At 32.6% G+C, this 72,089-nt stretch overlaps 2 protein-coding genes and 1 long non-coding RNA gene across 3 annotated transcripts; all 3 read right to left on the reverse strand.

Annotated features, from left to right (window-relative positions):
* Window positions 1-17,142: 17,142 nt before the first annotated feature.
* Window positions 17,143-37,141, reverse strand: LOC127720125 (early activation antigen CD69-like). Its single transcript, XM_052226554.1, has 6 exons — window positions 36,840-37,141; window positions 26,692-26,958; window positions 24,600-24,767; window positions 22,924-22,941; window positions 19,299-19,366; window positions 17,143-17,627 (listed from the first exon to the last, which is right to left on the reverse strand). Exons 1-5 carry the CDS (start codon window positions 37,084-37,086, stop codon window positions 19,311-19,313), a joined length of 756 nt encoding a protein of 251 aa, XP_052082514.1. The 5' UTR covers window positions 37,087-37,141; the 3' UTR covers window positions 17,143-17,627; window positions 19,299-19,310.
* A 5,531-nt stretch (window positions 37,142-42,672) lies between these two features.
* Window positions 42,673-44,594, reverse strand: LOC127720127 (uncharacterized). The gene is made up of 2 exons (XR_007990632.1): window positions 44,404-44,594; window positions 42,673-43,254 (listed from the first exon to the last, which is right to left on the reverse strand). It is a non-coding gene; the product is annotated as an uncharacterized LOC127720127 (long non-coding RNA).
* A 3,872-nt stretch (window positions 44,595-48,466) lies between these two features.
* On the reverse strand, window positions 48,467-56,644 carry LOC127720124 (uncharacterized). The gene is made up of 3 exons (XM_052226553.1): window positions 56,299-56,644; window positions 54,929-55,141; window positions 48,467-49,517 (listed from the first exon to the last, which is right to left on the reverse strand). Exons 1-3 carry the CDS (start codon window positions 56,612-56,614, stop codon window positions 49,285-49,287), a joined length of 762 nt encoding a protein of 253 aa, XP_052082513.1. The 5' UTR covers window positions 56,615-56,644; the 3' UTR covers window positions 48,467-49,284.
* Between the last annotated feature and the right edge of the window lie 15,445 nt (window positions 56,645-72,089).

Consider the following 72,089-nt stretch of genomic DNA (forward strand, 5'->3'; position numbering starts at 1 on the left):
GCGACTAAAGAACAACCTCCTATTGGCACGATGAATACATGCCAAAGAGAGGCAACGGGTTTGCTGTGCGTCAAGTTTTTATATGCAGCTACGTCTGGTAAGAATGAGCACGTTAAATTTGAAACACGCATTTCGTCAATCTAAAAAAAAAAACCAATCGTTTATTGTACTTCTTATACATTCCTAAATCCCTTCTACAACTTAACGTGCAGAATACGTAGTGAGTCATAAAAGTAAGTCGTATCTTTGGTGAGTTTATATACGTATTACAATATCTAGAGACGGTAATTTTGTAAACTCCCTGTGGTATACAAAATTGTATCAAACTGGAATAGATAAACGCCATTTATAAATGTACGTGAAAATAACAGCAATATAATCACACAATGTATTCGATCACAAAAACGCCTGTTTCTGTAAAAAAAAGAAATAATAAAAAGTGTGAACTCATTATTGTTTATATTGACGAAAACTAGTTCAAAGATATTTAAACCCAAGCATATACTCTTTTTTTCTGTGAACTTAAATCAACGGACTGATTCTTTAAACAAATTCATTTTATAACAATAAAAAAGCTACTCATGGAAAGAAATACTTGTTTGAATTTGTTTTAACTTCAGTCTGAAATGAAGCTGTCGAAATCACTTACAACTAATCCAAACACTAGCTAACTTTATAACTTTATAACTAACGTTTCAGCATAGTTATGCATCCCTGGTTATCAAATATTTAGCTTTGATCGTTCCTGTTGACGGTTAATTCAGAAAAGCGCTTTGGGTGCACGAAATGTATAAAGTGTTACCTTTTTTAATATATATTTTGCAATTGAGATGATTGATAAAAATTTATGATTTCAAATTGTTGGAAAGTGTGCGATTCTTCTTCTTTAAAAAATCGCCATGGTCATGACAGTTCAGGATCAATTACATTCTTTCCGACAATTGTTTTTATTATTGAACAGATTTATTGAATTTAAGCGATATCCTTTTCTGTTAAACTTGCCACCAGAAGCTCTTTTTTTTTTACTTCTGGTAAGATTTCGATGTCTGGATTCTGCCATGTCACTGGTTTACTCTGTTGAAATGAATTGATACCCGATGTAGCTAAATGTAAAGAACACATCACCAACTGGTTATTTCTGCAGTGTCCGTTTTCGAAGGTCCCTCCTAAAAGAGAAATGAAAGCAATGTTTATTCTGTAAATAGTAATAACTGATTCTTAAAAAAACAATTTTTTTACAACAAGTCATTTAACAACTAGGCAAAGTTTGTTTAGCAAATGAGAAGGCATGGAAAATATAGCTCGTTCAATTCACTAATTTGTCACGTGCTCTGTGTTAATTATTTATCAATAACACGATCAGTTAAACATCGGCAACACACTCGAAATTTAATTAGTTTGCGATCAACAATCACTGAATGAAATATTATTTGTCGATAATACATTATAGATTCCTAATGAATATAAAACAAAAAAGGGGCATCCAGGACTTGACTTATTATATGCATGCATTGGGTCAATAATTTCGATAACATTAAAATTACAAGAAACTCGTTCCATATGACTTGAAGTTTCAATTGGTATTATTAATTGGATTTTTATCGACTGACACCGTACTATGACTACTACATGTACAGCTATAAAGATTTTCTGAAACTTTTCTTGTTGAAATAAAAAAAATATTAATCAAAATCAAATACACAATCATGTAAACAAACAATAAACAAAATATAAATAAATTAAATAAATACACACAAACACATAAATAAACACAACTAACTAAGAAAATAATAGACGCCCTTAATTTGGATCATATGTTGAAGACCTAGATCATTGCATGTAAGCGTAGGTTTTCATATCTAAGTAATACAAATTAAAAAAATTAGGGAAAATGTCTAAAATTAAAATCATAGTCACATCAAGGTCTTAAGTCATTCAGTGCTGTCTCCACAAACATAAAGAATCTAGCAATCTAATAATATCTAAAAATTCTGAATATGTGAATATAAATACTATGATTAGAATAGAATTTTCAATCATCATAATAAAAATGATTGACTAAGATGAAGAAATATTGGCATCCATAACTGGCAGGAAAACAGGCCAAAGAGAGGCACCGGGTTTGCTGTGCGTCAAGTTTAAATATGCAGCTACGTCTGGTAAGAATGAGCACGTTAACTTTGAAACAGGCATTTCTTCAATCTAAACAAAAAATCATTTATTGAAATTCTTTTATATTCCTAAATCCCTTCTACAACTTAATGTGCAGAATACGTAGTGAGTCATATAAGTAAGTCGTATCTTTGAAGAGTTTATATACGTATTACAATATCTAGAGACGGTAATTTTGTAAACTCCCTGTGATATACAAAATGTTTCAAACTGGAATAGATAAACGCCATTTATAAATGTGACGGTTAATTCAGAAAGGCGCTTCGGACCCATGAAATGTATTAAGTGTTTACTTCATTTAATATATGTTTACAATTGAGATAATTAATCATAATTTATAATTTCAAAATGTTGGAAGTGTGCGATTCTTTTTCTATAAAATCGGTATGTTCATGAGAGTTCGGGAGCATTCACATTAATCTGTCCGACAATTGTGTTGATGATTGAACAGATTTAATGAATTTCAGCGATATCTTTCTCTGTTTAACTTGCCAACAGAATCGCTTTCTTTTAACTTTTGGTAAGATTTTGATGTCTGGATTCTGTCATGTCATTTGTGTACACCGTTGAAATGAATCGCTACCCGATGTAGCCAAATTTAAAGAACACATCACCAATTGGTTATGTCTGCAGTGTCCGTTTGCAAAGTTCTGTGCAACGATAACTTCACAGAATTATGTACGCTTTTATTCCTTTTTTATCATTTTTCGTTGGTGCGATAAGGTGTCTCTGTTATTACAGCAAAAATATGTCCCTCCTAAACGAGAGACGAAAGAATTGTTTATTTTATAAAACACTGGCAAAAACATTTCACGCATCAAAATAAAAATTAATGAGCTCAAGAAACCGTCTTGCTGGGTTGTGTATCACCTGATATCCTCAAAAGCAATATTTTTCCAAGATTTTGACACATTTGAAATTAAAAAATTTTTGTTTGTATATTTTGGGCAGTTTTTATAGTGCATATTGTTTTCTTTCCCTGTTATATCAAAAGACGAAAAACCTGTCAGATTGTGAGAATAAATATGTGAAACATTATATTGCAAATACTAGGATGAATATGTGTCTGATAATTTGCTATGTATTCTGAACAAATTTGTTTTGAATACTTACTATTTTCTGTATGACTGAATGTTTGCATTATACGTACTAATGCATCATTTATTATTTTCTTTTGTTTAGGACAAGAGAAATATAGGTAGTAACTTCTGTGTGTATTGTGTGTCGAAACACGCGTTTCCTTTAATTCGCGACAACTTTATTAACATTTAATATTGTCTAATCACTAATCAAAAGCCAGCATTCACTAGTATTACTCTAAGATTCTTTTCATAAGTTGAATCCTTAGCTGAAAATATGTAATACAAACTGGTGTTCGGATAACTCAGATATATCTACCAGCAGAAACATTAGATAGAACATAAACATACTGCCTAAACTTATCAAACCTAAAAGTGTTCACTTTTATTGTGTCCGGGCAAAATCTTGTTTAAATAATATTTTTGAAGACATCCGATGATACCCAACTCGCCACGAAGGGTGTTACGTGATACTTGGGTACATTCTCATTTATTAATTTTCTTTTGCACGAAATTGTTAAGTCATTTTTAAAGGAACAATGCGAAAAACATTTCTTTAATCTCTAATTGGCGAGGAATTTTTAAGTATGTATGAAAGACCTATTTTTGAATAGCCACAAATAAATGAAAATAAGCTTCTTTATGTTTACAGAAATTTAAAGTCGTGCTTTGCACAGAACTTGTCTAACGGACGCGGCAGCCAAAACTAAACATTATTCTGTCTTTGTGGTGACGTGTACTTTGAATTAATTACATCTGAAATTCATTTTTAGTGGCATACTTTAGTGACGTGACATACTCCATACATCTCACTGGAAGTCTAAAGAAAGAGTTTCTGGATACATCTTTGACCGTAATTTGTATCGTTAAATAAATCTATACCATGAATCCAACTTGTCTGAAAATTGCCGAATGCTCATGAACTTGTTTTTTTTTAAGTGTAAATATTGCGCTACAATGTCGCATAACGGTATGCTAGCGTGTCCACATGAACGATTTTGAGGTTTGAAAGAAGTATTGCACACTATCCAACATATTGGAAAAACAAACTTTGTTCAATTATCTAAAATGCAAACAGCCTTTGTTAGTCTTGTATTATTTTTAATTTTAGTTTCTTGTGTACAATTTGGAGTTTAGTATGGCGTTCATTATCAATGAACTAGTATATATATTTGTTTAGGGGCCAGCTGAAGGACGCCTCCGGGTGCGGGAATTTCTCGCTGCATTGAAGACCTGTTGGTGACCTTCTGCTGTTGTCTGTTCTAGGGTCGGGTTGTTGTCTCTTTGACACATTCCCCATTTCCATTCTCAATTTTATAGGTTGTAAGTATTTGAAATATTTGCCAGAGATTGTGTAATACAGTATCGTTTTCATCTATAGTATATATCCTAATACGATCCGTAAAAGATATTTTCCTGACACTCATAACACTTAACCTACTCGCCATTTTTTATTATCTACTACAAATAGTTCATAACCAGTAAAAGCATTTAAAGCATTAAAAGCAAGAGATAGGCGATGTATAGATTTCAGGAGATGTTTACCATGGTCTTGACCTGTTAAGAGTCCACTTATTCTCTCCGAATATTTACTAGTGGCTTAAAACCCCTCTCCAGAGGAAAGGACATATTAGTTTACCTCTGTCTTCCATCTACAAAAACACATTTTTATAGTTTTATTCTAAACACAATTCATAACTTCCGATATATGACACACATGTTTGTCTGTTTAAGCCATCCGCGTGGCGTGACACGTTTTCAATTTCTTTGATACTCTACCTCCTTTAAAGTGTCATTCACATATATTAAATATTCGTCACATTTATAACATGTCAAATCTGCTTGATGCTAGGGTATGATTAGTGAGCTATAGGCCAAAGAAAATATTTCAAAATTGATTTGTGAACATACTACAGTACCAAAAAGTACTGTTGCCTTTTAAAGAACAATGCCATAACAGAGGTAACCGGAAAAATATCGTTATAAATATAGAGACAAAAGTAATTGTATCAATAAAGGTAATAATGAAAAATGAATAAACAATCTGTAATATTGCAAAGTAAAATAACTTATGGACAAGTATGTTAATTATATGGGAACTAATTAGATTGGATAGTATTGCAAATCAACTCATTCTTTTCACAACAGCAAGGATATAAGTATGGGTTTCCTACTTCTATTTTCTGTAAGCAATTGTTGGAAAAAAAATTCCATCTAAATTTTTCTCTGATATTAGTTTTCTTCATCAATTATTTATTTTTCCTAACTAAATCTACAGTAAAATCTTTTCTTTTTCCAATTTGAATTTTAAAATGTATATGCATTAAACTCTCTTTCATGAAAATTTAAGTGAAATACATCATTCATTAATTTCAGTGTACATCCATGCTATGTATTGTATCAATTGTTGCAAATGATAACTTCATTAACATGATCCACTATCAAAATGGAATACCCTTTACGTTTCCAACAGTTTCCCCACATTTGTTGTTCTCACATCGAACATGTACATAAAATGACAAGATAATACTCCCTTGAGAGGACTATACTTTAAAGGAAAGAAACGGGTTCTACATTTTGCAAAATATTAAGATATCCTTATGAAACCAAAGCTACGTAGGAGTTGATGTGTACTATATTGTACTAGACATAATAATTCATAATTTCTTAATACACCAGGCTTTCAATGATTTACCTGAATGTATATACTGAGCGAAAATAATCATTGTCAACACGACAGTAATAGGCAGAAGGTACCAAGGGGACAATAAATAATCATTGTCAACACGACAATAACAGGCAGAAAGTACCAAGGGGACAATAAATAATCATTGTCAACACGACAGTAACAGGCAGAAGGTACCAAGGGGACAATAAATAATCATTGTCAACACGACAGTTACAGCCAGAAGGTACCAAGGGGACAATAAATAATCATTGTCAACACGACAGTAACAGGCAGAAGGTACCAAGGGGACAATAAATAATCATTGTCAACACGACAGTAACAGGCAGAAGGTACCAAGGGGACAACAAATAATCATTGTCAACACGACAGTAACAGGCAGAAGGTACCAAGGGGGCAATAAATAATCATTGTCAACACGACAGTAACAGGCAGAAGGTACCAAGGGGACAATAAATAATCATTGTCAACACGACAATAACAGGCAGAAGGTACCAAGGGGACAATAAATAATCATTGTCAACACGACAATAACAGGCAGAAGGTACCAAGGGGACAATGAATAATCATTGTCAACACGACAGTAACAGGCAGAAGGTACCAAGGGGACAATAAATAATCATTGTCAACACGACAGTAACAGGCAGAAGGTACCAAGGGGACAATAAATAATCATTGTCAACACGACAGTAACAGGCAGAAGGTACCAAGGGGACAATAAATAATCATTGTCAACACGACAGTAACAAGCAGAAGGTACCAAGGGGACAATAAATAATCATTGTCAACACGACAGTAACAGGCAGAAGGTACCAAGGGGACAATAAATAATCATTGTCAACACGACAATAACAGGCAGAAGGTACCAAGGGGACAATAAATAATCATTGTCAACACGACAGTAACAGGCAGAAGGTACCAAGGGGACAATAAATAATCATTGTCAACACGACAATAACAGGCAGAAGGTACCACGGGAACAATAAATAATCATTGTCAACACGACAGTAACAGGCAGAAGGTACCAAGGGGACAATAAATAATCATTGTCAACACGACAATAACAGGCAGAAGGTACCAAGGGAACAATAAATAATCATTGTCAACACGACAGTAACAGGCAGAAGGTACCAAGGGGACAATAAATAATCATTGTCAACACGACAGTAACAGGCAGAAGGTACCAAGGAGACAATAAATAATCATTGTCAACACGACAGTAACAGGCAGAAGGTACCAAGGGGACAATAAATAATCATTGTCAACACCACAATAACAGGCAGAAGGTACCAAGGGAACAATAAATAATCATTGTCAACACGACAGTAACAGGCAGAAGGTACCAAGGGGACAATAAATAATCATTGTCAACACGACAGTAACAGGCAGAAGGTACCAAGGGGACAATAAATAATCATTGTCAACACGACAGTAACAGGCAGAAGGTACCAAGGGGACAATAAATTATCATTGTCAACACGACAGTAGCAGGCAGAAGGTACCAAGGGGACAATAAATTATCATTGTCAACACGACAGTAACAGGCAGAAGGTACCAAGGGGACAATAAATAATCATTGTCAACACGACAGTAACAGGCAGAAGGTACCAAGGGAACAATAAATAATCATAGGAAGAAGAATAACGACCCCAACATTATGACGAAAAATAAAAAACGAGGAAAAGACTAACAACAGGCTAAAACACTTCTCAGAAAACTAAACACTGAGCAACAACCCCCCCTCCCTCTTTCTCCAAAAACAAGCAACAAACCGCCGTACATATTTATTGCGTGTACCCCTGAGGGTTCACGCATATATATTAATTGATGCTGTAGTCTTTCGGAATACCGGAAATGCCTATTGTCTTTTCAGAATACATCTGTTCTTTTATATGGCCACCTAGGTAATAGGTAATTAATTGACTTTATGAATATGTATTAGCGTCTTACAGCTGCTATAGAGATAGTGTTAATCGAGAGTCGAGACTGATTGATATTTAACATCAGTAGTTAATTAAATTATAGTCGCATTTGTTAATTTTTCTGAAATAAAAGCTGTGTAAACATTCGACATTAGATTATAAGCGAAAAAATACCGTCAATAGTTAGGCGTTTTTAAGATTTTAAAACTGAGCCATTTTAGCAAAATTAAAAAAGAGCTAAGTCCGTTTATGCAGTAATTAAGGAGTTTTTTAAAAAATTGTTCTTATTTTGATTAGAATAGCAAAAATAGAATTATTATAAACATATTATTTAATTGGTAAAATATTGGAACGACATATTTTTTTATCATTATCAAAATACAAATTGAAATAAAAAGAAAACTAATTAAAAGAAAAACTAACTGAACCTTAAAGAATCGTTGAGATGTGTAAAATGCAGATATGAGATGCTACAACGAAACATTTAATTTTTTAATAAACATTTAACCTATCAAATATTTCTAGCGGTATGACGATGATTCTGAAAGAATAATTAAATTTTTAGGACTTGATGTCTGAGATGACAGATAATCGAAAAGTTGATTATGCATAAATTATGCAATAGCAGGAGTGAAATACTAATGCAGGTTCAGAGATAAAATAGCGATTGTCTTTTATAGGGACTGAGTGATGATAGATACAGTCAGAGATAAGATAATGAATTTTTCTATTTCTATTATTATTATTAAGGCTCTACATTTGTATCAAAATATAAATAAGGGAAAAAAGCAGTAATTAGAATAAAAGACAATGCAATGAAATCAGGCAGTTAGTTTTCTCGTATGAATTGTTTTACATTTGTCATTTCGGGAATTTTGTAGCTTACTATGCGGTATGGGGTTTGTTCATTGTTAAAGGCCGTACGTTGACAATAGTTGTTAACTTCTACGTCACGGTGGTGGAGATTCGTCTCATTGGCAATCATACCACATCTACTTATTTTTATATGAAGTAAAACAATGAGGCCTGATCTATTCATCGATGTTTGGATTGAAAACTATTTTACTTAAGTTACTTACGGTATGTGATTGCGAAAATATATTAGCAATTGTCCAAATAATTATATAACAGGAAGATGAATATTATCTATTCCAGATTATTTTATAATATTAGAGATGCGTATATTAATTTTTTATAGGAAAATGTTTGAGTTTTCCAAAGCACGTGTGTCGACTACTCTCTCCAAAAAATATAGTTATAAATGACATAGTCAATTATTTTGTTTTGGTATGTGATTTAAGTATAAGTTTAGGTTTCAAACTGTTTCTACTCTAAATACCTGATTTGAGTTTGTTGCCTGGGGTATAAATAAATTGAGATCAAGCATATCTTGAATATGTCAGCCAATGACCAAACCATATTGGTTTTCCTAAATGCTTTAGTTCGGGATTAACAAATAAGAATATAGCTTAGGGTTTGGACTATTTTCAAACTGGCTAAAAAAACAAATAATCATGATTCGTTTCTTTAAACTTCTTTACAATAAAGACTCTTTTCACAGTTACATTTCGACTTCAGCCAGGAAGCTACCTCTAATTCCCAAAATAGTACCTCAGAAAGGAATTAACATACAGTGGGTTGCTTCTTATTTATCACGTTGTAATGGGATGGGAGAGAGAGAAATTATTTCTTTAACAAGAAAATTATGCCCAACATAGAATCTTTGTCAGTTTACCTACATCTTATATAAAAAAGACATGAGGCGAAATCATGCATCTTTATAAAACAATTATCTGATCTTTCATTCCAAACATGTATTTAGGTTCACGATTGCATTTCTTTTTTTAAAGAAAGTAAATTGTACTATTTAAATTCTACATTCTACATTTGATTACCTGTATGAAGTCATCAAAATACAGAAGCTCATTCCGTTTTTCACAATCACTTTACATAACAGTAACCTTTTTTTTGTATATACCATTCTGTGGGGGAGGGGGGTTATAAATAGAGAATAGCCCTGTTTGGTTTAATAATCGAAGCTCTGATTCCTTGTCTAGTGTTGGCTATACTTTTTGTCATTTACGGCTTTATTAGCTCTTCAACATTTTGATTAGTTTTGAATTTTCAGATAGTTTTGCCTCGAGCTCCACTAAAGAGACATTTATCGTCGAAATGCGCATCTGGTGCAGTAAAATTGGTACCGTTAATATCATTAACCGAGAAACATTTAGATTAATGAATCAATAAGTTAAGATTAATTTTGACAGTTTACCAGATAAGATGTGCTTTTTTGATAATGTAGCCCATCTGAATAAACTAATTGTATGACAGATAATTTGTAACAGTGATTTTGAAACAGTTGGCCAAACATGCCGTTATAAAATTGGTCCCATTTTCAACTTAAGTACTATTGAAGTTATACAAGTCATTGTATTGTTTTGATATTTCTTGCTGTTTGTCTTTTATCAGAATCACTAGGTTAATTGGTCAATTCGACTTTTAGCTGTTCTGTACGTTATTGGAATCATTTTGACCAAGCAAGCGGACAATATAACAGCGACGCACACTAGTTAAAATACCAAAGGTTCGTAGCAAAATGAAGGAATCTGTTCTTACCAAGGTATGCTTAAAATAGATAAAAGGTCATATATTAAAATCCAGATGATAATAAAAGTAATCGTTTTCAACAAATTTGTGTGAAATTTCTATAGTTATTTGGCAATATTTAATTCCGCCATGTTCGTAAAATGTTATAAATTATATATATACCACTTAAAAGTTTGTTTTTTTTTCGTGTTATTTCCACCCTCTTATATTATTGGGTTTTTGTATTTTTTATTGCTTTATTTTTGCTTTGTTTTGTTTCTAGTTTGGGGGTACTATTCCTTTTCGTGAGGGTGGTATTTGATGGGTTTTAGCGGGTTTGTTCATTTCTGCGCTGGTTATATTTAAGTTTATATTCGTGGTAAGGAACATTTATTTTAAATGGTTTACTATTTGTTTTATTAGGACGATTCAGATGCTGATATGACAGTAGAAAATGTAATATCAGAAATCATTACTCAAAGGATGCCTTCTGTGATCTACATTGCCATTCTAACTGGAATTGGAGTGTTTGGAAACGCAAATGTCCTGTTCATCTTCACGAAATTCTTTCGACAGTCAACGTACAGGGTCTTCGTAAGAACTCTGGCGTGCGTTGATTTGTTGGTTTGTGTGACGCATATGCCATTAGAAATTTTATATTTATTGAAGCCATTCGGATTTTATTCTGAAGGTGTATGTAAAACATATCGATATTTCGTTTACTTTCTAAATTACTTGTCAATTATTTTACTGGTAATAATAGCCGTAGAACGTTATATACGGATTTGCACGTCATTATCAGGATGGCGGATGTCAACCAAAATTTCAAACATTTGTTCACTCATTGCAGCAGCGATTGCATTAGTTTTAGCTATTCCCGGGGTTTTTACAAATGGCAATCATATTGTTTATATTGGTAATTATACTTTGGTGGCTTGTGAGATGGACGATGAAAACTATGAGACAGGGCTTGTTATTATCTATTTTGCTGCTGTTGGATTGGCCTACATGGTTTCAACTTTTGTTCTTGTTTTCGCGTATACGTCAATTGTCCGAACAATTCGAAACAGACAAAAGAACTGTGTTTTGGAACAGCAAACTATATCGTCTTTAGCAAACAATCTTACAAGAATGTCGGAATCCACGAATGAACTTCATTTGCATGTTCATCAAAATAATCCAGAAAGTCAAATACATTTGGAAAGAACAACAAGGACGTTGATAATTATCACTGCCATCTTTGTTATTGTGCATGCACCATACTTTTGCTTGTGTATAACAGTCAGTTTAGATACCAGTATCAAAGACAATTTGAAAGGAGTGAAATTGGCAATGTATGAAATTGGTTTAAGACTTTATCTTATAAACAACGTTGTTAATCCAATGGTTTACGGGTTCATAGATTTCCGGTTCCAACGAGCTTGCCGTTCCCTTTATCGTAAAGGTCAGTGTAAAAGACGGATTGGACATGGTCACTAAACGGTGGTGTTTTATATAGACAGAGATGACTTGAAAATTACATTAAAATTATATATATTATATTGCTATATAATATTTTATTCTAAGAAGGATCTGTAAAATGTAAGCTCAGATTTGCTCGTCTGTTCGGAAAAGAGAGACAGCAAACATCAATGGCGTATTCAACCAAAACTGACAATGCCATGTCAAAAATTGGAAAAACGATCAAAAGACTTACAACATTCTACAAAACACAACATAGAAAACTAAAGACTAAAAAACAAAAACCCCACCAACAACCGGGGTGTCAAGTGCTGCGGAAGGGTGAGCAGATCCTGCTCCACACGTGATACCAATCGTGTTACTCTTATAAAATATCCAGTATGATGATAAGTTATATCAACATACATCACAATATTCAGTTATGATTCTATGTATTTTTGTAATCTTTTATCAGGAGTTTATTGACAACATAACATTTTGAAATGATTCAAAACTTAGCCTTGAATAAAACTTATTGATTTGGCTGTCCTTATGATAATTCTACGAAAATGTGAATTTCTAGAGTCTTTCATGTCAAATTTGATTTATATCCCTTTTTTATTAATTGGAAATGAAGAAGATAAACCTCAGGTGAGGTTCCAAAAATGTTTAAAAGAGGGGTTCAAGAGTTATCATTGGTAAAATGGGAATATTCCTCCTACTTTTCGTCGGTATTAACGTTACTTAGAGGTAATCCCATAATAGTGTGGACAACCGTAATGTTTATTATTTTTGATAATACCGAATCATTTACCTTTAACTTGTGTTTCATCGGCTATCGATAACGATGAGTTTACGCTCACTCAGTCTGTTAGAGGCCTTTCAGTGGGGATTTAAATAATCACTTGTTTCACATTTCGATACATAAAATTAAACTTTCTTTCACCAAAATTTAAAGGGAACTTGTTTTAAACATTCTTTTATCATCTCACCCAACAATTTGGCTTGAAATAACAATAAATGTGCAGAGCTAATATCATTAAATTATAAAAAAATATATTGAATGTAAAACATGTCGATTTTTATTTTGTACCTAACCATAAATGTAAACACAAATGAAGAAAAGGTATAAAGATGATTTCTTTTTTCGGCAATAATTGTGTTGTATTTCATGCAGATATAAACAATTGTAAACACATAGTAGTCCATCATGCATTGTAACTCATTCAGTGGATTGGTCGGTCAATTGCACAAAGACATTAAAAAAGTCTATGCATTAAGTAATAGTTATACACCGAGGGAAAGGTGTGTCTGGATAAGAAACCCCGTCGGCCGGAGGCCGGAGGGGTTTCTTATCCAGACACGCCGTATCCCGAGGTGTATAACTAACTTACACCCCATTCTAAACCCTATATTTGTTAACATTGATTATTAAATGAAAAAAAAACGATAGCATATTTATTGACAATATCAAACCATGAATTTATAAGATTTTTTTTTATTACATGAAACCCCACTAGTAACCTTTCTTTGGTTATCTTCGTTCAAACTTTGACAAGTGAGTATATTTTACAAATGTCACAGTTGTTTTACATATTCCCGTTAATATGGATCAGCAGGTCAAGGTTGACTGTTTCATGTATTCTTCTTACAAACAAAAAATTCATCATTCTCCTTGTATTCAGTTGTCAATATGGACGGGTATAAGACGGACGACATTTTGTGGCAAGCGTTGGGTTTGGTAGAAGAGACTAAAGATGAAGACAATATTATAACCCAAAGTACTTACCAATATCAGTTTAATAAAGGTAATCGTAACTTTATTTTATATCTTTAATACGGTTTTATAGAAAAAAAGCCCCCTCCCCCCTCTTCTCGGGAATAAAAAACCCCATTCATATTCGGACATTCTAAGGGATAGTTGTGTCTGCATTAGAAACCCGACTACCAGACACGCTCAACATACAAAGATACAGATTTAATATTTAGGAACTCCCTTTTTGGGGGCAATCAGGGGCTGATCCAGCCGGGGTTCCCAACTCAAGAGAAAAAGGGTGGGGGGGGGGGGGGGGGTCCAACCATTCAAATTGCATTGATCTTTTAAATAAAAGTCGGGTCCAACCCGCGGAACCTCCACCCCCTGATCGGCCACTTGGTGACCGAGGGGGAGGGGTCCGGGAGTTCGAATCCCCGATTTTTAATGCTTTAGAATTTAGAATAGAGACATATGACTGGGATAAAAAAAATACCTTCAAGCAAAGGAGTATTTAAAGGATAATTTTGTATTCAAAATAGATGCTTAATTTTTTTTTTCGCTATTGGAATTTTCTAAAATGTATGTGTTTTTTTAATATCTTGAAACAATTTGTAGTGAACACTATTAGTAATTTCTTATGATCATGCTATTTAAAAAAAATAATCAATTTCTATTGTTACGAATAACAATGGACTTTGTTTGCGGGATGTAGAAGCAGGGGTTTCCAGAAACCCCGCTCGTCACACACTGTGGGCAAAATCCATTATTATTCGTAACAAAAGATCTATTCAATTTACACTTGTTTCAGAAATAGAAACTATGAAGTATAACAATAGAACTGGGGTGTTACCATGTATAAAGCTCCATACCCTCCCCTTCCCCCCACTTAAATCCACCTCTGGAAATGTACCGACTGCCTGTCAACTGCAGCAGTTGAATCACAACAATCTAATTAAGAATTGCACTTACATTTTTTTTTAATCTATCCATGAAATAAAATAATGTGTTCATAATATCTTGGTAGTAGAATAAATGACCAAAAGCCTCATACTAAACAGATTTATTGTAACACTTAGGTTGTAACACTGTTACAGGGTTTTGTTTGTTTAATAAACCACAAATTATCAGGTGTTACAATTCATCAGTTCTCCGTTTGTTATTTTAATCTGAGAACAAAACTTGTGCTTTATTAAACGTAGACATAAAAGAAGAAAAAGTGAGCTGAAGGTCACTGAAAAACACGCGTGTTCTCGATAAAGTACGTAGTAGTCCAGCATGCATTGCAACCCAATCAATGGATTGGTCAATTCTCTAAGTCAATAAATATTGCTTATTTGCAATCAAAACAATTATATTACCGGGAACGTAAGTATGCCAATGAATGATAGTTTACTCGTCCTGATTAAATGTATTTATGTTTCGGAGGGATACATACTTTTTTAAGCGGTCCTCAATCATTCAGGGAAAAAAGTTGAAATTACTAATTCATATCAATTTAGAATTAGGGATAAAAAGAAATACGACACTGAAATTAAAAAAATATTGTTCCTGTATGTTCATCAAAAACGAACTAATTTAGATATTTATTTAAAGATTACAATTTCATATAGTAAATGCATATTGTATTAAGCTAGGCCCAAATACATGTTGCTTTTTACTGTCCTACATTTTGTACGAAAAAGACCGTACGAAAATATATTTTTTCATTTTTTTTTAATTGCACCACGATTTAAAGTTATCATGCATTCGTTCTAAAAAAAGAATACTTTTAGACAAGATAATAGTTAAAAGATATGAAGAGCCGTTACAAATTTTAGAAAGCGAAAATTTTAAAACGCTTTTAAATCAGAAAAAGGTTATTGCTTACACATTCATTACTACTTTCGAAGCTAGTGAAATTTTATTTTAATGTTTAAAGAACGTGCGGTATGATAAATAATTTTATTATCGATTGTTGGTGAAGAATGTAAAAATCATGTAAATCAATACGCTTGTAGTATTGTTTTCAGGCGTTGAGAAACCTTTGGTGACCCCGTACGTTTAAATGTTCCTTGTAAAAACAACGTATTAAGTAGGTGTAACAGACAAACGGTTACCTGATCTGATGCAGACAATTGGAGAATTGAGCGCGCCAACGAATGGTCTCGTCTACGCTGTTATGAATTTGATTCTAAAAGAATTTAACCCCACCGTCCCTCTACTTACAATCCGCCGATGACCTTAAAGGTTTTCAAAATATTCATTTAACATCTTTGTAAAATACATGTTGTAGCAAAATCTCTTTTTTGTAAAGCTGTTGCTCATATTTTAAAAGTTAATTATATGATCCAAAATAAGGCTATTTTGGCAGTTTATTTAGTTTTGCACTATTTCAAGAAGTTCGAAGCCCTAATGTATATATTCAAGACAAAATGCAAATGTCTGACAGATGTGAAGGATGTTATTTTTGTAGATTTATGATACCTTTTTATTTTCAAGATTACCATATTTCCGCATTTGAAAAAGATAAGAAAAAAAAACATCATTTACTTTGGAACTTTTTGTTCACTTTATATTATTTCAGCCCCTACGTCATGTTTGTCTATATTTCAATTATGCATATCTAAGGAAAGCGAGAGGATCGGTTATCACAAAGGCATGGTATGATTTTGTTGTTAATACAGAACATCAATGCAACCACTTTTAAAATCTTCATGCAAGTATTTCCTGCGACTCTGAACATTTAATATTCATAATATTCGAAACACTTAAATATCCATAATTGCAATCACGGTTTTATTAATTGTTGTGTACGCGCCTTATGTCATTATGCATGTTGTTGTCGGTTTTGAACTTGGTTTTATGCATCATTTACATAGATTCCCTCACATTGTTTTTTCAAACTTGTATACATTTCCTTGATAGAGGGTTCCTGCTTACAAGGAAGCCATTAAACCAAGAGTGACAAGTGGTGAAGTTAAAATCACCCCTTCGAAAAGTTTATGATCGCCATCACGAGTTGGTTGACCGATAGGGAATATCTGTTTCACAGATGACGACGGATATGTTCTAATTGTTGTAACCACAATCTCGTCCTCTTTTCCTCTAAAGTGACCTACCGAATTAGACTTATAACCGGGTTTGTACTTACATGAGCAACACGACGGGTGACAGGATCTGCTTACACTTCCAGAGCACCTGAGATCACCCCCGGTTTTTAGTAGGGTTAGTGTTGCTCAGTTTTTAGTTTTCTATGTTGTGTTTTATGTACTGTTGTTTGTATTTTGGTCGTTTTCGATTTTTATCCATGGCGTTGTCAATTTGTCCCTTTGGTATTTTTCGCCTCTCTTTTACATGTGATAAATAATGTTGCGAAACCATTTGTTTATGGTACTACGGACAAACGATTTATAACTGAATTTAAATCGATTTACATAAAAATAGATAGCCCAGTGACAGTAAAAATTATGGTCAACAAAACTTATTCATATAGTTATAATGGGTCTTTGATGGACACAGTCATAGAGTTGCACATTTAAATACTTTTTATTTCATATGCGTTTTATTTTAAAATATAAAAAATATATCAATGACCATATTACTGTACATTCAATTTGAAGAAATAAATACTGATTTAAAATAACAAATATTTAAAAAAAAAGATTTTTAAAACTGAGATTCGTTACAGAAATACTTACAATGATAAATAGTTTTATTTATACAATAGAGTGAAACAATGTATTCAACATTTAACACAAAACAGCACCATGGAATTGATAGCATCCTTTGAACTAAAAATGTACTATTGATCTATATACAATCTGCAAAGTATGCTGATTGATGATATAATGGCAGAACGCATATCAATTATATGAAATCCATGAAATGTCTATGATATAAACATGATAAATGTTCTTGATATCGAAGTCGATAAGCTGCCATTTAATGTTTCCTTCGGATCTGTCAATATGACGTCATAAAGTTTGTTTGGATGCTATCGTTGAAACCTGTAATGGAATAGAAAGATGCATAAATCAATTAGACAGAGCCCTGTAATGCTGTTTACTATTGAATTTTTGAATAAGGGGGAAAAAAGGTGGATATATAAAGGACGTGTAAAAAATATTTATTTATTATATACATTTCAATGAAAAGAACCAAGTCTTGAAAAATTGTGACCTTATTCCACTTTATTTGTTTTCCTTAAACAAAAATACGAGTCAACTTTAGATATATGTGATGCCTAATTATTAAATTCATCACTATTAACAATAATTTGGTAATAAAAATATAGACCGTGAATTCATTGAATATCGTTAGCGCTAATTTTAGTGATTGACGAACAATACGTTTTCGTGATTAGGGGACGACAATTTGATATTATTGGAGAGGGGGCAGGAGATGTTTTTGCAGATTTACTACTAATTTTTACCATCTGCTTGTTTTTTCTACGGCCATTTATGTCTACAATTGTTTCCTGCATATTGTGTTACAGAATATCAATTTTCATCTTGTCTTAGTCAAGTTTTTTCTTATTTTCAGCTCTTACCTGAAAAGGATATTTATTTCCAAAATACTCAACCACCCACACCCTCCCTAATAAAATCAATATTCTGCAAACTAAAAATGTGTATTTTGTTTCACACTTAAATTTGTTATTAACATTGATTCAAGAAATTTAAAAAAATTAAAACCCCCAAAAATCAGTAATCCATAGTATTATATATTTCTAACTATAGAATAGACCAAGGAGGTTATATGACCTCCTTGAGTAGACAAACATGATTTATTGAGTCACCTTAATACAAATTGAAGTACTACCGTGTATATGACTCTTAAAAACTTAAATAAAGTACGCAACACTGATAAAAACTCCTTGTTTCTCTTAAAGTAGTTTTTTTATTCAATGATTAACATCCAATATATAAACTGGAAGGAAACAATCTATTACTTCCTCAATTCTATTTTATTTACATCTAAGTATGTACGTATTGACTGATCACAAGCAACATGAGTCATCAGTATTGGTTTTCCTGTAGGTTTTACGGTTATAATCGACTATTGTAATAAATTCTGTCTAAGAATATAGGAGCCATTTATGGTTTTATGTCAATTATCAATTTTAAAATTTAAATAAAACAAAGGTAACAACACTTTGTACTTGATTATATAAAGGATGTTTTTGTTTGTACCTAGGAATCAATCCGTATGGATGTTAACTTGTTAAGGCATCATCTTTTCCAAAGTATCTTTTAACTCCTCTAGTTTTTCCTAGGCCATGCATTATAATATTTTGCACTGCAAACCTATATTTCTAAATGATATATTTGAAGTTTGAAATTGATGCATACAGGTTTTGATATTCTTGTTTTTCTAATGACGATAAAAGGAGATGTGGATATATGACTATGAGACAACAATCCAAAGACACAAGTTAAATGAAGTAACTAAAAGACATCGAAAGGTCAGGATACATACATTCTCTAATATTTTAAGTTCTAAATCGTACCCAGTCAAACAGGATACGATTTGATAAAAATGGAAACCAAATTTTCAAAATAACCCCCTAAAACACTTAAGATCTTACCTACAGATACCCCGAATTTTAAGACTACTCAATGAACAGGTAAATAGCTTTCAATTTTACGCTTTCAACACACGTATAGTTAAACACTTACCAGATGTTTCTATCATTGTAAAATCAGGAAAACAGCTAGTAATGAAATGATGAATCCGGATCCAGCTTCTACAAGATAACAAAACTTTTAAATAAATTATACACCTTTACAAAAAGGTTGTATCGTTCATTTTATAAACTAAAATGGGGAATACAGAATACACCTTGAAAAAAATTGTATCGTTCATTTCATAAACTAACATGGGGAATACAGGTTACACCTTTACAAAAATATTGTATCTTCTTTTTATCACTAATATGGAGTATACATGATAAAACTTTACAAAAGGATCGTCTCGTTCTTTTTATAAACTAATATGGGGAAACCTGACAGACAATAGCAAGGAAGAATTTGATACATAATTATGTATAAATGATGCATATGTATAAAACAATAACATAATATGACGTGTAAAAAATAATTACTATCAAGTAGATACAAGTATATGACAATTTAGATAATGTCGTTATAGTAACAAGACTTGAACTATACACAGAAGAATGATAATTATTGGTGTTAAACCTGTGACTATTATACTAACGGGATTAGAATTTCGTTGGTTTTTCCTTATGATATGACCAAATTACGGGACACCACGAAATTTTACGAGACTTGCGAGGATGTTGGAGTGAAAGATGTCAATATTTTATGTCCCAGGTTAAACTTACATTGAGTTACCTCCACTGAACGTAACTTTCTAAACGCATAAAGTTATTGAGATTAACAAGTTTTGTACTATTTCCTATTCCTTAATGTAACGTTTAAGTAGAGGCTGGTATTCAATTGATATCAAACAGCAAAAATGGAACTCTGTTATTGTTACAGAAGGGGAAAAGGATCAATACAACATGTTTGGACTGTTTACATGTTCCTACAGTCTACAGGAAGTTTGCAGCCAATAAAGTTTTATAGCACTCGTATGATTAAAGATGTTTTCTATGTTACACAATCTAGCTAGACACAATTTAAGACAAGTAGTCACATATAATCAGATTTGGAATTTAAAAATGCACTCACAATAAAAAACTGAAAAAATGGAATAGTGATTCGATAAATCTCTTCCCCTATCAATGGTACTTTAAGAAAATGCAAATAATATACAAAATCTAGAACATTTCCGGATCGATAAAAAAAAGTTGCACGCTAATTTTGCTTGAACATCATTGGAACCATGAACGTTGTCTGTCTCCAGTCAGGAATCAGCAAGCTATCTTTGCCCTAGTCCTTAAACGACTAAAAGGCTTTATCAATAAATTACTTTCTAAGCATATAATCGATAGACATTTTATTAGCTGTGTGCAAGGCTCATGAAATTATATGGAGGGAACATTAGTTTTTTTCGTAAGATAGATAATAATGTTCACAAATGTTTGCAGCGCTTCTATAACTGCATATTTAAACGAGATGTACACTCGTTTTTGACGTTTTAAAAAATTGAGCAAAGAGGATATTTTACATAAGAATTACTATCTAATTCGATTGATTTTTTTGGGCATATTTGGCACTCAGTACATTCTACAATGGATATTTCAAACAAAATAATGCAGACTGTTACTCACAGTCTATTGTATTAATCGATACAATATTCCTTAATAATGCAATACACTAACTTTTTACTAATCAATTCAAAATTCTTTCTCCTTTGTTTTAGGCAGGGATATTTATTGAATGTATGTAATAAATGCTGTTGCTAAAAGTAAAAATGGCAAGTCACCAGGTATTGATCAGTTGTCAGTAGAATTATTTAGAAATAATGCATTGATGTTAATTTTGCATAAGTTATTTAAAACATGCTTCAAGTATGGAAAAATTCCTTCTGCATTGGGTAAAAGTATTATTCCTCCAATTCCTAAGTCTTCAACTTCAGATCAACGAGATCCTTGGCATACAGGGGCATAATTTTTGCCCCCTGTGCATATTAATTATATTGCAGTTTATTGAATGATAGGTTAGTGTATTGGTTAGAACAAAGAGAGATTATTCATGATGAGCAAAATGGCTTCCGTAAAGGTAGAAGTACCATTGACAATCTAAGTACACTAACTTCAATTATTGAAACTAGAAAATTGAGAAAGTTGCCAACATTCAAATCTTTTAAAGATTTAAAAAAAAGCGTAGACACTGTTAGTAGAAAAATATTGTTTACTAAATTGGATGATTTAGGAATTAGTACAAAATTTGTATGTACATTGAATGCAATATATTCATATGTAGAATGTTGTATTAAATTAAATGGCAATATGACAGAGTGGTTTAACGTTAATTCAGTTTTAAATCAAGGATGAGTATTATCGCTTGTTATGTTTAATATTTTCATTAATAGTTTAATTGATGTTATAAACGCACTTGATATTGCTGTAGACATTGATGGTGAAAAAGTTGGTATACTTTTATATTCTGATGGAAGTTTCTAGCACAGTACCTTCACAACATTATTTGATACTCTGGTCTTGCCAGTCATAAGATATGGTGCATCCATTTGGGGCACTCGTTATTTTTCTTGTATAAACGCTGTCCAGAACAGAGCTATCAGGTTTTTTATGGGTGTTGGCAAGTATACGCCAAATGATGCTATTAACGAGGACATGGGATGGAGACCACCTAGTGTAAAACAATGGACATGTGTCTTTAGGCACTGGGCAAGATGTAATATCATGAACAATGACAGAATGAATTATAAAGTGTTCAAATGTCACATAAAAATGCTGTAAATAATAAGAAAAACTGGTGTAATAGAGTCATGAAAAAACTTAAAGATTGTAATTTTGAATTGTATGCTAATCTTTATAGTGCGCTTCATAAGAGTATTCTTTAACAACTTATATGTATTTTATTTAAAAAATATATTGAAGAATGGCAAACGAAAATTTTGTCACAGAGTAATGGTAACAAGCTTCGTACTTATAAGCTATATTAATCACAATATTGTACAGAGTTATATTTAAACAAAATATGTCTGTCAAATTTAGATGTGCTAATGCAAAATTTAGATGTGGTGTTGCGCCACTTAAAATAGAAACAGGACGATATGATAAAAAACCAATTAAAGAAAGATCTTATGTTATGTGTAAAAATGAAATTGAAGTTGAAAAACATGTATTATCATTATGTCCCTCGAAATATATTGTAAAGTGAAGCAGTAAAACATAACGATCAATTGTATTACTTGTCTAATGACGAAAAGTTTGTATTTTTATTCAGAAATGAAGAATAGTTGCTAACACCTGCTTTAATATGTTATGTAAAAGAACAAATTTCTTATTTCTATATAGCGTATGATGTATTAAAATCTTAAATATATATAGTTTTAAAATTATGTAAAATATTGTATATAATTATTCATTTAATAGTCTCACATAATTCTTAATAGAATGGCGCTTGTATATGTTTTAGTATTAAAGCTAATGATATTGTAATGTTAGTTTTGATATACGATATGTTTTATATATGTATTTGAATGTTTTATGTTATACGCTATGTTTTATATGTGTATTTGAATGTATTATATTATACAAGTGGTGAGACTTTAATAAAATATTGAATCTGAATCTGTATGAAAAGCATGTACTATTCTATTTATCATCTCAACTCAATTACTTTCATTATTATAATAAAAAATACTTACTCGTATATGCTGCTGAATCTGTAGAAAAGAACACAATTCATTTTTTTTTAATTTGATACTACTGTTTAACATATAAGTGAGCGCATAAATACCGACACTTCCGTACTAGCAGTATAATAATTTAAAAGCTCATGGAATTTGAGATTTAGTATTTTAACGTCATGGACAGTCAAAGAAGACATGACTTGTGCAATGCCAAAAATAAATGTATCGACAGGCAGTAGGATAGTTAGGAGTTAACCTCTTTATGAAAAAAAATGAACGTGGATATGTCTTTATACATCCCGTTTGAAAAGAATACAAATTTAGTTATGTTTTAATTTGCTGATGACAAAATCGATATTTGTGCCAATGTAAACTATATTCAAAGATCTAACTACAACATTGGTAAGATACCTTTTATCTCTTGTTGGAGTAAAAGAGTTTTAAGGTCTTTTTTTAGAGTTTTAAGTAAATTGTTGATTCTTAATTTCTTGACAAAAATTTGTTTCAGAAATGAAGTGAAAAAGATACTTTGTTTCCGTTAAAATTATGGGATAAAAATACAACATTGAGTTTCAAAATTTTGTGTTCATATTCCTGAATTAAATTGTAAAAATAGTTTGGGTTTGATTAAAGTCGAAAAAAGATTCTATCCCTCGTACAAAAGATGAATAGTCGGTGCCTAATAAATACAGTTTAGCTGTTTCAATGACTGTGATATGGGAAGCCTGATTATATTCTGTATATTTGTAAACTTTTTTGTTTTATAACTCTATGTTTTGTTTTTTAACTACTGACAGTAATGACAAAAAGGCTGTGTCAGATGTTTTATCTAATTAAAAACAATAATTTCACGAAATAGTTCGTATCTTTAATTGGATGCTGTTACGGTTATTGATATAAAATTACATAGTATCGCTTAATCGGCGCCATCTTAAACTTTCACTACGATATGAACACTTGAATTAATCGTTCAAGACCTTCCAACAAACGACATGACGTAGAATAGTAAAACTTATTCTTTATTTGTATTCACCATTATTTCTCGAGATTGTTGTCTCCTTTACAATCTATAGATATCCTCCATCTTCTCGTTGATAAAGTGTTTAGATTGCATACATTACGATCACAAAAGACGTGAAGTTAACTGATCCTAACTTTTATAAAACAAGTTATTAACAGGAAAGCAGGAGCAGCTTTTGCGCACCTTGGCCCATCCTATGTGATAAGATTCTTCAACGGTGACAAATATAATAATTCAGATATTTTATTTATATACGTGTCAATTTGCATGTTTTACTATTAGCAGTTTGGACGGGTCTCACATGTTGAGTAGGATCTGCTTACTCTTCCGGAGTATCTGAGTTCACTTCCGGTTTTTGGTGGGGTTCGTGTTGCTCAGTCGTGTTTTGAATACTGTTTGTCGTTTGGTCTTTTTCGTTTTTTGCCTGCATAGCGTTGTCAGTTTATTTTCGACTTCTGCGTTTGAATGTCCCTTTAAATTGGTATTTTTGCGTCTCTTTTGAACAAACTGTATTCTAGTTACTTATCATATACCATCGATTGTAAAATATTTTTTTCCGTTTGAATTCAATTTTTATGACGTTGCAAAGAATTACTAAATCCTGAATTTTAAAACTTTAACTTAATACTAATTTCTTCAATTATCAGACTTTGGAACTATTTAAACTTACTTGTTCCAATATATTGACAAATATGTCCGATATCCCAGAAAACTCTAGCACAGTTATCAGCAATCCATTGAGAATCTTCTGTTAAATCCAACCTTGCACATCCATTTTGACCAGTTTGAGCATTTGAAAGGGAATTTTGATCAAAATTTAAGAATTCTGCCGATTTACCTACAATAAAAACAATTCAAAATTACCTATCCTAAAATACTGACATCATCACACCGGGTATCCAAGTCCGAAACCACAGAGGGATCCGAATGCCGAGGAGCAATTAATGAAAAGTTTATAACGGTAGGCAAGTCAAATCTGAGAATCGGATCTAGATTTTACTCCCCCTCCGTTACAAACTTTTCATTAATTGCTCCTCGGATTTCGGATCTGGATTCCCGTGTCCTCGGTTATAAAACTTTACTCAGTATTCGGAGTACAAAATGTGTGCTCGAAACATCAAATCCAGTATTTTGATTGGTTAATATCTGAGTACGATAATCATGCTCGAAAGTTTTATGACCGCAATTCTCGGTGTGATCATTATGGATCCATATTTGAGTGTCCATGTCATATGAACAAAAAGGAGATGTTGGGCAAACGTCTACGAGACGGCAACCAAAAGACACAAATAGTCAAAAACATCTATATGTATTAATTGTAACCTATAGCATGTATAGTGTAATAGTTTTAGCTGTAACATACCGTGCGGGAGGCTATAGCTACTTTGTTGATTACAGATATTTATCTAAGTTTATTTACAAAGTATGATTATCTGAAAGTAATTCTGGTCTAGGTTAAATCAGAACCACCACATCAACCTTTTTACTTGTTATTCTACTTCTAATATAATCATGACTTTTTTTGTATAATAGTATATTTCTTTTTCGCAAGGTAACCTCTAAACAAAAGATAAAATATACGATCCGTGTAAACTCATTGATCCTATAATTGATTAAACTTAGTCTTAAAGGTAATCAAGGTTGAATTGTTTTTACATTTTGTCATGTTGGGGCCTTCTTTAGCTGATGAAACATATTTATGCTCATTGTTGAAGTCTGTACGATGACCTATAATTGCTAACGTCCACGTAATTTGAACATTGTTAGATAGTTGTCTCGTTGGCAATCATACCACATCTCCCTATCTTTATATTTATATCATCAATTTATTTATGTTTGAATGTCTACATGAGTGGCACGGTAATGTTCCGGACCATATGAGTATTTGCACCATACGCGTATGTTCATGACCATCTGCGTATACTCATATGGTCCGAATGGTCGAACCATATGAGTATATAATCATTTGGTTATTAACGGGCAGGACCATATGAGTATTTAGACCATATAGGTATTTTTCTAATAGATTCTTACTTCCTTCGCAAGAACGCACAGCCCGCTCTCCGGATCAAAATCAGCACAAATGTCTAACTGAAATCTTTTATCTTTGACAAATTGTCTGTATGTCTTCGCTATAGTCAATTTAAAGCGCGTTTATCGTGTCAAACTTTACGTCTGATTTCAATTTTTTTCCACTTAATTATGTTCTTGTTCCTCAAACTCCGTACAATGATCGTTTCCGTTCCGGAACTATTTTCCTTTACTCCATCAGAGTAGTATGCGGATCGGAGCTGGAACTGCCGGGGAGTTTGCTTGTTCCTATTTATACGATCTTACAATAACAGTAATTAATACGTGCAGAAAAGAGGGACAGCATGTATCGTATGTATAGGAGCAAGAACACATTAAACAACTAACAAAAAATGAAATATTTAAGAAATTTGAATTTATTAAAAATAAAAATACCACACAAAATTCAAATAAAAAAGAAGGTCCAATGCTCCAAGTGCTTGCGAGTCAAATTTTGCAAATTCGATTTGTTATAGTTTCTGGTGTTTCTTGTTATAAAATGAGTTTTTTGTTAATTTATTTTGTTAAAGTTTCTGGTGTATGCTCTTACATTAGTACAAATTATTGGAAGCAGTTTTACAAAAGAAATATCATAATTAACCTTGCAATCTGTGTTTTCTTATTTCGTTATATTTTCTTCCTTAAAAATACTCATTATTCTTATTATTTAGGGCAATGAACCTTATACATACCTAAAGAAGTTGAAGTAAATGTAGAGTTTTCTCTTTTAATTCCAATCCAATAGCTAGAGCTTTCTGCGATATCTGAAACTTGGTTTGCATGCTTGGCAAGTGCAATCTGAGTAGCATTGTCTCGTATAACAGCTAAAAATCCATTATTTTGAGCACAGCTGTTATTAGCTTGACTATAACTTAAGGCAGTGTTTGAAAAGAAATAGCAGTTTCCATCGTAATTCAAAATTAATTCCTGTTCAGTCGTTAATCCTGCAGGGCAACCGCCTGAAAAAAGATAAGAATACTGTTTTTAATAAACGCTTATCAAATTAGCAAATAAGTGAAAAATAGATTTTCTCGTGCACTTTCGGTATACTTACTAAGACTAGGTGTCATTTCCCCTTATTCTCTCTTTGAACAGGGCTCATAAAGGGACCAGTCCACAAAATAAATTATTTAGAATCGAGGACGGTGTATAAACACGATAAATAAGGCCAATTGATATCATCCGGAAAAATGAATAAGATGTGTCAATGTTTAATTATATCTTCAGAAGTTGTGAATTAAAGGGTGCTACAAATACAAGTTATGACCATAGCGAGTACAAGTTATGACTATATCGAGTACAAGTTACGACCATAGTGAGTACAAGTATGGCCATAGCGATTACAAGTTACGACCATAGTGAGTACAACTTATGGCCGTAGAGAGAACAAGTTATGACCGTAGCGAGTACAAGTTATGACCATAGCGAGGACAAGTTATGACCATAGCGAGTACAAGTGATGACCGTATCGAGTACAAGTTATGGCCATAGCGAGTACAAGTTATGACCATAGCGAGTACAAGGATGACAATGCACGTGACGTATATTATTAGTCATTACCTTGCGTACTTAATTGAAATAAATCGGAAGTCTTTCAAGATAGATTAAAACGAAATAAGAAGGATGTATTAAGAGTTTACTTTGAACGTCCTTAGTGGTCATAAAACTTTGTTTTCATTAAAAGGGCATTAGCTACAGTTAAGAAAATTTAAATGTAAGATTTGTATTATTTCAAACATTTATAAAGCATAATTTTGAAGTAATAATTCGCCATTAGCAGCCAGTTTTGGTTGATTTTGTAAAAAATAGATAAAAACCATCGCTGATATAGTATTGTATTGCAAGATAATAATTCAAAGTTCATTTGGGTCCGTATGAAACTTTTAATTTGACCCTTAGTTAGAGATGGGTTGCTCATGTGCTTAGCATGTTCATTTATTAACAAGAAAAGAATATAAAAATTGAAAAATGAAACAAAGTTAGGCGTCACCAAGAAGTACCATTAAATCTATGACATGAAATCAAACAGACCTAGAAAAATCGTTATTATACTATTGCACGTCCGTGTCTGTCTTTTTATTTATTTATATCGGATCACATGACAATCGACAGTCTTTGTAGGTCATCTTGATGGTTCATTAGATGGTGTCGTCTAGGCTAAGAATACACACCAAGTGCTAAAACTTTATTACGATTTCGTGAATTGTTTCCTATGAAACTTTTGTCATTCTACTAAATATTTTAGTATGTTATAAATCAATTTGATGAGTTTGAGTCAATTCGGTATTAATGAATTTGGCATAACTTCCTGTGGTATATTATATTTTACCATAAGAGAATGGAAACTTAAAAATTCCATTGCACGCAATCTTCAGTTTCTAACAACCAAAACTAACTTTTGCATAGGAAATGTTGCATTTATTTTTATGTTTTTTTTTTCTGTGAAAACGATACAATAATCGTGTTTTAAATATTGTTATATTAAAATTTTGTCTTTGGCAATTCATAATTTATTGTCATAGACAAAATTTTAATATATCAATATTATAAGAAATCAAGTAAGCAACATTCTAAGAAATAAGATTATAAGATATATGTACTTGGTTTTACAAACAAGAAACAATACATCTAACCACTAGACTTTGTTATTGAACACAGTTTCCTTTCCCATTGTTTTGATTTACTTCATCCTATCCTTTTTATCAATAAAAGTAACATTGTCAACCTTGAAATGATTAACACAATTTGTAATTTCAATTGAGAAATTAAGACTCTCATTATACTTCAAACTTTGACTCGCGTAATTTTGTCTTCTTGACCGAAAAGAAATTTGTTTTGTTAGTTTTCCCAGAAAAGGATTTTTTTTTTATCATTTATAACCCCAAAAAAAGACCTTTTCTTTCGGTCAGATTTAATCACTAATTATTACGTGAGTCAAAGTCGGAAGTATGACGAGAGTTATTTTTTATCACTTGAAATTACAAATTGTGTTAATCATTTCAAGGTTACTAATTTTACTTTTATTGATAAAAAGGATAGGATGAAACACTCTGATCAATTTAAAACAGGAATGTCATTTGTTATGTCGTTATCGTGTCATCTACATACTTGGAAAAAGTACCATTTTACATAAACGATAAGAGAGAAAAAAACTGTTGTATCTAAATGAATATTTAGATCATACATCTATCAACATATTTCAATGAAATATAGTGTCAAATTATATTTTTTGGATGGAAACTTGTTAATATGTGTGTAAATATATATAATGTGAAGATCTAATATGAATCGATTTAGGTGATTTTTGCAGTCTTTCTTATATAACATTTTTATAAACCGTTAAATAATTAAGTCGTTACTCCTTCCGAAGAAGAAGAAAAAGATATTGTATAAATGTTGTGTAAAATTGTATTTGAACATGTTTGTTGTTAAGAGCACTTGATCCTTTCCGTAAAAACGATGATGTTACGTGTTTAATCAAACATTATTTGATCATGCTTAAAGAACACTTAATACACACCATACAAACAATGATGTAACTGCTGTTTCAAATTTAATTTGTTCATGTTAGAACTAAAATCTCCCGATTCACTCAGAACAAGAAAAAAGGTCCCATATGTTATTTGAAAATTAATTTGGTTCATCGGATTCACTTTAAAGGAAAACAAATATGTTACATATGTTATGTTAAATTATTTGCTTCTGTTTGAGTCTATTATTCTCTATTTGTCAACCCTAACCACACCATCACATTGTATTTGTTCATGTATGAACATCTGATATCACTTCTTACAGTTTTCAAATAATAATTATTTTCCAATGAAAAAAACGTCGAGAGTTTCTTTTACCGCACAAATATGGTAGACAGCTACCAACGACACCCACTGAATAAAATACTCCTGGCTTGATATATGCACATAAAGAATAAGGCAGAGTGACATGTTTTAAGCACTAAATACTTCCCTAAAGAGAAGCCGTGGTATAACAGCACAAAGTACAGATTATAAAATATATTTATCATTATTTGTCCGCTTGTCAATCACGAGCAAACAAGTCCATAAAACAATACGCAGAAAACTAATAATAGAGTAATCCCTTAAAAAAGAGGAGAACGTAATCTAGCATGGTTGGTAAATCAATAAAATTTTTCTTCAAATCTACGGCGCTTTTATTGTTCTTATCTGATTTCAAAATTTCAAAAAAATTGGTCAAACGCCACTAGAATATACTAACACAGCTACACCACGACTTTTAAGAAAAAATCTAACCATATCAAACTTAAAGTAGATTGGGTGTCTTCCGCAATCTTGGATTGTAAAATAGCAAAAAACAATCGGTCTAGTTCTCTCATGAAATCGGCAAATTTTAAGACAAGAATAAAATTCTTTTGTAAGAAATTCGTTTGGTAAATGAAGAAAATTATGTGTTTTATCATATTTTTTCAACTGTTCTTATCAAATACAGAATATCTTTGTTTGATTTCATTTTATTCAACTTTGCCATACAAGGGGAGATAACTCAGATAATGTAACTTTTTAAAAGGAACGTGTTATGAATTTACCTATTTTGTTTTGTAGCAAGAAAAAGTCCCGTGACCCCACTTTTTATTTTATTTTCTGAAAACACATTGAAAGAGGTGTATTCTCATATTTTATCTTAAAAGTATAAGGCTTAGTTTTCTTTTTATCTCAAAAAATTGTGTTTTTCATGTATATTCTATACAAAATCAGACAATTTTGCACAACCCGTAGTTTGAAAAAAGCCCCATGACCCATACTACTTATTATATTTTTTTAATATAAACAAAATTTTGGCAAATAATTAAAAAATCTGAGTGATTTTAATTTAGACCCTATAAACCTTTAAGCACATCATACTTACTTTGTGAAAATACTATATGAACAGCAAGAAATAGTACGTATCCTGATAAATATTTACTGGCACAATGCATTTTGCTTTCGTGTTGTTCGATCGTTGTATAGCGAATGATCCCGGTATTGAATTGTCACACTTACAATGTGATAGGCCATGTCCGGTTGTCTCATTATTTATTCATCATTTTCATGTGTCATAACGTCATTTGAAGTGGGAAGAGTTTATATACACACAAATATACGCATTTCATATTGATAATCTGCAAAATGATTATAGAAGGATATGGTCAAGAAACATAGAGGATGATGACCAGATTAGTTAGCATATTTGTTATTTAGAAGTAATAATAACATTAATTGTGCTCTGTTCTTTGAAAAATTACATTTTTGGAGTGAAAAACATCTGGATCGTCAGAAATTGCATAACTAACTGACATAATTTATTTACCTTGACAAGGCTTATTGCTAGCATTGAAACTACTTGGTCAAAGCTGTTTCCATTATACAAATAACATACCCGAGGATAACAATCTATCACACATTCACTCAGCTTTGTGTAATTTAATTTATCATACTGAATGTTCATATAAAACTATTGAGTATATTTGTTTTGCTAGTCTTTTATTGGTTAATACCAGATAGTTGCATTACAAAAATTGTTACTCGCTGAACCAAGTGTTAGAGTAGAATATTACCATTCTGTCAACCAATAGATACCTGTACACGAAGAATGATAAATAATAATATCCCTATTACAATGATAGTAAAACTGGCAATTCTTCTATGCGGGTATATTTAAAATTGTATAAAGAGATACGTTGGGAATTTCCATTTGTACAAACTATTTTCGTACGATATTTCAACCACTGCGTTCATTACTTCCTAGTCAGTATGAAGGGTGTCATGTGCTGAGCAAGTTGGACATACTACAACTTCTAAAGCGTCTGTGTAACTTAATATCGACTTTAAAAAAAACGAAAAATGACCAAATGACAAACAACAGTACAGAAAACAACAAAATAGACAGCTAAAAACGGAATAACACGTGCCCCTAAAAACCGGGTATGTTCTCATGTGCTCCGGAAAGGTTACCGCTGAGATCCATTGATGGCATAACACATCAAAACATGACTGTTATAAGCATGAATTTTTTAAATACATCTTTGTTTGTTTACGGCATGAACAAATTTACAATAATCGATAAACTGTACATAGATATAGGAAGATGTGGTATGAGTGCCAATGAGACAACTCTCCATCCAAGTTACAATTTATAAAAGTAAACCATTATAGGTCAAGGTACGGCCTTCAACACGGAGCATTGGCTCACACCGAACAGCAAGCTATAAAGGGCCCCAAAAAATTACTAGTTTAAAACCATTCAAACGGAAATGCCCTTTTTTGTTTTTTTGCTTTACACAGATGAATTTGATATTTATTTTTTAAAATTTTTAAATTCTATTACTTACCTGGAAGCTTATTCACAAAGCATTCGTTAACTAACGGATCCGTTGATATTCATTTAACTTTCCGCTTATTTTGATTCGAATTCACAAAGTCGCTGTTATTTAACGCACCCGTTAACGTCTCCGTTTCGTTAAACCCGAAAATTAACAAACATTTGACAGTGATTCGAAATTTATAATGTTTGTAATATTTGTTGCGAATGCATTTATTTTAGAATTGAAGATTAGTAAAACCATTGTCAAAAAAAAAGGTAAAAAACAAAAGTACGACCGTGACTGATAATGTACCGAAAAGACCGTGACTGATAATGTACCGAAAACTCAAGATAGGGAAGCCAAAATAAATAAACTGATGTAATCGAAAACTTAAACATGGCAACTATGCTAAAGTTGTAAAGTCGGTAGACCATAATATCATTGACTTATCATAAGTGATTCCCCTTAAACTGACATAGTCACAAACTTTAACGGAAACTGTGAAAAAAATTCAACGCAAATAGATAATGACTGAGGAGGCAGGACCAAATAATCTCTATAGAAATGAGATGCCCCAATGCTTATGCAACTGCATACCAAATATAATTTATTTACCATTAGAGGTTCCTCTTAAACTTAACTAATTACCAACAAATCACAATCACAAACGCCGCCACCAGAAACAGCATACTTAAGTCTTGCTTTTTGACTACGTCAAGGAGAGAGAGAGAGAGAGAGAGAGAGAGAGAGAGAGAGAGAGAGAGAGAGAGAGAGAGAGAAAACAGGAAAAGCAATCTACATTTTTTGTTTATAACAAACGTTCGAGATGTCGTCCTTTTCAGAAATTCAATGTTAATCGGACTAGAATATTAATTTTGATATTTAAAGTCGAAGTAGAATTTTAACTTGAAGATTTACTTGAATACTTTTTAACATTTAAACTCTTATTCGATGATTAACCAACTCAGTATTAATAAAGGTGGGTGCTCACATAATCCATTATAACGCTTTGAATTAATGCCGTAATTATGGTATGTTCATTTTGAAGAATTGGAAAAGTTATCACATCAGACTCATTTTATTTTTTGTTTACCTGTTACAAGTATTTATCCGTTAGAGCCCTCAATAGAAAAAAAGCCTCAAAACAACTAAATGTTTTGATGAACTTCTTTCTTCCATCCATGTCATTTTGGACTCTGATGAATTGTTTAAAAAAAAAGTTTGAAATGGAACATGTGTATTTGGAGATAATATACATGACATTATGTAGAATACTCTTTTGAAGTACAAAACAACTGTGGTCTACAAATGCGGACCGTTTAGAAAAAATCTCGAGGCAGCACCAATAGTAACTGGATTAATTATTTACACAAGCAAGGATTCGTTATACACTGAAGTCGGTTGGGACACTCTTGCAAAGATGATAATAACGCAAACTTGTTTTGATAAAATAGCTGCGATTGATGTGAACTATTGAACCCTTAAATAAACTGATCAATATTACAACATAATAAGATCTTTGAATATTGTTTTTGTCGGTTCTAATATTGATTTTATTTTGACTATAAGATAATGAAACCTTATGGTCCTACATCCTGTCGATAATTAAGAAAATTCATGGTTGTATCAGACTGGTAATGACGTCTTTACACTAAATCCGTTGATATATAAGCCAGGAAGAACATACATTTTTTATTAGTTGTAAATGCATTTAAACTAGCTTTCAGTAACTGCGAGCGAGTACTTTCATACGGTACTTTAATTGTGTCTTTTGTGTTCATGTATGTTTTTTAAGCGTCGTGCCCATCTGATGAATCAAGTCATTTCCAGCTGTTTTTACAGCTTGTACTTATAGCTGTGCTATAACACCATTGTCACCGGCCGGGGGAGGGTTGAGCGCTGATAAACATGTTTAACCCCGTTATATTGTTTATGTGTCTGTCCCAAGTCAGGATCCTGTAATTCAGTAGTTGTTGAAGCTGTCTGTTATACTTGTTTTGCGAGTATTGTTTTTTTTTCATAATCCAGACTTGGTTTTCTCGTTTATAACCGACTAAACGGTATGGGTTTCACTCATTGTTGAAGGCCCACGTCTTTTTAGACTCTGGTGGATAGTTGTTTCATTGGCAATCATACCACATCTCTTTATTTTTATATACAAACACCTTGATAATCAGCGACAGGATTATCTTACAGATATCATGTCACCCCTTGTATCTGAATCTAACAGTTGTAATCTGTGTATGATAGCCAAACTTCTACAGTTCCGATAACTCGACTTACTCTGTACCAACAATCCTTTACCTACTTCTCAGACACTGAATCAATTTATACATATAGATTTAAGTTCTATCCATACCTTTAAAAAGTCTTTGCAACAGAAGTTTCGACAGAATACATTTTATTAACTTTTCCAGTTTTGGACGATATAAAATGGAAGCTTTTGACGAAGAATTATATCATAGATATTGTTTATCATGAAAAAAATGTTCAACCTTATTCAGTATATATTTAGAAAATTATTGACAAAAAATGACATTTAACGAATTTCCCAGTTTCCTGTTTTCGGAGATTTCATGATACAAATCTTTATTTTTTTCCTTGGAATTGTATTTTTTGCTAATGAGAATTTATCAGTTTTTTTATACTATCATGTTTGTTAAGTTTCAATTTAGAAATAATTTTGCAAATTTTCCGGTTTCCTATTGTCGGCGATTGTATGATAAAAAATTCGTTATTAAAAAAAATATTTCATTAGATATTATAGAAGAGGGGCGAAAGATACCAGAGGGACATTCAAACTCATAAATCGAAAATAAACTGACAACGCCATGGCTAAAAAAGAAAAAGACAAACAAAAGTACACAAAACACAACATAGAAAACTAAAGACTAAGCAACACGAACCCCACCAAAAACTGGGGGTGATCTCAGGTGCTCTGATAGAGGTAAGTAGATCCTGCTCCACATGTGGCACCCGTCGTGTTGCTCATGTTAGTACAAACCCGGTAAATAGTCTAATTCGGTAGGTTATGCGGTCTCGATTGTTGCACATATATGTGCGGTGTTCATGATTGATTCGATTGAGATGATATATGTGCGGATTTCCTGATTGATTCGATTGAAGACTTATTAATAAATTAAGTATTGTTAATCTTTGCTTCATATCATTCTATTTTTTGTGATATCATTTCTTCAGCTTCTCTGGTTTAGTTTCCGAAATATCGGTTACATACGTTTGAATTTCCTATAAAAAGCAATTTCTTTCAACATTTAAAATTTAGTTAATTAAGTGGTATTTAATGTAAAGAGCTGGAATAAAATTGGCCGTGGAATACAATTTAGTTGTAACTCTGATTTTGAATTTATTAAATTGAACTGTAAATAAACAAAAAGATAATTTCTCACTAAAATATTACATAATTTACACTCATACTCACAATTAGATAACTTATACAATTTCATTGTATAACGTTGTGTCATATAATGTCTAAAACAATTTATCAAAATTTCCCAAATCAAAAGTAAGTCCTTACATCACTAAGACCAATTCATAAATTATACAAATGATGACATCGATATGTCTCGTATAACTCCTTAGAGCATAGCTTTGAGGGTTAGAGCAGTAAATAAGATATGATTGTCCCATTACTCCATTCACACTGAGAAAAGAGACACTTAATATTAGGTGTATAAATAACACTCAATAAAATTGAGAATGGAAATGGGGAACGTGTCAAAGAGACAACAACCCGACCAAAGAGCAGACAACAGCCGAAGGCTACCAATGGGTCTTCAATGCAGCGAGAAACTCCCGCATCCGGAGGCGTCCTTCAGCTGGCCCCTAAACAAATAAGTATACTAGTTCAGTGATAATGGACGTCATATTAAACTCCAAAGTATACACAGGAAACTAATATTAAAAATGATACAAGATTAACAAAGGCCAGAGGCTCCTGACTTGGGACAGGCGCATAAATGCGGCGGGGTTAAACATGTTTTTTGAGATCTCAACCCTCCCCTTATACCTGTAGCCAATGTAGAAAAAACAAACGCACAACAGTACTCCCTAGTTTAAGAATTGGAGTAATGGGAATAATAATGATATATTTAACGTACCCATTCTTACAAGTAAGAGTCGTACTGTCGCATGAAAGAAATCAAGGTAGTCAATTACCTTAAATGCACTGTATTCAGCTATGTATAGTGTTGCTACCAGAAGAAGTCACAACCAACTTAAAACCATAGAATCCTAAGCATGGACTCGTTCAATTTTTTTGTCTTGCATGTAATATATGTGTTTGCCATCTTGTTTGCAAGACAATAACTATATAAATGGTTAATGTTGTAAAGACTTTTTTTATATTCCTAAATTAAAACACTTCAGATTGCTTCCTATAAACTAATTGATACACTAAGTATCTATTCGAAGTGATTAGAACATTCACTACAAAAACAGTGATAGCATTGCTTTGTCGATACATAGACAGATAAAGACAGACAGTTTTTTTCAGTTCGTACTTACCTTTAATAGTACCTGGCATATTGCAAACCTTTTCACTGCTCAAGTTATTAGTTCCATAGTACACAGCCGCTGCAAATCCAATAATAACTACGGAAATAGTTGTTATCAAAATACATCGAAATGTCCATCCTTCCATGGCATTTCTAAAAGTATTTCGGTGTAGTTGAGCATACAAATGTTCTTGGTCTGTTTGTTGAGAACTTTCATAAATCCCTCCGCTGAAAACCGAATTAACATTTGTTCCCATTCTAGATGTTATTAAACAATGTAAATTATTCAGCACCAGTTGATGACATGCGAGTTCTGACAATACAGAAATAGATTACATAATATATTTATTAAAAGACAACACGGAAGGAAACAGACCATTAAAAAGCATGGTAGGTATTGTATCCGGCGGAAATCTTGTATTTTTCGAGTGAATCGGTTCATTTTGCGTATACAATAGTTTTACTCATGACTGTTCATCTTATTCTGAATACTAAACATGTTTTGAGCACAAACGACGCACAATGTCCTTGTAGTTCACTAACAATTCAGTGTTTTCACATTGACCGTGTTTTTATAGAGCAACATTCAAAACGTCCGGGTTTTTAAACAAATGGTCCGGGTTTTTCAAAGAAAATGTGAATAAGAAAGAAGGCATTCTTTGGCTTAAAAACTAACAACATGTGTACCTGGGCGTTGATTCGACATTGATCTACGTATGTTTGGATCGATACAACATGTGTACCTGGGCGTTGATTCGACATTGATCTACGTATGTTTGGATCGATACAACATGTGTACCTGGGCGTTGATTCGACATTGATCTACGTATGTTTGGATCGATACAACATGTGTACCTGGGCGTTGATTCGACATTGATCTACGTATGTTTGGATCGATACAACATGTGTACCTGGGCGTTGATTCGACATTGATCTACGTATGTTTGGATCGATACAACATGTGTACCTGGGCGTTGATTCGACATTGATCTACGTATGTTTGGATCGATACAACATGTGTACCTGGGCGTTGATTCGACATTGATCTACGTATGTTTCGAACGATACAACATGTGTACCTGGGCGTTGATTCGACACTGATCTACGTATGTTTGGATCGATACAACATGTGTACCTGGGCGTTGATTCGACGTTGATCTACGTATGTTTGGATCGATACAACATGTGTACCTGGGCGTTGATTCGACATTGATCTACGTTTGTTTGGATCGATACAACATGTGTACCTGGGCGTTGATTCGACATTGATCTACGTATGTTTGGATCGATACAACATGTGTACCTGGGCGTTGATTTGTTGGATAGTTCCAGTATATTTACATGGGCGTGGACATGTTTGATCTATCCAAATATACCAATGCCGGTGTCCATGCAATTTATAAGATGTGGCAAACAATAATAATTATATATAATGTACGATGCTTATTACGAATGTACGTGTTACGTACTACAGTATTATCAAACTGGTTAAATGCATTGGTTTCGTGCTTTGAAAAGTACTTTATTTGAACCTTTTCATTGTTTTTAAACGTAATTGCACTGACTAATAACATTTTAAGCCATTGAAATTTTGTTTAATCGCTCGATCAAAATCTGTACCGCACTCAAAAAACCCGGACTACTCTCGAAAAAAGACGGACATATAAAAATGAATTTATTCAAAATATGTCCTTCTCAATGCAATAACAAGAATTTATATAAAGTGTCTGTATATCTAAGGATATATAGATTCCAAATATACATTTCCTTTGACATTTGCATTGGTACTTGTATAAAAATAGCTTTATTCTATATTTTGGAATAAAAGCATTGTAAAGCTAAATTAAACATTTAGAATCCAAAATAATGTATATATAGGGGTGGTGATTTATTTTTATCACCAATACAAACTTACCTTTTATGATCTTGTATATTAAGTTTACGCATCTATTTCACATCTTACATAAAAAAAAAGCCTGTTTGTTTACATTTTTTATCTTATTCACTCGTAAAAAAAGTGGCCACTCTCGAGAACAAAAAACGATCCCAGCCGGACACTATGCCTACCGGAATAATTCACATGTCATGACTGTGTAGTTATTGATTTTTCTTCCATTATTTGGAGTTCAAAGGGAAAATAGAAAATCAAAAAGTAGCTTATTATACATTCCGTCTAATTTAATTTTTTCATATATTGATACATAGATATTAAGAAGCTCATCAATTTATGAACAGTTCTATTTATAACACATCGTTCCAAATTAGAGTTATGAATAGTTAATTGCATGTTTATTGTCTTTATTAGCTATTATTGCCGAAGTTGATATTGAAAACATAACTCATTATTCTTTTGACCGCGAAAAATTGAAGAAGATTTGAATAAACTATAACAACAGTCTACAAAACATACACACCAAAAACTAGATTAAGTCACACGAACCAAACCAAAACCCGGGGTAGACTCAAATGCTCCAGAAAATATAAGGAAAAGGTATAGTCCTTGAAGTCATGTTGTCACAGGAATCCTTCACATTGTTTCAAAACTAAAAGGTTACTCATTTTTAAAGAAGGCCCGAAATAATGTCTGACTTATCTTTTTAAAATAAATTAAAAGGAACGTCGCAAATTACCCGCGACATACCTTTCCCCTGACTGCAAGTTTTGGTGCACATGAGGCCAAGCTAATAAGAAATCATTGTATTCTTTCTTTAAAAGAATGTATGATTCTTTTTGAAAAAATCGCAATAAACATATCGAAGTACAAATTCGCTCTAATAAAACGACGTTTAGGCCCAAGGTATGAACAAACAAAAAAACAGAATTATTTTTTAAAGTTTGCCAAAATGTAGTGTTATCAAATTAAAAGTACATGTTACGGAGCTTGTTTTCCAGCTACAGGTAGAGTAAAGAATCCTGAGTTACCTCCTCTTATAATTATTATTATCATTATTAAAACAAACAAAATCTCACCATTTGTTAATAATGTTTTTAAAAGATGACAATATGTTTGTTTTCTTGTAAATGAAACTTCATACAAATACATTTACATTTCTCTTTCAAAGTTTCCTCATTTTAGGCATATTTTATATGTTCACATAGCGAATGATGTATGTATAGGAGTAGACTCTTACCCTGTCGACGCGATAGGTCTCGCTCCTTAAGGAGTTCATGCAGTTCCCTCAGTTTTTGTTTATTACATTGATTTGTCTCCTTAATCGATTTATGATATTTGAACTTAGATTTACTACTCCCTCAAAATTTATATCAATCATATGAGATCCAAAGTGGTCGCAATGATTTTAGTCCCCAGAACAACCTTTCAAGTATTTCGATTATCTTGGAAAGCGTTTTATCTTTGTTCTTACTAACAAAGCAGCCAAAAACTTTTTTGTTAGTAGACGTAAGTACTACTAGGTAAATCTGAAACGATAATTCGAGTACATTTACAACTACAGCTTCTACTGAATTAACATCGCAGATGACCACGCTTCAACAACGACTGAACACAAGCTGTTACTGAATACCACGTGGTTCCGACTATAATTGGATACATTAATTCACAAGGTACTTCATCAAATGTTTTTTTTTTATATCTGCGATCAGTAAAAGCTCATACTGATTTGTGGTCTTACATCAGATAAAAAACGTATGTTAAAAATGGCATTTGCTATTTCTGGAGAGTGAAACAATGTTTAGAAGTCGTATATAAGCTACACTTCTTTAAAAATGAAGATATTTCCGCTGACAGCTCTTATGCTATACACAGTATACCACACTTTTACTCAAAGACATTTTCCTTTTAAATAAACTCGTCTTTAGATAAATCTGGGGTAACTATATTTCTAATAAAACGTATAAAAATGAATCTGCATATAATAAGCCGATAGATTCTCTGCAAAAACTTCTTTTTCTTCTTCTAAATATCCAAATGAAGTTGATCAACTTTGATAGTCACTGTTGTTCCTTTTAAGCCTTGGTATTAGAATAACTCATGGTATTATTCATAATATATCTGATATGACTTTTCCATTCTTTCAAAGTTGTGTAAAGTGATGTTAATTTGCTCCTTCCTATTTAATTTGGGGTGGGGGCTCAGTGGCTAAGTGGTCTTAGTAGTCGAACTACTGTATCACTAGCCTGTCAAGACTGATATTGTGAGTTCTTTAATTGTCAGTTTTCCTACCAAAAGTCGGCGGTTTTCTCCGGGCACTCCGGCCCACTTTTTTTTTCCTTTCTCAAGACTTCTACACCATAGTGATAAATATCATAAATTGGTCTAAAATTAGCTCTTCTGCAATATACAAAAAAGTATAAATAAAATACTGACCTCCAAGGCAAATTAAAAAAAGGAAAGTCCATTAAAACTGACAAAATCAAATGATATCAATCAACGAAACAAGTGAAAAACAAGTGCCATATTACTGACTTGGTACAAGGATTTTCCGAAGAAAATGATGAGTTAATCATGGTTTCATAGGTAGCTTAACCTCAAACATTTACAAATGATTATATCATATATCATAAAATTGAGAATGGAAATGGGGATTGTGTCAAAGAGACAACAACTCGACCATAGAGCAGACAACAACCGAAGGCCACCAATGGGTCTTCAATGCAGCGAGAAACTCCCGCACCCGGAGGCGTCCTTCAGCTGGCCCCTAAACAAATATGTATATATATATATGTATCAAGCTCTATTTCAACCGAGTCTAAACACTTTGTGAATAATTTATCAGAAACGTGCATAGATATGCAATCAACACCAGATTTCCTTACATACAAAAAAAAAAAAAAAACGTCAAAAATTAGGTAACAACAACAACTGGCAAGCCTCCTGACATTGAAGATGTACATATAAAACATATTTCACATAAAACATAATTTTTATTAAAGTATGCATGCAAATGACATCGAAGAGAGAGAGAGAGCAAAATATAAAACGATTCCTAAGGGAATGGCATGATATTAAATTAAAGATTTCATAATAGTTTTACACAATATCCATAAAATCAAATTTTTATTCAGCACTGAAAATGTTGTAAAAACAGTTTGGACACAGTATCACATATTTCGCATGTTTTTGCAAAAGTTTGGTATTGAAAGAATTGAAAGACACACTTAATCAATAGCAGTTGATTTGCTTGCATCTGAAAAGCAAAGAAAGCTCTACTTCCAATATATTTTTTGCTTTGGTTTAGAACGTCCTACTGTTTTGCAACAATTACTCATTTTCACAACATTCGAACATTATACTTTTGACCATCTTTAGACATTTGGGTTCCATGTTCAGAAATATTAAATAATGTTGTTTGTACTTCAAAAGTGCACAAATGAAATAGTCATACAAAGAAACTGAGTAAAGATTGGATAATTCTTGAAAATGTTTGGATGCAAAGTAAAATTTTGGAGAAAAGCCCCTACCAAGCTGTCCGTGATCTTCAGTAACGGTATGGTGCGCTTGGATTTTTCCTGGAAGTCATACGACTAGACATCATGCAATATTATTTTATATAATATTTTATCCATCATTGATATCTTTAAATATTCGGTAACGAATAGGTCTCAAAATATGGAATTTTAACCATAGGGAAATTTTTTGACAGAAGATTGGACCATATATTAAAATATATGCTTTCATCCTGTTTTTGTGTTGATAGGCAGAGAATCTATATGATTTTATTTTATTATCTTCTTATTTCATTTAAGTTTCCTATAGAATTTTTATTTACCATAGCGATAAGGATATGTGTAATGATTGACAGCTATCCACCATATACCTGATGGTGTGGATGAAAGCAACAACAGGTAACCGTACGACATTAAGCAATGAACAAAACTCAGCGTACTTAAGCTCTTTTTATTGCATTTAAATAATTTAACAATTTGTTTTAATGTTTTTTTTCTAATACAAAAAGTGAATCTTATGGAAGATGAACATTGGCTTAGTAACTCCCTTGTGAGTAACAACCAAATAGCAATAAAATTAGATAGTATAACGAATCAGTAGAATCCTTACAGTGGAAATAGCATGTGCCGATGGAATATTAAATGACTAATTAATCAAATGCATTTACATAAATTACAAAATTATACAAGTAAAAGGACATGTTTTACATGAGACTTGAAAATTGTCACTCATCTGTATCTTTCAAATTTAGCAATACCTTCCTCCTCCTGTTTTAGTTTTATTCACTTTTCACAAATATAAGCGCACTGAACATCTAATCGTTGCTGTTGAATATTATGCCATAGATAATTGTAGTTCTTGAGCATCATTAAATAATGTTTATACCAAGTATTGTCCGGCTGTGATGAAGCTGTGTTCCAGTTGAAATACGTCATGTTCGTTTCGTTATCGAATCTGTAGGTCTTAATGGTATTGTCATTATTTCCCTGAATGCAGACCCTATCAGATACATCATTAACTAGAAAATAAATGAATAAAATTGAATTAATACAAGCCAATAGCACTTTAACTGTTTAATGTCAATGGAAAAGAGATTGTTTCAACTTTTACCATCCAAGTTATTATTATATACAATGTTTATATCCTTTACGACGTAGTCTATTCCACTGAACTAATACTTACAGTTTCGATATTCTATAAACTGACTCTTTTTACTGTAATTTGCACATATTCCTATGTATATACACTATTATATGATGATAGGACTAACTTGGACAACAGAAATTGATTCAACCAAATAGAATGACTGTTCAGATCATGTATTAATTTGCAGTTCATTTAATCATCAATTTTGTTATTTGATGTCAGATGAAATACAAGAATACTGGAGGCAAAAAACGTAGATCACAGGCTCAATCGGGGAATATTAATTACATATAAGAATACATTCGTGACAATATTTTCTACAATATGTGAAATCAAAGGACTGTAAATTCTTCATGGTAAATAACTTCAGGGCAATTCAGTAATCCGGTGACCTTTTTTTTTTTGGTAATTCATTAGAAGGAGAAGGAGAACTAAAATTGAAATCAAGGTGCGGCGTTCTCTACCATAACAGCAAATATGCTTATTTCAATTTTAACTTTATAGTTTTTGATGAAAACTGCAATGAACTTTTCATTTTTTATTCACAAAACCTTAGATAGATTAAATATAAAGATGTAAATATGAGCCTCCTCATGGGGTTTTTGATTATGCGATTACTTAGACACCCCCATGAGGGGCCTCAAATATAGGTAACAAGAGTCTACCTTTGTTCAAATCTCATAAATCGATTAAAAAGACAAAACAAGGTGACAAAACAAAATTGAGGGAACTGCATGAACTCAAAAATTAGCGAGACTGTTTGCGTAATAGGGTAAGTATATGCATTTCATTAAAAAGGTTTTTGAAGCTAGAAATAGTTTGGTACAACCATATAAAAACATTATTTAACATGACAGAAAAAAACTACCCAGGCCAAAAAGGGAAGACTAAACAAAAGCAAAACGAAAAACAAACGAAAACACAAACAGCATTCAACTACTTGGAAAATTTACCAGAATCTTGGAATCGAAGAAGACAAAAAAAAAAAACTGAACAATTCTTTCAGGTATTTTTTACTTACCCAGTATCTGCTGAACAAACATTTGCTTGGTTGCTGAATCTATTCGAATGAGATCACTATCCATATCTAAACACAGTTGTTTAATGTCGCCAAAATCCACATTCACAGGCGAACCAATGAAATAACACATATCAGCATTAGTATTGTATAGAAATCCAGGACTGGAAACGCATTGTACCAGTAGACTAATATCATCTAAAATCATAATTCAGAGTCTGTATTAGTGTCAAGGAAACCAATTTAGATTTATAAGACATAATTGGCACATTGTATAACATAACATGATGCTCATTCATATTTTTAAATAATGTATTACAGTCTTTCATTTACTGTTAAAAGGTTTAACTATGTATGGTTGTTCATGAAATATCCATCATAAAAAGAAATGTGCATATGTAAATATGTACAATACCAAAGATAATGAATACATTCCTTTAGAATTATCCAAAATAAGTTTGTCCATTGTGAACAACTTTCAGTGTTTCGACATCTTTTACTTAATCTCGATATTCATCAAATACGCATCGCTTTATTTTGAATAAAATGTTTTTCTTGCGATCCTGAGCGGCTTTTAAATTGAAGAAAAATGAAGAGAATATACCAAAATGAAAAAAACACACACGTAAAAGTGAAATAGATAATACCATGAATAAAAGATAAAACAGTAAAAAAATAGTACATACCTTCTGCTCTTTCATAATATTTCCAACCAGCTGACGTCACAAGATTGACCTCTACACCTTGAATTGACAACTCAAGAATATTAAGACTATGAAGTATGCATTGTTTTGTCTGGTAGTGGTAAAACAATGATCTACAATTTGTACGCAACAAACATCTGTTTGTGCATCGAATCAAAGATTGTTTGTCATTAAACTGCACAAGTTTCAAGTATAGGGACAACTGGTCAATCAAATTGTAATTTACAGTCATATCAATGGTTTTGATGTTTTCTGACAGACAGCGGTGTCTTAGATACAATATGTAACTGTGTAATACCATATAAACTCCAAACTTTTTCAAAATACTCATGTCCTTTTTGTTTAAGAACACAGGATATACAAGTCTTACTACGTTAGGCTTTTTATAATTATTTATAATCAAGTAAATGTACAGCGGTGGTAATTTTTAGGAAAATTAGTTCGTTTCAGGTAAAGACAATCTAAATAAATTCAGATCTTTTGTGTCTCGATTACTTGTTGAAGAATGAGAAAATGACAGTTTGTATTACAATTCAAATGGTAAAAACAATAGAAATCAAACAGGACTTGATGTTTAATGATGAAACAACTTTTAACAGTTTCAAAGAATTTTTGAACAGAGGATGAAAAACAAAACAGTTTTAATGGAAACTGAATAATCATTGAAATTAGAATAAAAATCTTTCATAAGTCAAAATTTTACAAAAATAATTTCGTATCTCTTCTACAACAATCAGCCCACATTTCAAACGATTGAAAACTTGATTAATCATAGTGCAAAAATATATAGAAAAAAAAACCATAAGTAAATTAACAAATGCAAATTGAACCATATTCTGTATAGAATAGTGTTTAACTATAAGCGGATCTTTATTGACAAGTCATAAACCATTACTTTGTTATGACACATTAAAATTCTGTATAATTGATCTAATTCTAAACATTGCATAGAGCAGTTTATGTGACGATGGTGCTTAAATATTCCAACGATTAGCACGGTTTTTCTCAACATTGTGTCAATCAATTTCCATGAGTTGAGGAAAGACAAAAACTTTACACGTACTTGAGGTGAATGCTCTTATATTGAAACAGTCATGGGGTATTAATTCTTTAGATAACTTATTGTATCTAATCTACTAAACCATTCTTAGGGCATATCAATAACATACTACAATCTGTATATATATAGTTCGATAGCCGAACAAGACTAGAAGTAGTCTCATATTCATACCTAAATTTAAAAAGGTGGATTCAGATGCCTAAAGTCAAGTACTAATCTTGGTTTATTTTTTTAATGTTACCGTTAGTGGATTCACTACAGTTGGTTTGAATAAATACATCTTTTCTCAAAAAGTTTGTTAATTTTTTCAACAACGAAACAAGCATTGCTTACAGAAGATCTTTTATTCTTGAAATGTTTTACCTGTGGTTCAGGTTTAAACGGTAACTTTTAACTGTTTTCAATAACATCAACAGATTGTGTATTAGTAGTAATAGCTCTCCATTCAATCAATTTTGATCTTAATTTACCTATTGGTGAAACAGGTATTTTAACTTCTAGTACAAAAGTGGCCATCTAATCAGTAACAATTGGTTTCAATTGAGTACATTCTTTAGTGTGATTTTCTTTCACTTTTTGTTTACCTTTGCACCTAACGAAGTATCAGATTTATCAATAAAATTCCTTTATATTTCTTCACAAAGAATTACTTCATAATTTGTAAAAATACATGTATATATTTACCTTGTCTTTCTTGTCGGGACAATCTTCTGTCCAGTGACCTTGTATACCACAATTAAAACATTTCCTAGTTCTCCAGGTAGGCTGGTTTTTCTCTTTTATGTTTATCTTGGACTTTTTCAGTTTGTCGGATTTGTTCTTGCGTTCGCTCTATTCTGCGCTCTCGCTATCCTCTTTTCGTCTTCTGAATCGTCAGCAATTAGATTCGTAGTGTACTCTTTAACCACCTTCCGACCTAATGAATCAGCGAGTTTTATAAGCTTTTGGTCTCTCTCTTACCATGTTCATACCTTAAACAATCTTTTGTAGCATTATCAAAAAATTTCGCTCAATCCCCTGGTATTGACTGTCTTGAACTTGCGGTGATGCGAGAGTTTTTGTTGAAGAGTTCGGTGTAACTTTGAGATGACAAATAGCAAAAGACTATTGTTCCTATGCTTTTTGTGTGCGTTGTAGTTTTGTGTTATGAAATCGATAACCATATCCCTTTTCTCATCAGAAATTAAAATTGTAACCAAAAGAAAAACGAAAACCAATAGCCAATTTCAACACTACATAACCATAACAGAACACAAAAAAAATCTAAATATTTGAGCAAAAAGACCAAATACCGAGAATGAGCAAAGTTGCAATATGTTGCATTCCGGTGATCTGTTGCATTAGGAGATAGTCATTTCAACATAAAGTAGGAAGGAAATGGGACTACGACCAATGAAAAATATCAGTCTACTCTAGAGACAGCAAGGGTATGCCAAATCTGGCTTAGGCAATCTATTACTGGAGGTAGTAAAAACTCAGTGTTTAGAAAGATTTTTATATATTGTTGAACAGTTTATTTACAAAACATAATTGTGTCAATAATACTATAGAATAGACAAAAATACTGTAGCAAAACAACATACAGCTCTACACTTTTTATGTTCTGAAAGATTAATACATACGTCATATGGTTAACGATCAAACTTATTGTTGTATATGAACGAACATGGTAAATAAAATATGGTTATTTCAGTCCCTGAACAAATATGGTATATATTTCCTTCCCTCGGAATGAGTTTTCGTTTTCTCAGAAACACTTTTTTTTACATTGAAACATTTTTCAGATAGTGTTGCAAGTTTCATTCCAGGATATATCGAACGACAAAGATATTCGTTTTGTGCAATAAATATAACTTTCTAATAATATCATCTGTATAACGAACATTACTTTTCATTATTCAGAATCTTTCTCCTTATCATTCCATTGTTTGTTGTGTGTTAATCTTTAAAATGTCCACGTTGTTGAAGATATTTAGATGGCTGTTGTAATACTGTTAGAAGTATTGGTTCGCAGAGAAATATGGGTTTTTTGGTGACATCGCTTATACAATTTTGTAAATTGACTGTCTGTGGAATAGATACTTTGAATCGCCAACATATTGGAGGCCTATATGGTTTTTGAAAAATATATGGTATCGAAGGACTCTATAAACCAGCAGAAATTAATTAATGTCTGATGGACAAAACATAGCTTTCCCAGTTAAGGTAAAAAATTAAGTTCTGGTCAACAATATTATTTAATCGAGTGAGATAAACTTTTCTTTTAGAAGAATGTAGAATTGATGCATATAAACTATTTATTATATATCTTAATACTAGTAACAAATGTTAAATGATAAAAATGTTTCAACCAGATTAACGATAAAATACAAGAAAAAATGTTCACATGATGATATATTTTACATAAGGTTCTTCTTGAAGACTCACCAGTGGCGCTCGAAAAAAAATGATCGGAAGGAAAAATCGAATTTAAAGTTGAGAACCATAAAAAAAAAACGAAAATTCCGAAAAGTTGAGCCAAATACGTAAGGTAATTTATGTCTGACGGTAGAAAAACCTTAGTGTTTCGAATAATTCATTGTTTTATATAGGTAACATGAAATAAAAATAGCAATATCAGTGACTACTGGGCTGGTGAAAACTTCTGGGACGAAACGTCCAACAGGAGGCTGTGGGTTGAGAGTACAGTTTAACTCTAAGCATCGATGAGTTATATGTTTCAAATGCCATTAAAACATAACATTGCTAATTCCAGTAATTCTTAACATTTATTTTGTTCTCTAATCGTAAACTGCTTAAACTGCAATTTTCTTTAAATGCTTTAATAACTAGATGTCCATACCTTTCCAAAAACTATCTAACATATGGAAAAACGAGTGCAAAATTTTTGTTAAATTGAAAGTCTGCCATTTAACCAACGTGTATTAGTCAATCCTTAAATACATAACATATTTTCATAGAATATTTACTAGTAATTATTTCTTCTTTATAATGACTATATTGATGACTCAGCAAATTCAGCAAATACATGGCCAGGTGAAATCAAACTAGTTTTTTTAACAAGCTATCAAAAACCACTGATAAGAAGTCTTTCAATTTTAGTTGTGGTGCTCTTTTATTTCATTTTTCACATATGTATGTGCATTGACGGTCTAGCTTTTCCTCTGCCATATCATGCCATAGATAGTTGAATTTTTTTACCATTACTATATACTCCCAGGAAGGGTCGTCTGGTTGTCCAAGACGTGTGTTCCAGTTAAAGTATGTCATGTCAGTGCCATCATCGAATTTGTAGCTACCACTGTCATTGTCTCTGTTTCCATGGATACACACCCAGTCGCCTGGGTCTGCAGCTATAGAACAAAAAAGAATGTTAGTAAGCTTAAAAGAGGTAACCCTGGGTTAAGATAAACAACTCATTAAATCCGTATTAGCACCAGGTTTTAAATATGCTAGATAGTTTTGGGATAGGTATGAAAATCTAGTTTTAAAATTATGAATGTAACTTACCGAATAAGACATATGACCGTGTTTTAACTTACATAAGGTAGCACTCCACAGTTAGAAAATAAAATTAAAATTGAACCACAAAATGTTTTATCATCTTCTATTTCTGGCTTTCTAATACATTAACCTAACTGTTTATGTTATACATGTGCATATGTATGTAATCAGTATCTTCCAAAGCTTTGATTTTCAAAAGTTAAAAGGGTTAGATATAATTCCTTTTTTGTGTATCCATGGCAACATTCTGCATTTATTTACCATAAAATATTGCAAAAAGGGGGGTGAAAATGTCACATATCCCCCCAAAATTTGGATCAAACTAGAATTTCAATGCCTTTGAGTGATACCTTTTCAGAAACTGTTGACATTAATCTTCCTAATGATCAAATAAAAAATCGGTGTCTTTCGCCTCATTTTTTCGTAAAATTTAATCACAAAGTTCGTGCGACAAAAAGTTGGAAAAAAACATTACAATAATTGCCGGACCAATGTTTGGTATGGATATGCAAATACGGACTGTCATACAGAAAACAGCCCATATTACATACATAACATAATCTTGATGTTCATATAAACCCACTATGAAGGCTATTTTAATCTTCAGGTATCCAAAAATGAATTTTATTGCACACTACCTCTCATATTTGAAAAATCCACAGGGGCTAAAATGCGAAACTACACACCTAACTGTGGAGTGCTACCTTAAAATGAATTTTTTTTTCCCCTGCCTCAATTTTTTATTATATTTTCTGTGTTCTACTAGCTGTTACGATTAAAATGGTACCTTAGTTTTTTAAAATTGGTTCAGTAATAAAGATTTTATGAAGGTTAGCAGTTGATGTTGAAACGCGACAAAAAGTGATTTAAAAAAAAATGCTTGATCATAGTGAAAACCCCCAAGTCTGTCTCATTTTTGGAGTAAATTTCTAAAACTTTTCCCTTTTTTCTGTTTAAAATCATAAAATTACCTTAGAAGAGGAAAAATTGTACATTTTTTAGGTACTTGAAAGCACTTATAGGTCAATTTTGCTGTAAATAGCATACCAAACCTTAGTTTAGAAACTCTCAAGCAGGGTATAAATTTCTAACAGTTCTGGCATCAGTAAATTTAATTTATGCCAAATTATAATATAAAATCCTGCTAAAAATGTTTATTTAACTTATTCGCATTCAAAAATATAAAGGGATACGTTCTGAGGCTATCAAATTAAGTGCAATCTTTGGTTACAAAGGCGAAGCTAATGGAGTACAAATTTAAGACCGCAACATGTCTTAGTGTCAAAATGTGTATATTTGGTTGCTAAGGACAGTAAACAATAAAATTAACATGTATTGTAATCCTAGCAGATTTTTCCCCTTCAGAACTAAAATAAGAACCTAAATGACTAAAGATTTATGGTAAAATTTGTCTTAAAAAGTGCATTTCTGTGCTTTCTGATGTGCCTTAAAATGAATTTTTTTCCCCCTGCCTCAATTTTTACTATATTTTCTGTGTTGTATTAGTTGTACGATTAAAATGATACCTTAGTTTTTAAAATTGGTTCAGTAATAAAGATTTTATGAAGGTTAGCAGTTGATGTTGAAACGCGACAAAAAGTGATTTAAAAAAAAATGCTTGATCATAGTGAAAAACCCCCAAGTCTGTCTCATTTTTGGAGTAAATTTCTAAAACTTTTCCCTTTTTTCTGTTTAAAATCATAAAATTACCTTAGAAGAGGAAAAATTGTACATTTTTTAGGTACTTGAAAAGCACTTATAGGTCAATTTTGCTGTAAATAGCATACCAAACCTTGGTTTAGAAACTCTCAAGCAGGGTATAAATTTCTAACAGTTCTGGCATCAGTAAATTTAATTTATGCCAAATTATAATATAAAATCCTGCTAAAAATGTTTATTTAACTTATTCGCATTCAAAAATATAAAGCGATACATTCTGAGGCTATCAAATAAAGTGCAATCTTTGGTTACAAGGGCGAAGCTAATGGAGTTCAAATTTTAGACCGCGACATGTCTTAGTGTCAAAATGTGTATATTTGGTTGCTACGGACAGTAAACAATAAAATTAACATGTATTGCAATCCTAGTAGATTTTTCCCCTTCAGAACTAAAATAAGAACCTAAATGACTAAAGATTTATGGTAAAATTTGTCTTAAAAAGTGCATTTCTGTGCTTTCTGATGTGCCATAATTATGGTAGCACTCCACAGTTAGAAATAAAATTAAAATTGAACCACAAAATGTTTTATCATCTTCTATTTCTGGCTTTCTAATACATTAACCTAATTGTTTATGTTATACATGTGCATATGTATGTAATCAGTATCTTCCAAAGATTTGATTTTCAAAAGTTAAAAGGGTGAAATATAATTCCTTTTATGTGTATCCATGGCAACATTCTGCATTTATTTACCATAAAATATTGCAAAAGGGGGGGTGAAAATGTCACATATCCCCCCAAAATTTGGATCAAACTAGAATTTCAATGCCTTTGAGTGATACCTTTTCAGAAACTGTTGACATTAATCTTCCTAATGATCAAATAAAAAATCGGTGTCTTTCGCCTCATTTTTTCGTAAAATTTAATCACAAAGTTCGTGCGACAAAAAGTTGGAAAAAAACATTACAATAATTGCCGGACCAATGTTTGGTATGGATATGCAAATACGGACTGTCATACAGAAAACAGCCCATATTACATACATAACATAATCTTGATGTTCATATAAACCCACTATGAAGGCTATTTTAATCTTCAGTTATCCAAAAATGAATTTTATTGCACACTAGCTCTCATATTTGAAAAATCCACAGGGGCCAAAATGCGAAACTACACACCTAACTGTGGAGTGCTACCTAAGCAACTCGACGGGTGCCACATATGGAGAATGATCTGTTTACCTTACCGGAACACCTGAGAACACCCACCCCCCCCCCCCCCCTGTTTGGTGGTGTTTGTGTTGCTCAGTCTTTATTTTTCTATGTTGTGTTTTGTAAACTGTTTTTGACTTTTGGTCGTTTTTTGTTTTTTGCCTTGACGTTGTCAGTTTGTTTTCGACTTATGAGTTTGACTGTTCCTTAAGTATCTTTCGCCTTTCTCTTATTGCTTTTGAAATGGTGAAAAATCATCAATGTTTATAAGCACTCCTGTGAAACAGAATTATGATAATCTGTGTTACCCAAAAGCTAGGAATATATTTATGAAAACGTTTAACACAGAGTGTGTGTGATAAGTTATCCCAGTTAAGTTTTTCGTGATTATGTCAGTTTCTCAGATACTCTGAGTAAAATGTCAACTATGTTTTAAAGTGTTCATGTTACACCACTTACCACTTAATTTCATACTAAAACAACATTATAAAATCAATAACAACTATACCATCATAATCAATTAATAATCACCAATAATTTCTTTGTGATACATTGTAAGTTGAAGTTTATTATAGTTTTTCTAATAGTTATTATTATCATTTTGTTATCTTTATCATTTTTGTTATCATTATCATTTTCGTTATTTTTTACACATTTGTTATTAAATAACAAAGTAGTTACTTCAGGTGTCAACAGAGCTTGACAATTAAAATTCATCGTCAATTGCTTTTTAACCAGAGTTATAGTTTTAATTTTTAGAGACACTTAGAATGTTTGACAACCATGACAAATATGTTGTTATTCTCGCCGATGACTTCACAAACAACATAGTTTGTGTATGTAAATCACATAACATAACTGTTGGATAAAGGAATCAGGTATTGACAATTTACTAGGAAACACAACATATAGATTAACAACGCTAACAACGCTTACAAAGAACTAAATCTTCCTTCATTGTATTGGTTACTTTACACACAACGTTATATTGCTGGGTCTGCCTAGTTGTACACGAAAACTCTTTTCAAACTTACTGGGGGAAGATAGCCCCTAGTATGCACTCCTGTGTTGACATGATTTATCATTGATATGGTCATAATTATAAATTAACTGTTTACAAAACTTTACATTTTTGAAATACTAAGGCTTTTCTACCTCAGGAATAAATTTACTTTTGCTATATTTGGCAAAACTTTTAGAAAATTTTTGTCTTCAATGCTCTTCAACTTCGTACTTTATTTGACTTTTTTTTTTAACTTTTGTTGATTCAAGCGTCACTGGTGAGTCTTTTGTAGACCAAACGCTCGTCTGGCGCAAATACAAAATTTCAATCCTGGTATCTATGATGAGTTTATTTATAAATTGTAATTCTTTACAAAAGTATTTGTGTATCATTATAGTCAGGTTTTGGACAAGACGATTTGTCAATCAGATATTAATAATGTAAGTTTTGCAAAATCAGTTGTCAGGACAACATTCCCTTTAACTTATTTGCGACTTAGCTGGGACGATTAGAGCTTGACACATTGTAAAAATACGTTTCATTTGTTGAAGATTGTAATGTTGCCCTCTCGATCTCGTATTGCTACATGTGTCAAAGGGTTGCTGTCTCAGGGATATTAACCCAACATCTTATTCTTTTCATATACAAATCGTATTATATCTTTAAATGAATACTTCTTGTCTCTTTTTTGGTTTGTAATTTCGTAAATGGTTAGAACTTTGGAGGAAAAATAACATTATCTTATAGAAATATTCACCAAGCTATATAATAAACCCAACAATGCATGTCTCCGGGTGCGGGAATTTCTCGCTGCATTGAAGACCTGTTGGTGACCTTCTGCTGTTGTCTGTTCTATGGTCGGGTTGTTGTCTCTTTGACACATTCCCCATTTCCATTCTCAATTTTATTCTTTGGTAAATTTGATTTTTGACATAATTACCTATTATTTCTGTTTGTTGTGCTAACACATTATTGCCAATATGATTGAATTCTATATGACTGTCATACAAGTGAGAGGTTTAGCTAGCGATAAAACCAGGTTAAATCCACAATTTTCTACACAAGGAAATGCCTGTACCAAATCAGGAATATGACAGTTGTTTTCCATTCCTTTGATATGTTTGAGCTTTTGATTATACCATTTGATTAGGGACTTTCCGTTTTGAATATTCCATGGAGTTCGGTTTTTTTGTTATTTTACTTTTTGGTATTGGATGACAGTATTTTTAATATATATAAATATGCGAAACTAATTCGTACGTAATAGAGGCGTGCTGACTCAAAGTTTTGTAAAAAAAAAATAAAAGACCACATTTACGACTTATGATCTGTTCGTGTATAGTTTGGAAAATGTTGCTGAAATTTAACATGACAAGTAAAGCTTACCAAGTAATTGTTGTACGAACGCTTGCTTTTCTTGTGAATCTATTCTGATGAGCTCACTGTCCATATTTGAACACACCGTGTCTATGACGTCAAAATCTACAGCCAGTGGTGATCCAATGAAGTAACACATATTTTCACCTGCATTGTAAATGAAGCCAGATGTTGCAGTGCATTTATCTTCAGGACTAGGACTGGGACTAGTGATGGGACTTTCTGTAAATATATAATTATTGTGAAACGTCTGGCATAAGAAATGATAAATTATCAATTAAAATACTAGTAGCCAAAAATGCAAAATATTCAATTTTGACCGTTCCTCTGCTATAGAAAGTCGTTTCATACCAATAAAGTAGTGAATACCAATCGTTATATAGATTTATCAAATATATTAATTTTGTTTCAGTTTAAACATGTAATATTTACGATAAAACTGTACTTAAAGAAAGGTTTTCATTAGACGGTTCATCATAGGTTCTCTTTTATATAAAGTATCTACTGTTTTATAGCCTGTTGATCACTAAGTCTTGATATATAGAGGCAACAGTAGTATACCGCTGTTCAATAGTCATACATCGATTAAGCGAAAACAAATCCGGGTAACAAACTAAAACCGAGGGAAACACATCAACGATAAATGGAAAACAACGGAACAACAGAAACACTGAACTGCACCAAAAACAAACGGCAACATAATAGAAACGGACTCTTTGATAACAACTGCCATATTCCTGATTTGGTACAGGACATTTTAGGACAAAATGGTGGATTGAACCTGGTTATATGGCTAGACAAACCTCCTGCTTATATGGCAATGTTAAAAATACCGCTAAAATGACAACATTACGTGACAGGAATATATATATATCATTTGCTTAGGTTTTGATAAAAGTGTCGTTTACTGTTGTTGCAGCTTCTGCTGTTGTTGTCTTTTAGTCATAAATACAAATTGTTTTGTTTTTACATTATCAGTTGAACCGATTAATTTTATTTCTATCCAAACGTCCTTAATCCATGGATGTACAACTACAATACACCGATTGACAGAACACGGGGAAAAGAATACAAAGACTTGTAAGCAATAGATACCAATGAAAATGTATAAGCAATAAACAGTCTTTAGCAACCAGCTGTGATATTAGACGCTCCTGAGTAAGATTATTCATTAAAATTCAATTTCCCTGATTTCTTATGTTCACGTCGACTCAATCATTCCTTGCCAAATCTTTTTATCAAAAGGTCAAGTTTTCTACGATTCCACAATCTGAGTTGAAATTGAAAATCTTAACTGTTCTATCATTTCTTAGTATAACTAAAATTAATGAAACGTAAACATTTGTAAGCAACAGTTGCAAAATTTCCTTTTTTTTTACCTTCAAACACTTTGTAGTATTTCCAACCTGTTGAAGAGACGAGATTTGCCGACGACTCTTCGATATCTAGACTGTGTAATATACACTGATGTAATTCTTTCTGGTAAAACATTGACCTGCAGTTGGCAGTCAGCAGGCATATGTTGGTACATCGAACTAAACTATTTGACTCCATATTTCCTAAGTTGTTATATTCGGAAAACTGGTCTCTCAAGTTTAAATTTTCTGACATTTCGATTGTTTCTATGTTTCCCGACAGAGAAGAAAATCTCACGAAAAATAACAAACTGATAGGCACAAATGTATTGTTCGCCATTACAACAACATAAATGAAATGTCGTGCAACAGTTTATAATGGATTAGCTATTTATAATGCTAGGAAAATTGAATATATACCATATTTAGTTTGTCATCTCCCAAGTTCCCACGAAATGTTATATGTTGCCGATTTAAGAATCAAAATAAATCATACAAACATTGATCACGTAAATGAGGTTTGAAAAAAACCTTGAGTTATTGAACAGCAAGAAGTTTAATTATAAAACATAAAAGATTTCAGGCATTAGTCCAGTAGTTGCAAATTATAAAGTCATTAAATTAAAATAAACATCATTCATCTGTCAAAGTATAAATTTATTAACGACTATTTTCCACATGTTCTATTATATTGTCCATTTTTTTTTCTTCAAAAATACTTTAAGTTTTATGAATAGATATTTCATTGCTACCATTTAGTTTTTTTCTTTACTCGAGTGATTAAAAAAAAACATTTTTTTTTAAATGACAGAAAATTAATAAAATACAAAGAAAAGATGAAATCAATGCAGAATAGCTAGCTTTAGCAAATAAATACAAATGTATACTCGATGATAGAAAACTATTGATTGAAATACCTTTAAAACACTACTTCGAGTGCGGATAAATCATATCATAAAAAATCTCCTTTGTTTCGCGTTAAGGGGGTCAGGGCTATAACTTCTAAGTGTCGACAAGACCTTAAAATGAAACTAATTTGGTATATTTTTTTATGTTTTGCACTAAGTATAAGACGTTTGAAGCCCTAATGCCAATATGTAAGACAAAATTCAAACATTTAAATACTGATATTCGACAGTCTAATGTCATATTAACAAATGAAAGATGTAATTAGGAAGATTTTTAATAACTAGTATTTTTGAATATAACGGGTCAAAAACGTGGCTTGATCCTACCTTCTCCTTTATGTGGCAACTTTTCTATAGGCGATCTACAGCTTTCCAGAAAAGCTTCGGACGAATGAAATTAAAAACGTTGTGTTTTCATTTTGTACTTGTTGTATAGATACTGGTTAAATAATCAAGTGAGGCGGAGGATACCAAATGGATATTTAAAATCATGAGACCGTCAAAATGACAACGACATGAAAAAAAGACGCAAAACGACGAAAAGACAAACAACAGTTTACAAATCACAGAATAGAAAGACTTACGGTTCTACATCCTGTGGATACTTATAATTTTGGCATTGCGCAAGGTCATGGTTTTCTAAATATAAGAAGATGTGGTGTGAGTGCATGCCAATGAGACAACTCTCCATCCAAGTCAAAATTTATGAAAGTTAACCATTAAAGGACAAAGTACGGTCTTCAACACGGAGCCTTGGCTCACACCGAACAGCAAGCTATAAAGGGCCCCAAAAATTACTAGTGTAAAACCATTCAAACGGGAAAACCAACGGTCTTATCTATATAAAAAACGAGAAACGAGAAACACTTATGAACCACATCAACAAACGACAACTACTGAACATCAGATTCCTGAACAAATAAATTTGATCTATGATACAATGCAAATACAAAATAAATAAACTAAGGGAAGAATAATTAAAGTAACATGTTATACCGCTGTGAAATTCTAGACTGTTTATGAAGTATTTGCACTTAATCCATTGGATGTGTCACGACTAATATTTCGCCTTAGGTACATGATCTTGTAAAAGTTGTTAATGGCTAATACTTAGTTTCCAGTACCGAAATGCGAAATACCTCAGATCATTACTTTGTGTCTTTAGTGTAACTTGTCTTTTTTGTAGCTTTCAGATAAGTCACTTTTGAACTGATGTTTATAGTTTGTTCTTATATTGTGCTGTTACACCACTGACTGTCCCAGGTTTGAAAAGGGTTGGGTGCCTGGAAAATTGTGTTTACCCGGTAACACTCTGTATGTGCCTGTCCCAAGTCAGGGGCCTGTAGTTCATTAGTTTCGTTTGTTGTTGTATATCATTTTTTTTTCGTTTGTTGGTTGTTTTGTACATAAATCAGGCTGTTTTCTCGTTTGAATTGCTTTATATTTTGTTATGTCGGAGCTTTCATAGCTTGATATGTTGTATCTGTTTTGCTCAATGTTGAAAGTCGTACGGTGAACTATAGTCGCTAACATCTACGCGATTTATTCTGTGGTGGAAAGTTTTGCTCAATGTTGAAAGTCGTACGGTGAACTATAGTCGCTAACATCTACGCGATTTATTCTGTGGTGGAAAGTTTTCTCATCTGCAATTATACCACAGTCCTTATTCATATAGGAAACTAAAGACACAGCAACACGAACCCAACCAAACAACCGGGGGTGATCTCAATTGCTCCGGAAGGCTAAGCAATTCCTGCTCTATATGTGGCAACCGTCGTGTTGCTCATGAAAGTACAAATTTCATGAGAAGTCTCCTTCGGTATTGTCACCTTCGAAAAAAGAAAAAACTATTCTAGTCGACAATTGGAACATATCCGTCGTCATCTGTGAAACAGATATTCCAGAACGGTCAACTGAGTCGTAATGGCATCTGTAAACATTTCGATGTGATGACTTTGGTTTTACCACTTTGAAACCTTGTTTTAATAACTTCCTTATATCCTTATAAGAAGCAACCATCTACCAATGAAGTCATGGTAGGAAACTCAAACTCGTTCAACTGAGAAAGATATATATATTTCATAAGCTGGAATGTTCATATAGAGAATAAACTCATCATAGATACCAGGATTAAAATTTCGTACGCCAGACGCGCGTTTCGTCTACAAAAGACTCATCAAAGACGCTCAAATAAAAAAAGAAAAGGCCAAAATTGAAGTTCGTAAACTTTTGTTTTCAGCCGAACCTCATTGTCAATTTCTATGTGTAAATAAAGCTATTGGGCATATTTAATAGTATCTGTTGTATCCTTTATTTCAAGTTCGATGGGATAGATGTGATCAACATAGTCACCAAACTAATTATTTAGTAAAAGGGCATTTTCTAAATAGCGGAACGTGAAAGAAAATACTAGCTTATTTTCGTTCTTTCGAAGAAGCTCATGTATGAAATATTCCTCGTATGAATAAACGAACAAGTCGGCGACAAGAGGAGCACAGTTGGTTCCCATAGAAATTATAGTTGTTATTGCAATATGCTTCCTTTAAAGGTAATAAATATGTTGGCAGTCAAGAAATCTAACATCTTGATAATGTCAGTTTCAGAGAATTTTCTTTTTAATCTAAGTATTTTTTCAAAGTATAAGTTATCCCTCCCTAAAACAAGATTATGTGTATTAACGTTGGATTTCTTTAATATGAAACGAATTTGGACTAATGTTTTTTTGGTCTGTCTTTAAGTTTGGAATGGGGAATACTTGTGTAAAGGGTAGAAAAGTCAAATGTTTTTTTTATACTATTGCAAGAGAAAAGAGACATATCTTAATATATGTAACAGATTTTAATATAAAAATATGGAGAAGTGATATGATTGCCAATAAGACAACTATCCACCAGAAGTTCAAAAGAAGTGGATGTAAGCAATTATACGGCCTTCAACAATGAGAAAATCCCATACCATATAGTCGGTTATAAAAGGGCCCGACATGAAAAATATGAAACAATTCAATTGAGAAAATCTAACGGTCTAATTAATAACAAAACAATTTACGAAAAACAAAAAAGACAGACATGAACCAACGACAACCACTGAACTACAGGCTCCTAACTTGTGACATACACATAAAGAATGTGGTGGGAAAACATGTTTGTGAGTGCCTAACCCTCTCCTAACGTGGGACAGTGATGTAACAGCACAATATAAGAACAAACTATAAAGATCAGTTGAAAAAGGCGTAACTCATCAGATCGATACAAAGCAGAAAAACATCAAACCAAAACACAGAACGGACGTGGCAGGTTATTTATCCATCCCTCATCCCTTACAACAAAAAAGACACATAGTACAGATCTAAGAGTACTCGCAGTTACTGACAGCTAGCCCAAAGCCAATAACAACTAATAATCAAAGCGCGAAAGCGCTGTAAAGGCAGTTAATTACAGGTTGTGTGTATTTTTAGTCCAGTTATATCTTTATCTTGCATAGTACATCGTACTTATCAGAGGTGGATTGCAGTATTTAAGATTTAGAGTTCTCTAATGATATTGAACAAGTTTTATGAATGTCATATTCTGAGCACTATATGAAGGCGATTGTTCTCACTTGTTTATGAACTAGTGCATTATGTCCAGTTTGTACCTTTTTTTATCTTTGTTCATATAGTCAAATACTGTTTAGAATAGTTTGGCATTTTCTTTTTAGTAATAAGTAAATGTTATCAACTGTATTTTATTCAACTTTGCAAATGTGGTTTGTTACTGGTAAGTACAATGTATGGATGACAGTTGTTTTATTGGCAATCATAACACATCTCCTTATTCATATAATGATCAATATTCAACGACCTCGGGTACAAAAAAAACTTTTTATAGAAACTATAACTCCAAGCAAAATTATATTTCCAAGTATAAAGTAATTTATGAATGAAACAAGAGTGCACACGCTGAAATGTCTCGCCTTCTTTACTAATCATTGATATTATGTTGATAGTCCTAAATATAAAGCTTTATTACAACTGTCACATAAACTTAACATTAACCAAGTAAACTAAACATTGACCAATGAACCAAGAAAATGATGTCAAGGTCAGATGAACCATGCTATTCAGGCATGTACAGCTAACAATTCTTCCATACAATAAATATAGTTGACCTATTGCTTATAGTTTAAGAAAAACAGACCAGAACACAAAAACTTAAAACTGAGCAATGAACCTTGAAAATGAGGTCAAGGTAAAATAAAACCTGTGTGACTGACAAATAGATCATAAAATATTTCCATACACCAAATATAGTTGAACTATTGCATATAGTATTAGAAAAAAAGACCAAAACTCAAAAACTTAACTTTGACCACTGAACCATGAAAATGAGGTCAAGGTCAGATGACACCTGCAAGCTAGACATGTACACCTTACAATCATTCCATACACCAAATATAGTAGACCTATTGCATACAGTATAAGAAAAACAGACCAAAACACAAAAACTTAACTATAACCACTGAACCATGAAAATGAGGTCAAGGTCAGATGACACCTGCCAGTTGGACATGTACACCTTACAGTCCTTCCATACACCGAATATACTAGACCTATTGCTTATAGTATCTGAGATATGGACTTGACCACCAAAACTTAACCGTGTCCAATGATCCATGCAATGAGGTCGAGGTCAAGTGAAAAATGTCTGAGGGGCATGAGGACCTTGCAAGGTACGCACATACTAAATATAGTTATCCTATTACTTATAATAAGAGAGAATTTAACATTACAAAAAATCTTAACTTTTTTTCAAGTAGTCACTGAACCATGAAAATGAGGTCAAGGACATTGGACATGTGACTGACGGAAACTTCGTAACATGAGGCATCCATATACAAAGTATGAAGCATCCAGACCTTCCACCTTCTAAAATATAAAGCTTTTAAGAAGTTAGCTAACGCCGCCGCAGCCGCCGGATCACTATCCCTATGTCGAGCTTTCTGTGACAAAAGTCGCAGGCTCGACAAAAAGGAGTTCTTAATTAAGAAATAAACTGATTCGCTGAGCGCAGCTGGATACACCCGCAAGGGTCGAACCCTGAACAGTTGGGGCAAAAATGGACACAATATTCAAGCTTGATACAGGTCTGAATTTGGATTGTAATTAAATATTTGACATATTATAGTTTCTGAATAAATGTGGTCAAAGAACTTGAAATCGGTTATATGAATTGAATTTATATTCAATTAAAGATTTCTTGCTGTTGTGCAATACACTGTGCTATTGCGCAATACTTAATAAATCTGTTGCCAGACTATAAACAAATAAAGTTCAATTTCTTCTCAATGTCATATTTGAAATTTATGAAAATCAATAGGGAGATTACATCAATAGCTATAAATAATTCACCAAAGTTTCATGCAAACTGCTTAAAGCATTTTTGAGTTGTTGTCCCAAAACTTGAAATCCCCCCTTGTTTAATGAATAAAACCCCATGACTCAGAAATGTAAAATCTAAAATTTATAAAATTCTAAAGGGAGCTTAAAGATTAATAATTTTGTCTTAGATGCAAGTTTTTTTATCAGTTGTTAGTGGCTTTGAACTAGCTGTCAGTAAATGCGAGTACTCTCAGATCTGGACTTAGTGTCTTTTTGTTGTTTGGATGTACAACTACCCAGCCACGTCCACTTGTATTTGTATTTATCCATCTGATGAGTTAAGCCTCTTTCAACTGATTTTTATAGTTCGTTCTTATATTGTACTGTTACACCACTGTCCCAGGTTAGGGGGTGGGTTTGGATCCCGCTAACATGTTTAACCCCGCCACATTCTGTATGTACATGTATGTGCCTGTCCCAAGTCAGGAGCCTGTAATTAGTGGTTGTTGTTTGTTTATGTGCTGCACATTTGTTATTCGTTCATTTTTTGTACATAAATTAGGCCGTTAGTTTTCTTGTTTTAATTGTTTTACATTGTCATTTTGGGGGCTTTTATAGCTCACTGTGCGGTATGTGCTTTGCTCATTGTTGGAAGGCCGTACTGTGACCTATAGCTGTTAATTTCTGTGTCATTTGGTCTCTTGTGGAGAGTTGTCTCATTGGCAATCATACCACATCTTCGTTTTTATATTTACATCAACAGATATAAACAATTCACCAAAGTCAAGGTGAGACAACAAAACTTAGTTGTAAGATCTCTGAAATGTTTTACACGGTACAAGTTTTTCTCATTGTTGGAGATTGTACGGTGACAGTAACACCTGTAACTGCTTAACCCATTTCTTATGCACTTTGGTTCGATAAACTCACTGAATATCATACCACATCTCCTTAGTTTTATATGCATTACAATTTACATGTGCATGTAATTGTAAATATATATATATCAGAACAAACTTCATTGCGTCACTTTTATTTATGCATCCTTTGGCACAATACAAGTTCTAAAATTACACAACATAAAACAACTAAATGTTATTTCAGATGAAAGTTTTGTTTCAGTTCCATTCATAGGATTTATTAGAATTTTGTAAGTTTTGCCAAGTCCAATAATTAGCTCTATGTGCACGTGTTAATTGGAGACTTTTCTATCCCGTATAGGAGTTTTGGAACTAATTCTGTTTCTATTTTTGAAAAAAGTGAGCAAACAAATCTTGCACATTTAAACCTTTGTCTGCCATCACACTGTCACCTGGATCACATAATTGAACTATTCTACATCTTTCAACTATTTCACAGTCACTGGTACAACCAACATATGCATTAGAGACATAGTTGACTAAACCACCAGGTGTCGAACATACAAGTATTTTCAGTGTTTCTGTTTTTATATGATGAAAAGGTTGCCTGAGCTCTAGGAGCTTTAGGTTTTATCACGGGATATTCTGTGCTGTCAATAATAATACAAGTTGTAGGAAACTTTAATTTGAAGTTGGATGGCGAAAAATACCTGACTAAACCACTAAATGGCCAAGTGTTGGCCTCACGCCACTGTTTAGACATAAAAACAATCCATGTTTACACAATATTCTTAAGACTAGTTTCAATCTAGAATCTAGACAGACAGTTCAAAGTTGGTTGTATAATGCCTCAATTTCATCAAAGTCATAAAAAACTGATTTTCAAATGACACCCTATCAATTTGAAAATATATGTATCTCAAACAATGTTCTGCTGGACCAAGTGTGCTCAAAACAAATAAAAATTTAGTATACAACTCTAAACCAGTATAAAATGCATGGTTGTGTCACATGTCTTCATTTCAAAGTTCTCTGCTGAAAATATAGACATCTGCGTAATTCCATCTGTGAAGCTCAACATCAGCTCGGCAGTTGGTGGTGGACAGTCATAAATCCTGTCTGCAGTATGAATGACTTCTTCAGGAAAACCAACTTTACAATCAAAACTTTCCTCTAGATTTCTACTACAATATTCATCAAGTTTAGTTCTTTTGTTTTCACAGGAAACTGCCCTGATTTTTCTTTTTGCGGATGATTCAGTCTCTTGCTTGGTCCAGGAAAATAGGCTGGGAATGGCAGTAGACTTAAGTCTCTGAATGGTGGGTTTGCGCCCTGAAAAGGGTTATAAAACATTAGTTTTTTGATAATTAAATGAATTTCCATTAGCAATGAATACTTTGTACTACCTGGCAAAATATCAACTAGATTTATTCATTACAATCTGGATAAAACTATGTTAGCCTGATTCAATGTACATCAAAATGTATGTTATGTAAATCCAAAAGACAAACAATGAGAGACTTATGCAACAAACGTACATTGTTTGTACTTAAATAACTATAATATAGATGAGAGCATGTCATTGTTTTGTTCCTGTTAACATTGTCATTGATATTTTTCAAGAAAGTCTATGAGGCATAGCTTATGCATTCCTGTCATTACTACCTTAGCATAATTACTGCTAAAATAATTCTCAGTATGATATACCTCTTGTAAGAAATCATTATAATTGTAGCAAGCACCAAAAAATCTCAAACAGATCACATTGAATCGTAATCCAAACAATTATGACGTCTTGAATTAACCACCCCCTTTTATTCTAAAACGATAATGCGGTTGTACTTCTACTTCTACCAATACGCGGCCACCATCAATAAGTTGATTATTTTGCCACTTTTTGGATGCGCATTTAAAATTTAGACAAAAAATAAATATTGAATTGATTTGAATTTGTGCTATACATCATATATACAGTGAATTTAAAAACATCTTGGCTTGGTCTAGTTCATCTCATGCAGGTATGTCTTGAAGCATTCAAGACTACCTGTATTGGTGGCAGTATGTGGTAGGGCATTCCAGTCTCGTATCGTCCTTGGGTAAAAAGATTCCTTCCGCACTTCGGTCCTACAAGATGGTACTTGATATCCATTTGTGTTGATGTTTCTGGATAGCTTATCTGGTGGAATGAGAGTATTACTGGTGTCAACTTTCACCATCCCGTTGGCAAGTTTATACATCATTGTAAGCCTTGATGTTCTCCTACGGTCTTCGAGGGTTTTCCATTCTAGTTTGTTAAGCATGTTACTAACAGATGATGTGTTATGATATCTGTTAGTGACGTATCTGGCTGCTCTCCTCTGTACCATTTCCAGTCGGTTTTTGTTGTTTTGTTGATAAGGATCCCAGACTGTACATGCATATTCTAGAGTCGGTCTTACGAGTGACTTGTATGCAGTTTCTTTTATTGTGTTGTTATTGATGTTCAAGTTACGTTTGAGGAAGCCTATGGTCTTGTTTGCCTTGACACATATGTTTTTAATGTGTTCATTCCATTTTAAGTCGGATCTGATGGTGCAGCCAAGGTACTTTGCGGAATTTAGAGATTCGAGGGTGTGGCCATGCAGTACATATTCTTTTATAATAGGCTTACGTTTTCTTGTTATGGTAAGAACATTACATTTATCTGGATGAAATGCCATTTTCCATTTGTTTTCCTAAATTGCCAATTTATTCAGATCTTCCTGAAGGTGGTCGCTGTCTGTATCCGATGATATTGTGAGATATATGATTGTATCATCAGCAAAGAGTCTTACCCTTGATCGGATTCCCTCTGGCATGTCATTTATGTAGAAAATGAACAAACTGGGTCCAAGAACTGATCCTTGTGGGACGCCCGAATCGACGTTGATTGTATCAGATTTTTCCCCTTCTACAACTACGACTTGTTTCCTGTCGGCGAGCAAGTTTTTGATCCACCTATTGGTTTTCCCTCTTATGCCATATTGATCCAGTTTGTGTGTAAGTAGGCTATGACTTACTTTATCAAAGGCCTTAGAAAAATCCATTATAAGGCAGTCAGTTTGTTTTCCTGCGTCCATGTTTATGGTGATGTCATTAATAAACTCAATTAATTGTGTTTCGCAGGACAGGCCTCTCCTGAATGCGTGTTGTAGTGGATACAGTATGTTGTGTTTGTCAGCATGGGTCATTATGTGGCTTGTTACGATGTGCTCCATGATTTTGCAGCAAATGCAGGTAAGCGAGACTGGACTTGACTGCATCAAACCGTTTTCCCTTCTTGAATATTGGGCTTACGTTAGCCTTTTTTCATATGTCCGGTAAATCACTTGTTTCATAAGATCGCCTGAAGATGGTTGTTAGGATTGGTGCGATGTCTATGGCTAATTCCTTCAGCACCCTTGATGTAATGGTGTCTGGACCCGCAGCTTTAAATGGGTTTAGGTTGGATAATAGTTTTGCTATTCCGTTTTCTGTTATGTTCAGGTCTTGAAGTGTAGGGTAGTTGTTGTTGGTCATATCACAACGGTTTTTGAATTCTATTTCTGTGAAGTTGGTTTTTTCAGAAAAAGCTGATTGGAACTGCTTATTTAGTATGTTAGCCTTTTCAACTGAGTCAGGATGGAGTAGTCCATTGTTCCTTAATGGTGGTATTTGGTTTCCGTCTGATCTTTTGTGCTTGATGAATGTCCAGAAACGTTTCTTGCAGTTTGGCTTGTCTACTTTGGGATCAGGTGTTATTATGTCCTCAATATATTTCCAATATGCTCGTCTTATTTCTCTCTGTACCAGTCTTTTCAGTTCTTTATATTTGGTGTTATGCTTAGCATCAGCTGATTTTTTCTTTTTCTTGTAATGTTTGTCTCTTTTCCGTATTAGGCGTTTGATGTCTGCCGTAATCCAAGGGTTACCGTCTTTTGTTCTAGCTGTTTTTTGCGGTATGTTGGTATTTACAGTATTTTCAAGTTTGCCTTGAAAATAGTCCCACATTTCTTGTGTACTACATTCATGATGGTTCATCTTGGTAATTTCAGTATTTATCAATTTGAGATCTTCTCTGATGTTTTCCCACTTTGCTTTTTTATATAAGGATATTTTCCTTGGCTTTTGAGTTTGTTTAGATGGTATGGTATTTGACTCTGCAAAGACAATGTCATGGTCTGATATGCCAGGTATTGTTTCGACTCTGTTGAAGCAGTTTGGGTAGTTTGTAATTATGAGATCCAGTGTGTTTGATTCTCTTGTTGGTTCCTCTACCATTTGTTGTAAGCCATGATCGTCCAGGATGTCAGTGAACTTATGGTGTATGTTGGTATGTTGTGTATTAGGCTTCAGTGATTTGGTTTTCCAGTCCCAGCCTGGTAGGTTGAAATCACCAGCCATGATGATTAAAGCATTTTTTATGTTGTTCGCTCTGGTTAGGCTCTTCTCAAGTTCTAAGTACCCATTCTCGTTGGATGTTTTGGGGTTGTAGTATGAGCTCAAGTATATGGCTTTGTGTCCAATGAGTTCAAGTTTGCACCTGACAATTTCACAGTCAGTTTGTAGTTCAGGTACGGCTGTTGTTATATATGTATCTTTAATAGCTACTAATACGCCCCCTCCGCTACAGTTTCTGTCTTTCCGGAAGATGTTATATCCAGGAGGGAATATTTGACTGTCAGTGATCTTATTGTCTACCCATGTTTCGGTTCCAAAGATGATATCTGGGTTTGTGCTTTCTATGAGATTTAGTACTTGTCCTTGTTTACTTTTGATTGATTGGAAGTTAACATTTAATAATCTAAGTGGTGTTTCAGATTTCTTTGATGATTTTCTGTTCTTGTTTTTATCCGGTGTTGAAGCATGTAAGGGTCTCATATTTTTTTAGGACGTTGGACTGGTAAGAGAGGTGTCAGACAATACGCTGTAATGGTTTGATGTGCTAAGTATTAATGAATAGCATAGTGTTGAATAGTTTGGACATCCACATGTGATACAATCCCATGCAAGTGCACTGTCATTTGCATATTCATTATACGATTTAGTGTTCATCGACTGGCATGACACATGGTACCACTGATTGCATGTGTCACATTTCATCGTGTTCTCGTCCAATCTGCGTATGGGCCATGGCGTTGATCCAACTTTTCCTTCTTTTTAAGTCATTTGGAAATGCATGTCCTCCTCTTAAATGACATCCAGGTACACAACAATAAGTACTTGGCATCGTTAATTAAAAATGCAACTGTAATAGTTGCACAGTGCATAAACTGGAAGTTGAAGAACAGAATCGGCTACCACGGCGCCACATATTCAGGAACGATAATTAGCTACCTTATATAACTGCGAAATCACAATAACGTTAGACTGGTTCACATGCGTAAACAGAAATGCGCTTTAAATTGTATAATATAATTCATGTTCAGTCGACCTTTAATTATTATATCAACGACTGAAATGATTTATAAACATCTAGATTGCAGATAACACTCAAAATTAACCCGACCTCTTTCCACACGGAATTCAAATATTTCTAGTTTGTCAATCGGTTGACTGCTTATAATGCAAAATACAAATATATCAAAAGTTTTTAAAACTAACAAAACACAATGATCGTTTCTCTATTTCCCAATGTAAATGAAATGAAACAAAAAACATTTTATATCACAATAAGAAGAGGAGAGAATCAACATTTTCCGGATCTACTTGGAGCCTAATGACCCCCCACGTAGATAAGTTGGTTATCGCGGAAAGAAAGATTAACACGGCAACCAGAAAGGCATTAAAGCACTGCCTTTAAAAAAATCATGTATCTAAGACTAAAATATCAATCAGGACACACCCAACATCCAATGGATTTAGTGTAAAGACGTCATTAACAGTCAGAAAAAACATGACCTTGTGCAATGCTAAAATATAGCTATCGACAGATTGTAGTACCGTGAAAGTGCATATGTATATAACAATTATATTTAGTATGGTTTTAATTTATTGATAACAAAATTAATATTGATACCAATAAAACAATATTCAAAGATCTAGTTACAGTGTTGAATTGGTAACCTTTTAGAATAAGTTTATTTAAAGGATTGATAAGTTTTCCCGGATCGTGTCTTAAATTCCGAGCTCGGTGAACAACATCAACATAGAATTAAGGATGTACTGTTTCGTAGAAATTAGTTTTCGTACATGTACATCCAAACTTGCAAACCAAATCTTTGTATCTTCGGAAGAATTTAGTAAAGATTTTAAGTAATTTGTTGTAACGAAATCCCTAACTTAATAATTTACCAATAATACATAGATAACGATCATTGAAATTCAAACGCCACTACAGACACGGGAATAGCGAACGAGTTGGGATATATAAACACCGTAAGACGGTACCGAAGGAACATCACCGTCCAAAAAAGGAAAATTAACAATAGGAAAAGTAAATTCACCCCTTAAGTCGTACATTTTTGTGAAGAGTTTCTGATGTATAACTGAAATATTTAAATCTAGGGAAGGACAGTTATTGCTGTTAATATTTGATTTATTCAAATTAAGTTCCTTCGGGTAAATTTCGGCAGTATATTTAGAGAATTATTGATTATTTAACGAAAAAATATCATCAAGATAACGGTAGTGTTGTTGAATTTATCAATTAAATGGAATTTATACCGGTCTTCACTGAGTTTGTAATTCATAACAGTACAAGAACAAGTCTGCTATTAAAGGGGCACAATTGGTGCCCATAGGAATACCTACAACATGTCGATAAACTGTATTGCCGAAACGTACATTAAAATTGGAAAGAGAAGATTTACGACTTCAATCATCTCATCACACCTCCAGTAAGAATATCTAACATATCTACCTTTCTCATTTGAGAAAAGGCTTTATATGAGTTGCATCACATAAATTTGCAATCAGATTTATCAAACGACCATTTAATTAAATAGGAAAACTTTTGTTTGATAAGATTGTGTGGAAATGTAGTATAAATAGTGGAAAAGTCAAAACTGGCAAACGAATCAAAAGGACCATCAAAAGCACGTTATTTATCTAAAACATCCAAAGAATTTTTTACACTCCAGAAATTGTTAATTCCACTATTTTCAAATGTTTTATTTAAAAAAATAGTGATAAGTTCTTTGATAGCAGTTAAGGAACTCGTTAAGAATTGTTTCGTGTCTACATGTGATTCACACCGTCCCAACAATAGAATTTCACAATAACTATGAAGCCCGGCTTTGATTGCTAATCAAATTTATGTTAATAGTTTGAAAATGGTTTTTGTGTAGAACTAGACAGACACAGCAATATAACGTTGTGTGTAAAGTATCCAATACAATGAAGGAAGATACAGTTCTTCATCTTTGGTTAGAATTCAAAAGGAACATAGAACTGACCAATCATTATTAATGAATTTCCTCTTTTTAAGCGTTGTTACTGTATATGTTGTGTTTCCTAACACATTGTCAATACCTAATTCCTTTATCCAACAGTTATGTTATGTGATTTACATACTAGTACACAAACTAAGTTGTTTGTGAAGTCATCGGCGAGAACAAAAACATATCTGTCATGGTGGTCAAACATTCTAAGTGTCTCTAAAATTTAAAACTGTAACTCCGGTTAATAAGCAATTGACAATGAATTTTGACACCGGTAATAATTACTTTACTGATCATGACTTAATAACAATTGTGTTAAAGAAAACGAAAATGATAATGATAACAAAATTGATAATGATAACAAAAATGATAATGATAACAAAAATGATAATAATAAAAACTATAATAAACTTCAACTTACAATGTATCACAAAGAAATTATTGATGATTATTTAATGACTATAATAGTATAGTTGTTATTGATTTTATAATGTTGTTTTAGTATGAAATTAAGTGGTAAGTGGTGATACATGAACACTTTAAAACATAGTTGACATTTTACTTAAGAGTATCTGAGAAACTGACATAATCACGAAAAACTTAACTTTGACCAATGAACAACGAAAATGAGGTCAAGGTCAGGTGAACCCTGTCAGACGCACATGTACACTTTATAATCATCATTCCATACATCGAATACAGATGACCTACTAGTATTACTTATAGTATATGAGAAAATAACACGGACACGAAATATAAACGATGAACCATTAAAAAGAGATCAAGTTCAGATCAACCGTGTCAGACTGACATGTACACCTTGAGGTCAATATAAAATAGAATCTGAGTTTCTCAAATGGATTTTTTTTTTAATTTCATGACTTATGTAACAAATATTGGCCAATTTCCATAAGTTTCAGCTGGAGCTGAATAAAATCTGAAAAGTCATACTGTTTGGATTTGAGATTCCTGTATGAATTTACATGTATACTACCAGACATAAACTTAAGGATGTCAGGTACACGTCTGTTTAAGAAAAAGGCACCCTGTGAACGTGTAAACCAAAGTGGAAAATTACGACCAATAAGATGATATGAAGTTGTAATAAATCCACTGTATGGCCCAATGTATGAAAGAACCTTAGTGAGCGCGCTCACATACCCCACGTCCCCACATTGTCATTGGAGAAATAAAATAAGTGTACGAAAAAAAATTGTACCAGAAAAAAAAATTGAATCATAATTTCCTGTCAATATGCACATATACATAGTATGTCCTTATTATCTACACAGTTTCATGAAATTCTGTT

This window comes from Mytilus californianus, unplaced genomic scaffold, assembly GCF_021869535.1.
Source record: "Mytilus californianus isolate M0D057914Y unplaced genomic scaffold, xbMytCali1.0.p SCAF_11, whole genome shotgun sequence".
NCBI classification, from domain to species: Eukaryota; Metazoa; Mollusca; class Bivalvia; order Mytilida; family Mytilidae; genus Mytilus; species Mytilus californianus.

Excerpts from the sequence above, each read along its gene's own strand:
- LOC127720125 (XM_052226554.1), bottom strand. The coding sequence starts at position 37,086 with ATGGGAACAAATGTTAATTCGGTTTTCAGCGGAGGGATTTATGAAAGT. Across the intron at positions 26,959-36,839 it reads TATGCCAGGTACTATTAAAG|GCGGTTGCCCTGCAGGATTA; the intron begins GTAAGTACGAAC and ends ATCTTTTTTCAG. Across the intron at positions 24,768-26,691 it reads ATTTACTTCAACTTCTTTAG|GTAAATCGGCAGAATTCTTA; the intron begins GTATGTATAAGG and ends TTTTTATTGTAG.
- LOC127720124 (XM_052226553.1), bottom strand. The coding sequence starts at position 56,614 with ATGGCGAACAATACATTTGTGCCTATCAGTTTGTTATTTTTCGTGAGA. Across the intron at positions 55,142-56,298 it reads ATACTACAAAGTGTTTGAAG|AAAGTCCCATCACTAGTCCC; the intron begins GTAAAAAAAAAG and ends ATATATTTACAG. Across the intron at positions 49,518-54,928 it reads GTTCGTACAACAATTACTTG|CTGCAGACCCAGGCGACTGG; the intron begins GTAAGCTTTACT and ends TTTGTTCTATAG.